Genomic DNA, 60,782 nt, shown 5'->3' on the forward strand with positions numbered 1-60,782 from the left:
TACACTTTTGGCTCATTTTCTAAAAAATTTATATTTTTTTACCCTGAAAATATAAATTTTTATTAGTATTATAGGGCCCCAAAATATTAAATCGCTTAGAGTCCTCGGCTATAGTTTGGGCCGGCCCGTATGTTTATTTGATTTAAAAGGTACGTTTGTCCACAAACTTTTGGAACAAAAATTCCATTTTAAATATTTTTAACTAACAAGACTAGCCTTATATTTACTTACTTTGATCCACTTTATGAAATTTCCTTCAAAAACCCCGAGACAAAAACCCATATTTAGAACCGCTTAAAGCCTCGGAACGTGCCCAAAATCTGCCGGCGATTCAAAACCTTTTACAGTTGAGTTTCACTTCCCACTTCTTTATACGCTCCATTTAACTGATTTCTCAGCCCGCCATTCTCTTCGAAGTTTCTCTACCCACGTTCCATTAAAAACGGAAGTTCGTGTTGCAGTGAAAAAAAAAAAAAAAATTGGAATTGATTTTAAACGCGTATGTATCTGGAAAAAGTTCTAAGCTTTGGTTAAGTAGTTCGTTCTGGTTTCTATTACAGGCTATGGGAGATCCTAGTGATGGAACCGATACAACGAATTGCGAGGAAGCAAAGGAAAGAAATGATGTGGACGCGACTGTGAAGGAAGGTTTGGCCAAAGCAGAAAATGAATCCCTCTCTCGAGAAGATGCTTCGAAGTTGGATGATTCGTCTGAATTGGAAGCTCGTAAATCAGAAGAACCCGAAACCGAGGAATCTGACGGTGAAGTTGAGAAAAACAGTATTAGTACTGAGATGATACAGAAAGCCGTGAAGAAAAGGGCTAAATACATCAAAGATGAATCAGAGTATGTTTTTTTGTCTTTTCAATTTTCCCTTTATTTATTTATCTATTTCTCGATATTATGATAGTTGTAGAGTTTAAGCTGCTAAAGCATTTTCCGTATTTTGTTGTTATATCAAGTAAACTTACTCTTGCGGGGCTTCGCCGGCTTTTGGAAGAAGATCTCGGCCTCGAAGAGAAATCTCTTGATTCCTTCAAAGTATTGATAAGAGACCAAGTCGATGAGGTTTGCATAATTTGTCATTATTGTTCAATGAATTAATTTTTATGGTACAAAATAATCTCCTCATTTTTGTGGGGGTATTTTATTAGGTTTTGGATCCCAAGAAAGAAACTAAGCCCTCTCCTAGCGTGAAGAAAGTTGCTACGAAAGCTAGTAAAGGGAAAGTAGCTAAAAAGGCAAGGAACGAAGAGAGTTCTAGTTCTGCGCCTAGTGGAAGTGGCGAGGATGAAGAGGAAGTGAAGCCCAAAAGGAAAAGGGAAGCTAAGAAGGTGTCTAGTGAGCTTAAGAAAATAAAAAGGCCTAGGAAAACCCCAGCAAAGAGAGTCAAGGCCGCGGAAAAGCCAAAAGATGACGGTGGTAGTGAAGACAATGGAAATTCATCTGAAGACGGTGATTCTCGCTCTTCAGCTGAAAAAGAAAAACCCGCAACGGTATCGAATTATCGAAGCTTATCTTGAGTTTGCGGCTTGTTCCAAGTTTTTGAGATTATTCAATTACCCGTCTTATGAATTTTCTTTTAATCAAAACGCAGAAGAAAGTGGCTTCAACACCTGTGTATGGGAAACGCGTTGAACATCTGAAATCGGTTATCAAATCTTGTGGGATGAGGTTATAGTTATAATATATTTATTTATTTATTTTACGGTCTTCTCATAAGCTTTTATGTCATCGCCTTTACATTATGTTGTTTTTTCTAAGGAAGAGGAGCGTGATTTTTAGCTCCAAGTATTGTTTTGATGCATGATTTATGTTTTACTTTTAATGCAGTGTTCCTCCGGTCCTATACAAGAAAGTTAACCAAGAGCCTGAAGACAAACGAGAATCCCGATTGATAAAGGAGTTAAAGGAGATATTGTCTAAAGAAGGATTGTCTGCAAATCCCAGTGAAAAAGGTTGGGACCGAAATTAACCCTATATAGGCAGAGGATTCTCGAAGTATGATATATATATATATATATATATATATATATATATATATATATATATATATATATATATTTTGTTGGGGGTGAGCTTGAAATTTCAAGACTAATACATAGATTGATCCCTGAGAATGTCATGATCACAGGTTGAAAATGATATTCCCAGAGATAAAAAACCAAAAGTTACGTAATTACAAACAGATAGGCCAGTCCCTGAGGATATTTGAGGGGGTTTAGTCCTTGAACTCATCCGAAGAAGCCGATAGCCGTATGGCTTTGAAGTAGTTAATTGATTCCAAAAAGTTTTCGTCCGACATTTATGTGTCTTCAAAAATATTGTTGTTCCTAAACCCCAAGGGCGTCTAGTGGTAAGGGTGATTCTCGGGACCTTGTACGTCCAGTTCGATTCCCCCTGGACGACGCAACAATTGGGGCCACTGGGGTAGTCTCCCAGTCTATAATGTCACGGCCTCGTGGATTTTAGTCGGGTCTAAACCACGGTTATAAAATAAAAAATGTAGTTTAGAGAGTAGAATGGCTTAATTCTCATTATTAGCCAAAATAGGCTATATATAGTAGATACAGTACCGTACGTACATAACATCTAGCTACAAAATATTAACCAACTAGCTAAACAATAGGAACTAACTACTGAGCCAACTAATAGCTATATATAAGGAAATAACTCTGACTAAGTATTACACGTGATATTAGATAGCATAGTTATCGAACATGCCTAACTTGTTTACAAGAAAATCAAAAGTAGGCTTGAACGAGCCCTTAGTCAAGACATCTGCAGTTTGATCTTCAGATTTGACGAATGGGATATAAATGACTCATGCCTCAAGGTTCTCCTTTATGAAGTGTCGATCAAGTTCTATGTGTTTAGTCCTCTGTCATGTTGGACATGATTATGTGCGATGCTTATTGCAGCCTTGTTGTCGCAAAACAACTTCATATGTAGGTTGATTTCCACTCTTAGCTCTTTGAGGACATGTTGAATCCACAGAATTTCGCTATCGTTCTCTGCACTGCTCCGTGCCACCACGCTTTGCTTGTTACTTGGCCAAATTACAAAGTTTCCGCAAACATATTTTGGCATAACCGTAGATGACCGCATCTCTTTCTATAAGAAATCTCCACAACCACTTTGAAAGGAGTGCCTTATATTTCTCAATTAGACGCCAAATCCCTAGTACCCGATGTGCCTGTGATTTACAACATTGCAGCCACAAAAGGAACCCCATCTTCCAACCTTCGACTCTTCATTGGAAGTCCCACCGGAAAGCAAAAACCTATCGCATACTTGATTTGTGTGTTGTGCTTTTCAATTGAATAAAGAAATAAGAAGCAATGTGTTGCCGATTGTCAAGTCATTTTCAATTTACTGTATATATTTCTTAATGCTTCAACATCTTCTTTTTCTTCCTTTTAGCGTAAGCTCAATTTTGTCTGGCCAGATGTTGAACATAAGTAACCTTGTCGCATTTTACTTGTAATGCTCAGAGGTCAAGGAAGTCAGAAAGAAGAAGGAAAGAGCAAAAGAACTTGAAGGCATCGACGTGAGCAATGTTCTCTCAAGCAGTCGTCGAAGATCAACAACAAGTTATGTGGCGCCACCGAAGCCAAAGATACCCATTGACAGTGATGGTGAGAGTTCTGAGGAAGAAGACGATGACGAGGATGAGGATGAAGATGATGACGAGGAAAATAATGATGCTGGTGGTAACGATGGAAGCCAGAGTGATGGATCTAATGTCGGTAAGGTTTTATTTTTATTTTTATTTTTTATTTTTTATTTTTTCTGTGTAGGCCTAGTTCGAGAAGTCTTTTCAATCAGTGCTTTAGGTTCTATTTTATTTTTCCAGGAAGTAAAATCTCTATCTTTCATTTCTAAAAGAATTTGTATTGATTTTTAGTTTTTTACCCGTACCTGAATTAATTATTGAACCTTCCTCTAATTAATGAAATAAAAAGAATTTGAAGTATGGTTGTGTAATTAATACCTGGATTGATACATTAACCTTCTAAACCGTGTGATGAAAGTATTGCATGAACATATATCTTTTCCACTGTCTCGAGTAAGATTTTTTTGGTAATAACTTGCCTGTCACATACTATATTTCCTTCAATATTAGAAGTGAGGAACAAAATTCTTAAACAGCAAGTTTCTTTTTCGTGTCTTCGTTGCATATAATTTATTCGTGACATAAAGCTGTTCATTACGGGAATAATAGCTGGTTTTTTCTTCTTCTTACAAATGCAGATGATGAGGTGAACAGCGATTGAAAGTGTCTCGACAATCGATCACGATAGATTTCAACAAGTTCTGATTTGTTTTCTGATTTTAGTTTGAAATTTCCTATAAACATTTTACTCGGTTGTTTTGTAGTGTCGCAATTTAATTTCAGAAGCCCGTCTTTGTTCATATAGCCTAGGTAGTAATTGGTGTTTCTTGCTCTGTGAGGAGTAGCGATGTACACTCTCGTTTACTAGTTAATTAATGTAAGATGTGATTAGGGCACACACTAAATATGTCAAATGATATTGTGATATATTATCAAAATGCATAGAATAGTTCTCAGACTTTAAAACAGAACAAAAAGTATGATATCTTTTCTACTTTATTTTGCATACCTCTTCTAAGGAAACCAATTTTACTCTAAGGATCCATTTGGAACCCAAAAAATATGAGGGAAAAGAAAATAAGAACCCGATGTGTTTCTTTAATTTTGTTTGAATTGAGAAAAATAAAAGAAATTTGACTTTCACCACTACCAAACATAAGAGAAAATGTTGATTTTCTCATGTATTCTTTCTACAATTTTCATTTTCTTTCAAATTTTTACTATCTTCCGCATTTTTCGGGTTCTACTCTTAAGGGAAAGAGAAAACAAGAGTACATGTACTTGTGTAATTGGAGTTGTGGCTTATGAGTGAATCCAATTACACGGGGTTTACGGTCTGCACTTGTTTTCTCTTTTCCTTCAAGGTGGAACCCGGAAAATGTGGGAGAGAGAAAATAATTATAAAGAAGAATTAGACCGAAGAGTATTTGTATTGCTAAAAGATCCTCGACCCTTCGAGGGGACCATTGCCTCCTATGAGTACAAAATACTTGACTTACTGTATGAATCTACCTATCCTCTCATTGCCCCCTTTTATTACAACAAACCCTAAAAAATTATCCACTAACGTCAAAGTACTAACATATCATATAGCTTAAATGGGGATATTACCGTGCTAATAGTCACACACGTAATACAAATTAAGACTCACTAGTACTAAATAGGGGTGTGCATGGTTTAAGTCCGGTCTAAAACGGGTCTTTGCAAGGCTGGTTCAGTTTAAACCAGTTTAAGTATTTTTTATAATTTTTTTGTGCAAATTTAATATAATAGTAAAAAAAAAAATTAAACAAATTAAATATTAACATAAACATATATTAAATAAGATGTCCAGCTTAAATTGGTTGGTTCAAATGTCTTACAATTAAAAAAATAAAATAAAATAAAATAAAAATTAGTACCAGATCATTTCATACCGGTTCAAAAAATCGGACCGAACTGGATTAGACAAAAACTATTCTTAAACAGAGTTGTGGTTTAAAAATCCGGTTGTCCGATCCTGTTTACGATTTATTTACTTTTGTTGTTGCTCATCCCTACTAAAAGACTATAAGACAGATAATAAAATGCACATTGCTTTGTCCTAATAATACCTAACCCGGGTCAAGCGGCTATATAGCCAAATAAAACTTAAGCTTTTGCAAAATAGCCATAGTTTGTCAACTATAAGCAAACTAGCCAAAGTAAGATTAATCTAGGTTGGATTAAATTTAATCCCAACGAACTATAAAAACATAATGTAAGGTTTATGACGGCTGGATTAAAATTAATCGAGGCAGGATTAAATTTAATGACAATCTGGAAATCGAGGATCTGAAGCAGAACCGAAACATCTCCTTCTTCGGCGACGCGATTCTTGCGTCCTTGACGCTCGCGATGTTCCCGATCGCTCCGACGGCGGCGGCGAAACCGGATCGCTGCGGGAGAAGACTCGACGGTCTTAGGGCGCCTTCTTCGAAGACGATTCTCCGAGCAACGTCGTCACCGGAGGCGGCGATGACGGAGACGGCGAGGGCGGCGAGATCGCGGAGGGAGTGGTGGTCGAGGAGGACGAAGCCGATTCCGCCGATGAGGATGAAGTCGATTCCCCTGGCGGCGAGAGTGAAGCCGATTCCGTCGATGAGGACGAAGCCAATTCAATCATCTGGTTAAAGTTTTTGAGAGATGGCTATTTTACCAAACAAATGAAACTATGGCTATTTCGCAAAAGCAATAGTTTGGGATTGGCTAGTTCATACCATTTTTCATTTGGGAAATGCAAGTGGGTGTGAGTAATGACTATTACCTAGTTAATCACATTCTCAAGTTACCTTGTTTTGAAATATGTATTAAGGTTTTAAAATAGGATATAAACGTAAATTTAAAAAATAATTAAAAGATTACCTTGTTTTAAGGTGAATCATTTTACTTAGGTAATCACATTTTCAAGACTGTTTTTGAGAAATTATTCAATTTGGACTACTTGAAACTTTTTCCCTTAAAAATAGTCAAAGTTTCACCTTATTTTAACAACGGGCCATTCTCAAGTTTTTAGGCAGTTTCTCTTTTTCAATTTACTATTTTATCAATCTTTATTTAATGAGAAATTGCCTAATTTGCCACCAATTTTATAATATTTTCCCACTTTCCACCAAAACGCTAATTTTTCCCAAAATGCCACCTCTATGTCAACAATATTGACATCTATGTCAACAATGTTGACATCAAATAGTGAAGGGCAAACATTTTGATGAAAAATGGGAAAATGTTATGAAATTTGTGGCAAATTAAGCAATTTCTCTTATTTAATTTATTTTCACTGTTTTATCAATCTTTATTTAATTTGTTTTTTAAAAAAAACTTATTAATGGTATTTAAATTTTTCAGAAAATTAAAGAGTTTTGCCCTTTTTTTGTTTGCAATCTTTATTTAGAAACTTTTGTTTGCAATCTTTATTTAGAAACAACAGATTTCCTATTTTAAAATTATTTCAAATTAAGGTGAAGATATTATCATAAATTATGATTTTTGTAATTAAATTTTAGAAAGCTTTTAGTACTTATTAATTGAAAACATAACAAAAAAAATTATTACAATATTCGTTACGTTTATATTAAATAAATAAATTTTTAAAAAAAAAAAAGACTATTCGTTATGTTTTTGTTGAATGACTATTTTTTTTTTTTTGAAAGCTAATTAGATTTTGTTGGCTTTTATTTTTATTTTTAATATTTTTCAAGTTAAATAAAGAGTATTTAAGATATTTAATTTTACTCAATTAGCTTACTGACTACTTATTTACAAATTTAAAAACTACTTAATTAATTTGTCTATCGCCCAATCTTTTCTAGCATTAATGTGTACCAATTAAGGTAATGAAATGATTCCCGATCATGTAGTTATTAGGTACCCCATATAAAAAATACCTTAATTAGTTGTGAGTGATTGCGGTCATGGTTCAACTATCTTGTAGCTCGTAGCAATCCTTTCAAGTTCTGTAATCGAACAATTGCACAGCATAAATGAAGCAATGACGAAATTTTTATCATTACAGTGCTTGAAATTCATCCGGGCAAAATTAATTTTTGACAACTCCATTACCATAACACATAATTTGCTCCAAATCACTATCTAAATAAACAAAAAAAAAGGCTGAAACGTTCACGGATCCAAAACACTAAAAAATTATGAATCCAATGGGACAAGAATAATCAAGTTATTCAATCCTCAAAATCGCCAGCGTTCTCGAGTAAGTAATTTGCTGCCAGTTCTTCATTGCGATCGCACGCCAAATACGCTTCTATTACAGAAGCTCTGTCAAATCCCATCGCCTCCAGCTTTTGGAAAAACATTTAAGAGCCATCAGTGAGAAAGTAAGATCACCTTGTTACAGCTTTTGCTATATTGATTTATTATGTTCCATGAAAGGTAAAGAGAATGAGAAAATACCCGTTCGATTGCCTCTTGTTCATCTGATGTTACATTGATGGCATGAGGCATGTCTTGCTCCGCCTGATCAAACATGTCTCTGAAAAATATGATAAAATAAAAATACTCAATTATCACAATTTTATGGATTGGAATAATAAAAGCGGTACTTTTTCTCAGGAACTATATTCATGCATGAATTGCCCTCCAAACATGGGTTCGATAATAAAAACAAATAAATAAAGAACTTGCGAATCTGACTAAGGCGATCCAGAGGTTCGATTCTCATGGACTGCACAATTTCCATTTCTCGATTCTGTTCGTATAATAGCTAAGGACTATTCGCGCTAAACTGCTAGTCGTTTTATAGTTGATGCACGATTTAATACTATCATCTTCTTAAAATTTTATGCCATTGCAATATGTGATCTCCGATACATTATAGGCAGAAACCTACTGCTTCCCCAAGGTATCAACTGGGCTTATTCTATAAACATGTCGCATAATCTAAGAGAAATTTCATTATGTGGACCTCAAAGTTAACAAAATATCAAGACTAGACCTCCTACTTCAAAAAATATCAAAAAATTGACTTTTGTCCCTATTTCAGACAAGAATGCCCTTCTGACCATAAAGCATCATATGGCATCGTACGGCATTGTATGTCACGATGGTCAAAAGGGTATTGTTGTCTGAAATAGGGACAAAAGTCCATTTTTACATATTTTTGAAGTAAGAGGTCTACTCTTGATTTTTTGTTAACTTTGAGGTCCGTATAATGAGATTTCTCTAATCTAAACATAAACAAGGGATTTTACTTTTGTTAGGCAACAAGGGGAAAAAAAAGGGTGAAGCAGAATGAATTACTTTTGTTACAATATAATTATGAATATATGCAAGGGAAACATAAACTCACCCTTCAGAATCGTCAAGGGGTTCGTTTATAAGCTGAAGAAACTCTGCCTGATGCTCCTGTATTAACCTCAAAAGCTGGGGGTTTTGCTTCCCAAGCTCTTGCAACATGGGCTGTGGTGGGAAACAAATAAAAGTAAGGTAACAAAAAGTAATGAATCTCAGATAATGTAATAATATAAAGCTACAGAGCTTCTATGTTAAACACAAAACCATACCTGCAAAATTTGTGGATTAGCTTGCACCATCGATCTAAGAGTTTGAAACTGAAAGTACCAAAAAAAAAAACATAATTCAGTACTTTTTTTTTTAAAAAGAAACTGAATTAAAATTAATTCAGTACTCAAAGCACCAATTCCTTCTCAAGACACACGAATTACGTAGCTCTATTGCTTTTGGATAAAGCTTACTTAACAGCAAGATATGCGCACAACACAGTCACCATCAATTTCAAAAACCAAAAAACTAAACTACTACTACTGAAATAGAGAGCGTGCCAAAAAAAGGCCTTATGGCAGGAAGATACTAAATCCTTACAACTGTTTTAAAAAACCAGACTGAAGCTTTGCTGGGAAGTTGGTTGCTTACGATATTATGCACAGGTTTCGATGAATCCGAATATCATAAGCAGTGAAAATAATAACATATGATGAAGTAAAAAAAAATAAAAAATAAAAAAAAAATAAATAAAAAAAAGGTCCAGTGGCTATCTAGCCATATGAAACGTTAGAAATTTCTAAATAGCCAACGTTTCGTTAATTTTTTGTAAATATCCACGTAAATCTATTTACTCAAGAGTAAATTTCTAGTAAATATGTGTAAATAACGTTGGTTACGTCATATTTTTTTACTATTTACGAAACATTTATGGCTATTTACGAAAAATTTACAAAACGTTGGCTAAAATGCAAATGCTTATGTTTTTGTGGCTTATATCGCTAAATATTTGAAAAAAAAAAAAAGAAAAGAAACCCCACCTGTTGGTTGTTCCTAAGGAAATCCAAGGACCCTAGTGCACCACCGCCGCCAGCCGCAGCAGGTACTTCCTGAAGAATTCCAGCTTTGAATGCTCAAAGACAAAGTACGGAATAAACAAAGACAAGTAAAACTGTTACAAAACTCTCTAGTCTTACTTGAGGGAACATATCCAAGGGAGCCGAGTTTGGTGCACCGGTGACAGCCACAGTGGCAGAATCAGTTTCAGTCGCTTGACTCCCAGGGAAGCGAGCCACAGGCACTGCAACTTCTGCTGCTTCTGGGATACCCTGGAAAGAAAAGAAAAAAGTAGACTTTATTATAAACTAAAATAAAATAAAAACCGAGTTACATTTAGTATGCATAGGATAACGGTCACTATGCTTTACTATCGATTATGTTTCAGGTCCTATTGCATTCTCTAAGCGGTATGAAATATACTTTATCCTTTCAGCTTACAGAGTACAGATAGTCCACAGCACGTTCGGGGTTGTTATAAGCTGCTCGGAGTGCCCGTGTGACTGTATCTTTGTCCCAATTACCGCCACCCATATCCATTAGTTGTTGAATCGTCTGCTCTAGACTATTACCAGCAACCAAGTTTGAAGCAGCTTGATCATAGGTATCGCTACTCACACTACAACAAAAACAAGTTACTAGCGGAATCATTAAAAACTCTATATATAAGTAATTTATTAATAAACTTGGTAAAAAAAAAATATTCTAGAAAGATATGAAAGAAAAACTGGAAAATGATAAATAAAAAAAAAAAAAAAAACAAGTTTGTTATTGAATGCATACTTCCGACTCAGATCACATAATGGAAGATAGAAGAAGCTTGTGTACAAATGTATTCTTTATTCAAACACCAGGTTTTTTCCTACACCGTGACAAGTGGACATTTTCTTTATTTTATCACCAACCCACAAAAGACGCAGCCCCACACAAGCCAGCAAGATCTTTCCTATCCTATAACTGAAAATCAAATTTCCATTAATGAAGAAACTACTTCAACGCATTCAATAAATCCAAGATCCACCAAAGTAAGTGCTACAAACGCCAAATCTTTTATCTTTATCATTCATTGTATTGGAACCCAACCGAACCCTACAATCTTTCAGAAAGAGGAAACTGAAGCATATTATTCTGTACGTCTTCATGAGGAATCAAATCAAAGCATAGGCCACATGGGAGAAACCATAGGCCCCGACAAGACAACTTTTTTTAAAGAAAGGAAACCTAGTTTTTATTAACTCCCGAGCCTAGTAGTCTCAATAATTAAACAAAACCAAAACATATATATATATAATATGCATTCTCTAAGCACAGAACCCTACATACACTTACTCCATAAAATATGTTAAAGGCACACTTTTCTAACCAATCATTAACCACAAAATGGTTACTAAAAAAACGGGTGGTACTTCAAGAAAGAAATACATAAATGCATAAAGATCATAGCATGTAAAAGGATGATTATATGTTGATAGACTACACTGCACTATCATGATAAATTTGGTGCTCAAATGAACGTAACAAAACCATGGAGAGGTAAATGACAAGGTAATGTCCTATTCTCAGTACTCACAGCCAATAAATATATATGTTGCTATTTTCTCTCTGAAACGCAAGCAATATATATATATATATATATATATATATGTATATATATATACATATATATATATGTGTGTGTGTGTGTGTGTGCGTGTGTGTGTGTGTGATCTTTCTAGTGCACATACACAGCTTGTACAGGAGCTTCGGCGGAAACAGGCACGGGAGCCGGGACTTGTGCAGGAACAGGAATTGGAGTGTTCAAGGTTTGTGTAGTTGCCGGAGGATTTGTAAGAGCGGGCTGTAATATTATAAAGGTATACATGTTATACAGAATAAACCAAAGTCCATGATGTATAGCATATGAATGAGAATAGAGCTAGTACCTGGGTGGATGAGGCTCCAGCAGAGCCTGAAGATTTACTCTGCAAACAAAAAAATTATATATATTCAGGAAGAGAGAAATTTAAAGAAAAGGAAAATCGAAATCCAAAATGTAATGGACATTCTTTTCCTCACAAGGAAGGAACTCAAGATAGAATATTCCACAAAACTATAATGCATATTATATATTTCCAAAAGTCTAATGCACATATCATGACAAGAAATTTCAGATAATCATAATCTATTTTAGACCAGAAAACCAAAATAAATAAATAAGCAAGCAACCGAAAAACATCTTAAACCCAGGACTTGGCTAGAGAGTTAAACAAGTTTAATTATTACCTTACTAAGCATGACTACAAGAAAACCATCTTCTGTAACCTTATTCTCTACAAGTGTAGTTTCATCTTTCAACACCTTTCCGTTATGAATCAGTAATTGCTGTCCACAGGGATAATTGTCTTTCCCTTGAACGTCTTCAATGTTCTTCTTCACCGCCATAACCTTGTCCAATTAAAAACACAACCTTTTCAACAATCCCATCCATACGAAATTCAATTTCAGAAATCAGCAGAGCAATACATTTCCCTCATCAACGGAAGACAAATCCAGCCAAAAGGCGCTCAAAAAATAACTTGTTAAAACAATCAATTCCCATTACAAAAACGACATTAGCAATAAAAGAGTGAAACTTTCGAAAGTCGAAGATAATTGGCATAAAGGTTTCATAACGAAAATAAATATAAAAAAAAAACGTGAAATTTACTGAACTGTGTCGGTAGACTGGACCCTGATTTCAAAGTGGCTGCCTTTGAGGGTCTTCACTGTAAGCTTCATGTTTCTACGTGAACGAAGGTGTAAATTAAGAAAGATCAACGGTGTATTCAATGGGAATCTCTCGCGCGAGAACGGAGAGAACCCTAGAGAGAATAAAGAAGAGGAAACTGGAGCCAAAATTTAGGAAAGTAATAAGAAATTTTTGGGAGAAAACTCAAGAGGAGTGAGATTTTGGATTTGCTTTTTTATACAAAGTGGCAACTTCCATGTGATGACCACGTGATATGAAATATATATATATATATATATATATATATATATATATATATATATCATTTCTTCCTAAAATTAATTAAATAGGAATTTCTCTATAAATGTATAGTATGGGCCAAGGTTTGGCTTCCCGGGGAACCGGCCGGATTCCGATCGGGATTCGCCGAACCGGAGTTCACCGGGAGGAAACGTGAAGAAACCGCTGGCGTGTCGTGAATCCGGTAGTAATCCGAGCGTTTTCCCTTTTTTTTGGCCTTCATTTGCTCAAATCCCCGCTCGTATCGTGATTTCTGTCAACTTGACTGCACTTCCCGGGGGATTCTGTTTGTCACTGCTTTCGTTTGTCAAAAAACTAAGGTTTCCGAGAGGTGTGAGTCTAGGATTTCGGAGATTTGGGGATTTTTTCAATTTTTTCAAAAATTTGTGTCTTAATCCTATAATACGATGATGAATTGATTATGTTTGTAATTCAGGTTTGACTTTATGGTACTTTATGTTGGATTTTATCTTAGTTTGAACTTTGTGTTTTATATTTTGTCATACGTGTTGTAATCAAGGTTTGACTTTACGGTACTTTATGTTGAATTTTATCTTGGTTTGAACTTTGTGTTTTATATTTTGTCGTACGTGTTTGTAACCTAAGTAATTTAGTTTTGCAAAATATGAAAAAGTGTTTATTATTGCAAAATATTTGTATGAATACCCCTCGATTTCCTACATCTTTGTCGGTTTCCTCTACGGTAACCGGTTTCCTTTTTTTGTCTGAATCCCCATCGATTTCCACTCCGGTAAGCAGTACTTTCCCCCACAATTGAAGTCCCGGTACGGTAACGGTAACGGTAAGGCGATCCTTGGTATGGACGCGAGAAAAATAAAATATTAAGGTACCTGGTCACTGGATTGTTATACATTCTAGCATCGTGTCCATGAGTAACTATGTTGCCTATATGTCATCATTTTTCTACCCATGAGTAAAAGCGACACAAAAACACGACCGAGATCAAGGCCCAAAAACAACGATACAAGACAATTCGGTCAAATGGGCTAAAAATCCACTTCTATGAAACAAAAACTCAAAGTCAAATCAAAGGAGACTCCACCTCACTCCTCTTGGGAGAGAAGTCCTGGCCACTTAGAGCTCTCGCCCAAGCCAGAACGAGAGGTCTCACATGATGAGACCTCCATCTCACCCTTCATGGACGAGAAGTCGTGGCTACTTGAGCCTCTTCCCCAGGACGAAACGAGAGGTCTTGGCCGGGTCACAGGCCTCGCTAGACGAGACCTTCATCTTGTCCCTCCTGAGCGATATTTCCTAGCCACCTCGACCCCTCGCATAGTCTAGCAAGGGAGGTCTCTGTTGGCTTTGATGCCCACAAGAAGAGTAGTAGTTGTTATATGCATTTGATGTAATAAAGTCTCACGAAGACTCTTACTTGTAACTGCTGAATAATTAATAAAGAGTTGAAACTTTCATTCATTCATTCTTCCTTGTTTGTTTAAAGCTTTATGATAAACCTTAGTCTTTAGTCATTAAACAAACCTAACAACAAATGAAGAGTCAAATACAGATTTGCATGAATAAACTCTTCATGGTTTGCTTAAAACAGTATATTCACAATCTAATGATCAAAGGACTATTGATCTCAGTATGATTGTTAGAAGAACCTATGATGTCTGGTTATGCGACATAGAGAGTTGGAGACTCTATAGTTCTTCCTGGGTATCTTCTTCAGGTACTGAATTGACCAGTGCACTTCTAGAGACAGTATAAGAATAAACCATTTAACCTCTTTTGTCTCAAAGTCACTATGTATGAATTGCATCATGCTTACCTCAATCCTGAAATGAGACATGTCATTTCATAGCTTACATACTCTCATTTGAGAAAGTCAGAGTTCTAGATTCACTATGTGATATAGACAAGACCTATTGATGAAGTACTAAGTTATGAAGATGTCATGAACAACTTTGTGAAGATCTCATAGATATGGAATTCATGTACAAGATTGCTGAAATGCAGTGTATATCACCTCATGTTTTGTTCCTTGGAATGTGAATAAATGAACTGGTCAGTGTCCAAATTGAGTCATGACTCTTTTGGATGAATCAATGTGACTTGTTAGCTCCTCGTCAATACATTGTTTCTAACTTATTCACAAGTGACAAATGAGTTGAGGAAACAACAACTAGAAGGGTAAAATGATAATTTTATAAATCCCATTTAGTTGATGATATTTATGAAGGGTAAACATAGATGATATTCAATCGATCAACTCATCACAATTAAATAGAATTTTGAGTAGAAAATATACTCATTTAAACCGAGAGATTTTCAGTGTCAACTATTTAGTGGAGTCAGTTGACATTAAGCTAGAACTTGGAAAAGGTTTGTGAACTTTTATATCCAAGTATGCTAGCTCAAGCTTTGTTCATTTGGATCCATGAGGTCACTACCACAAGTTATTGGAGTAGGATTTGTTAAACTGGTAGCTAAGTCAAAACAAGTTCAAGTGTTAAACTAGACGAATTTGACGAAGATTGTCTAAAGGGTATTTTTGTCCATTAGGACATAAGATTGTATAAATGCCAAAATAAGATTTTGGACATTGTCATATGATGACAATGTGAATTAATCCACACGGCCATGAATAGCACTTGGGCCTTGAGGATTGAATTTCATTTTATGGAATTTTATGTGAAAATTCTACATGGGCTTTTCTTGTATTGTCTTGAACAAATAAAGAAACATCTAGAAGCATGCTCTAGATGATATTTTCGTGGCCTCCATCAAGAGAAAGAGGGAAATTATTTTGTGCATTGACGTATGAAGATACTTGCCAAAAAGGAAAAGAGGAAACAAATTTATAGCACATGCTATATGATGTTGGACGTCCAAGAGAAGAAAAAAAAAGGGAAACAAATTTCCAGCCTTGATATTTTTATGATAGGAATGGGAAACAAATATTAGGCTCATGAATATGTGATATTCAACCATAATAGAAAAGAGGAAATTGTCTCTTCAAGGCAATCTCTTCTCCTATAAATACCACACCACATTCACAATGTTGAAACAAGTTTTTTGTGAGACCTTCTCTCTCTAGATTGGCCGTCCCCTCTCTCTCTCCATCTCTTCTTCTTGCTCTCTTTTTTTGGCACCTTGGTCCTCATTAGAGCTAGCGTTTTGTATTAGCTCTTTGTCTTTAAGACTAGTTCTTGAGTCATTGTGTTTAATAGTGCCCACACACTAAATCCTTTCCAAACTCGAAGAATCTAGTGGTAGAAACTATCGTGGTTACTCGGATTCAAGAAGACACGAAGGAGACAAGCTAAGTGGGGAGACATCCACTTCACTCCTCTTGGGTGAAATGTCATGGCCACCTGGACCTCTCGCCCAGGCCAAAACAAGAGGTCTCACCTCCGCCAAAACAACATATCTAGTTTTTAATTTTAATTACGATGAGCAACTAATCAAAAATCAATAAAGACATTAATATAGAGGATTAGAATTACTCACATTTAATCTCGCTATTTGAGGTTCCAAAGTGGTTGACAATTCTTCAAATTCTTTATGATCCTTGTGTTCTTTGTAGCGGATCGACACCAAGTCTTCTGCGAAGTTCTTCAAATCTTGAAGGACGAAGGTGTGAGCAACCTCTATTGTCTCAAAATTACTTCGACAAATGTTGGAATAGTTTTCACTCTTTTAGGAAGTGGGGTACACGAATTTCTCTTTGGAATATAGAGAAATTTGTCTCCTCCGACACCGCCTCTCTTCTGAATTTTGGGACTCTTTTCAACCATCTCTTCATTATAAATAGACCACATACCCAAGGGAAAAAAAAAGTTCACAGTCCATTCTAAACTCTCTCTACTCGATTATAGAGTCTTGAAACACTGTCTATGACCCTCCGCACTTGATTTCACTCTAAACGAGCGCGAGTCTCAAATATTCTCAAAGAATAACGGTGCTCCCACCTCACTCATAGCAATCAGACTAATGTTGAACGTCGGAGTGCACCCCAGAGGCTTCGCCTCTACGCCCTTCTAGCTTATTTTCTTCTTCTTCTCATCTCAAATATCCAAGATGAACGAAGAACGTTCTTGAACTAGAGGAGCGATGCTCGAGACTTTCGAGTTCCGCACACCCGGTTCAGGCACAGCCACTTGGTCCAGCCTTGGATCGACCCGGCTGAAGTCTTCAATCGTTTTTCAATTTTCAGCGACAACAAAGTGCATAAGCTATAATTAACAAGTGGTATAAATTATATTTTGTATACATGATTGTTGAGGTAGTGTTAGTTAATCAATTTACTTCAATAACAAATTTAGATCATATATAATCAGTGAACCATGAGCTCATTTAAATTGATTAACTAACTAATATCAGAGCCCGTTTATAAGCAGCAAACACACTTGAACTCGAACACGGAAATATAGAGAGACATTGCAATTAAGCAAGCGTTCGTAGATCGTTCGTTGAGATATGTATATCACCAGACAGTCATTCTATACATATATAAAGTAGCAAAACACACACAACATACCATATACTTGAAACCGTGAGAGGATATTTGGTCATACTTATTAGAAGGGTTTCAATGAAGATGGAGAGAGAGAGGGTGGTTTAGAATTCCCGATCGGGGAACAAGATAGGAGCGAGGAGGGACCAGATGTAGAGCCCAGCGGTTGCCCAACAAGTCAGGATCCGGACCCACACGGAGGGCCAACCAACGTCGACCAACTTGCCGCTCTCGCCGACGGACGTGGACCAACCGGTGAGGAGCATCGCGGAGTACATGCTCGCCAGCGAGAAGATGAGGTGGAAGAACGAGTACGAGTACGACACCGGCTTCGCCTTCTCTTTCTCCTCATGCTCTTCTATTTTGTCCAACGGAAGCAATGGCTTCCCAGAACCTGAAAACAAGCGCACACACAGAAATATTTTTTTGTCAATTTTTATTTATCTCAAGGACACAACTCTTTGACCCATTACAACTTCATCACTTCTCAGTTCATTCATAGCTTTGTTTTTGGAAAAGAATTTTGGGATAGCGATTAGCCAATGTTCTTGTGGGAGTTGAGTTTAGGGAGCGAAAGAGATAATCCGAGAGAAGGTTATTAACGAAAAACATTGGTCAATCTCTTTAGAAAACGTATAGGGCTAACAAAAATGAACAAAACAAATACAGCTGAAAAAAAACACCGAATTCAGTTAAGGGATTGCAAGGCTGAAACCAAATACGATGATAAATGTAGTACTTAGTGGTGTTTGGCACTACTCTTTAGATGGGTACACAAGTCCTAAAGCTTCCAAGAATACTTGGACCTAATATACTATAATATGTGTAGCAATTATAGCTGTTTGGCATTGCCTTTTGTGAAAATATTAGAACGCGTATATTCAGGAGTTAGTAATTTATTAATCTGTTAAGATAATATATATCTATTAGCTTGCTGTTAGTTTGTTCCTATATTTAAGCACTAGTTTAGATCAGTCTGTTAGCTTGTAAAACACCCTATTTAAAGTGCCGATTCTGGCTTAATAATACTCATACGTTTTATTCTCTATAAACTCACACTTTTCAGAAGCAAATGCAGTATGTGGCTACACAAGTCCTAAGGTTTTCCAAGAATATATAGATAATAGTTTTGACTTTTGACTTTAAACCAAGGCGACATAAATAAGGTTTCTCAACAATATCTGCTTCTAAGAACGCTTCAAACTTCGTGCAAGAATCACACTATAATGCTAATAGTTATGTAGTTTACTCAACCTGAGGCCACTGGGGCAGTATCCCAGCCGAGAATGCCAGGGCCTCGTGGATCTAGTCAGGTCTAAACCGGACACCATAATTATCAACAAAAATAATTGTGATTTCATTGACATAATGAAGTACCGATTTCATCTACATAAGAAAGCCATAACTATATACCTTATACTGTTATTAGCTTTTATATATATATATATATATATATATATATATATATATATATATATATATATTGTTATTAGATATAGACGAGCTCTACCCAGTTAAATTATTGTTCAATGATATGACACTTTTTTTTAAAAACACTTACCACCACGAGGGGAGCCAGGTGGAGAAAGCAGAGTCGTAGAAGATCCCGCTCGTACGGCTGAATACACAACAGAGAGAACAGTGGTGCACAGACCAAGAGTAAGTGTTCCAGTCGAAACGGCTTTAGAGTGCTTGTGGAGGCCATTGCACTCATAATCCCTCGGTTCACTGGAAAGAGCACTGTAGCAAAGGTAGGTGCAATATAGAGAGATGATGGATGCTGGTAGAACGCTGCCATTCACCTGGAGAAATAAAAAAACGGAGAAAAAAAAAGGATGACAAACTGAGCCAATTCATAAGAATAAGTGTTGTTGTCATTAGCTATCGAGACATTAAAAACCATAATAAAGTATACCATCATTATGACATTGGCCAGCAAAAAAAAATACGCAACTTTTCATCCAGATATCAACATAGCAGGAATACTTAAAATAAAAACAATAACGACAACTTCAATTTGTAGGCCCTCTATAGCAACTCAGTATGCCCCAAAGTAACCAAGTTGGAAATAATAACTTACCCTAGGGTGCAATGCAATTATAGCAAAGGAAAACACTGAAATCAGAGTCATGACAATGAAGAAGGTGTTGAGCCCACAATCATGTCCAGATGGTGTGAACCAGTGGAATTGAAGTCCAGAGAAGACAAGGCTCGCCAGGTAACAAAAAAGTGAAACAACAAAAAGGGCGACATACCTACATCGAACAATTCATTAAAAAAAAGACATGAGATATGTCAATTCTAGTTTAATATGAAACATTGAAAGTGGAAAACTAGAAGGTACTCATAATAGATTAAAAATATATATAATAAAACTCAAACTAACCAGAACTGCTCATCATAGCCAACCCATGTGTCATTCCATTTGTGAACAAAATCCAATAGAAGTACAACTTGGACTAGGAGAAACAATCCAGAACCAAACTTTGAAATCGTCTCTAGAACAACATGAGCAAAACAGTCAGCTTTTGATCAAAGAAATAGTAGATACAATTGATCTTCTTTGCAGTCACTAATAAATTAAACGATAAAACAGAAATACTCGCATTTGTAACAGCTGCTATAGAATTGCAAGAAATTGTTGGCATGCAAGTATACTCTAATTCATTATCCATGCACACCTATAATATAAGAGGAACATCTATGAAGCGATTTAAGATTTACTTAACTATGGGATATAATTTAAAATTAAAAATTAAAAAGTCGAAGGAATTTATATGTGCACTATTGGAATTGATTTGCAATGTTACAGTGTCAGAGTTAGCAGAAGGACAAATAGCTAGAAATTTATTGATCAGCTCGACGCATCTTAACAAGCTAGTTGATATCTTAGTAAGTTTGTACCTAATTAATAGTGCAACAACCAGCCCCCGAAAAATAGGGAAGCGATGCTTACCGTAGAAGTTGATGATCTCATTTGGAAGGAAGAACATAAAGATGACCAGAATGCACCAGAAAACTATTTTCATCATCCATCCACCGTGGTGCACACCATCCCGAGGGTCTCTCTGAGTTTTCACACCGACCATCAAAGTTGCTAAAATGGTGAAGAAAAGACAGTTCCCCAAGCTAACACGTAGCACCGCATCTGTTTCAAACCACTCTCTACTAGGTGTCTTGTGAAAAGTATTAATCCCTGTGTAAAATGGTAAAACAGAACTGATGAACTCCTTCACGCTAATCTAAAAAGTGTGTTCCCGTTGAGCTCACAAACACGTAGTGATAGATTCTAATTAAATTCCATATCTAAAAAAAAAATAAAACCCCAAAATATCAAAAGAAACCAATAACAGATTATCCATATCCCCCTACTACTTTTACCTCAGATAATTGCATCAAGCTCTTGCCTTACACTATCTTCTAATATCCATATCATTATCATCGTCCTACTTAATCTCTAATCATTTCAGTCCTTTACAAAGATACTATCACTCATTACATAATAAAGAAAACTATCTATGCACACAAAGATCGTACTTCTTTCCAATTTGACATTTATGAAGTCATGAAAGACCCAAGAAACCTTGCTATATACACAAGCAAAACATACAGCTTTTTACCACACAAAATCTGGAATCAAAATTGAGCATTATCTCGCACCACAAACAATCAAAAGCTAACGCAACGAGAATATTTTCCATCATACTTTTCCTTTCTTCAAACAAACCAACCTAAACGAGGATTCAGAAAGACAAGCCATTCTCAGCCACTAATAGCAATTGAGTCAATAATCAAAACAAAAACGGTGTCATGAAAAACTCAACCGATCATTCGATTACGTCGGAAATTTCACGAATTGGAGGAAAGGTAGCGATCGAGGAGAGACTTACAAGGGAGTTTCTCCATGAGAGGAGCGGCGACCTCGCGGAGAATCCATGAGACGAGAAGAGAGAGCGCGAAGAGTCCGCAGTAAGCGATCCTCGCCGACTTCCGGCTGATTCCCGACACCACCGTCCGACACGCGTCGCACGCGCAAGCCGCGCAGCACGAAGCCAAGCACGAAGCTGCCCACATCACGATCCTTTGCCTATTTCGATCGGCCACGCAAACCCTAGTTCAGTGAGAAGATAGGAATGAGGAAAGCGTATTCGTACAGTTTGATTCGGCTTAATCACCGGACTTTGCTTTTCTTCCTACTTTTGACTCGATCGTTTGTGCTTTTTGTTTGGTTGTTCTATTATTCTTTAACTCTATACTTACGACCGATTTCACGAGCGGTGACTCGACGGTAAAGAAAAAAATTCGGTTAACTTCAATTAACCTTTAACCGATTTTTGTTTCTCACGGTTAATTGTTAACCGAATAAAAAAGTGAACAATTAATTGCAATTAATTGTTTTAACCGAAGTGGGCAATTGTGTGTGTGGCAGGGCAGCTGTGGCTGTGTGTGTCAGCGTGTGTTAGTGTGTGTGTGGCTGTGTGTGTTAGTGTGTGTGTGGTTGTGTGTGTCAGTGTGTGTTTCAATTAACCTAGGTTAATTGATTTTTATTCGGTTAAAATTAACCGTACGGTTAATTTTAACCGAACAATTTCGATTAAAATTTAAATCAAACTTCTTTTTTTAACCGAAATTTTTTCTTTACTCGACGGGTCGCGGCTCAGAAAAACGCACCCACAAAACGTAATGGGCTAATTTTATTCGAGTTTAGAAAAAATTAATTTCCCCCACTACTAATTTTTATTTTTCGGAAATTCACCTAGCACACTAAAAGACTGATATTGTAAATGTTAGACTAAAATATAATTAGGAATTTTTTTTTTCTCACGTTTCTAGGCCAATCTTATTCTTACACAAACTATATGCTCCGTGTGTTGCCAGCTTGCAGCGTGATAATTAATATATTTTATTTTAGAGCAAGAAATATCTGGAAACATGTTCAAAAATATTTACGTTTGAAAAAATAAATTTAAAGTTTTTTAAGACACTTTTTTTCTTTCTTATAAAAAAAAAATTCGGTACGAATGACAAGTACTTGTGTCTAGAGGTCCAATCTCTTCGTTTTTCTGAAATTTTCTTTTCTACTGTAGCATCAATAGTGTTTTGTGTCGTATTGTTGAACTCTTGATGGCCGAGTCGGCCCCTGCCTTCTCTGGGTAGGAATAAAACCTTCTGGTTTGCCTCAAAAAAAAAAATAGTGTTTTGTGTCTATGCATCCAAACTCTTCTTTATATTATATAATCATTTTAATATTTTCTTATGTTAAAATTTATTGCTTTTTTAAATGGAAGATTTCATATTTGAGTAGTAATATTCAGATTGATTTTTATCTCGGTCCTAAATTAACATTTCTTAAATATTGGTTTGAAAAATTAATTGTAACAAATTTGACAATATTTTTCATCAAATTTAATCATTTGTTGTCATAAGTTATTAATAACTTTTTGCCGCGCTCTCTCCCAAAAAAATCAATATTTGGGCTTTCAATCTTCGGTGTCGTCACTTCCCCTGAGATACGAGGACTCTGGTGGTCTCAATCAATGGAGGACTCTCGACCAAAGGGAATGTATTTTTTATTTTTTATTTTCTTCTTTATATTTTGATTTTTTTTAATTATGTTTTAATAATCCACACTTATTAGATCTTGTTTTTGTACCACTTTAATCGGAGTGGTTTTAAATATTTTTTCAAATCTGAATCTCATATTGAAGATATGATTTTCTTTGGACGTAGATCCTAGTCGAGCAAGACTCCTAAAACCGCAATATGCAGTAGACGAAGATAAACATTTTCGCTCGTGATTCGTGTAATAATATGATAATGAATAGTTAACTGCATAGACAGGTAACCCATATGTTATTTTTGTTGTATTTATGATTGTTTGTGGTCCACTTTTCATCTTCTTCCTGTAGAAGTTTTTTAATTTTCTTTGTGATATTCTTGTATTATAAGCCTTTGACTTTTATCAATATATTTTTTTGAGGAGCCATTTATAAAAAAAAAATTATTAATAACTTTTTTAAGCTCATAATTATACTCAAGTATCATGTATATTAAGATGATCCCACGTTTATTATAGCACTCTCACTCAAAAAACGACAACAAAGGTCGAATCTCAAGACCCAAGCCCAAAAGTGAATACACGAGCCTGGTCCGTGAAGTCAAGATCCTCACCCACATGATCAAGTCCACGGCGAGGAAGAGTCAGTGGCACTAGAAGTCCTTGTCTAAGTCCCAAATTAATGGCATGAGAAGCCAACGGTCAAGTCTCAAATCCATGGCAAGGGAAGTCCATGGTACAACGTCAACTCATCAGCGCTCGATAATCCTCGACACTCAACAACCCATGGCGTTCGGTGATCCTCGGCGCTCAGCGAGCCTTCGCTCTCGGCGATCCTTGGCACAGGGCTTTGTGTCGTGCAAGAGAAATCTTCGGCGCTTGGAGACCCTCGGTGCTAGGCGACCCTCGGCAGGCTAGGAGAGCCTCGACGCTTGACAATCCTTAGGGCAGGGCTCCATGGCGCACAAGGGAAATAATCAGCACTCAAAGACACTTGGCGCTTGCGTGCGAGGAGATCTTCAGCACTCAGAGACCCTCGGCGATACTTGGCACATGGCTTCGTGGCGCACAAGGGAAATTCTTCGAAGAACGCCGAGTCCTAAATGCTCGGCGAGCCTCTGTGCAACGGGAGATCCTTGACGCTTGAAAGGTCTTCAGCGTTCGAAAGTCCTCGACGATGGGAAATCCTCAACGCGCTTGGCATCAGCGCATGGCACGTAGAGGAAGTCCTTGTCAAGGCTAATTCTCGGCCTCAAGAACCTTCGGTAATTCCTAATCCTTAGCCAAGCCCCGTCCTAACGGATCCGCTCCTAAAATACGATAGCCTCATTTAATTCTCATGGCCCACTTGCCTATAAAGACTTCAAGCTATCAAGCACCAATACATACCTCATCAACATAAGGTTGAGGATTTGCTCTCCACTTGAAAAAAAACTATGTCAAAATAGTTTTTGTTGGGGTTGATTAAAATCTCTCTTTTATTGGGCCTCCTTGAGCCTTTCGCCGTTCTTAAAAAAAGACAACTGTTTTACGTCGAGCAGAGAGGCCCGCGAAAATAGAAGGACAGTCAAGGGAGAGGAGTAGCAAAGTCAAAGATAAGCCCAAAGACTCCGTCAAAGCCAATAAGTATGGTCACAACTACGAAAAGAAAGGAATTCGTGGAGCGAATAGAAGAACGGGCACAACAACGGCTATGGACATGCCACTACCAGAAGACGAAGCCATGAATAGAGCTTAAGCCTTACAAAAACTAATACAGTAAACAGAGGTTTTGTAATGGCGGGAAAACGAAAAGTCTAGATAAGACAAAACAAGGAAGTGAACATCTAGAGAGAGAGAATGAAAAAAATACATACCTAGTTATTAAAATCAAGCAATAAAATAATTTTTTTATGACCCTTCGTCTTTTATAAGGGTCAAATCACGATCATTTAGAACTAATTTCCCAAGAAATATGGAAATTTGCGAAAATACGAAGCGATTTACTGCGGATAATCATGGTTTGTTCAAAACAGTGGGCACGTGTTAACACGCACACCTAGGGTGTTGATACGCGCCCCCGCTAGGCTAGTGAGTTCGAAATGAGTCCCCTAGGGTGGAACAATGACGTGGCATAGTTATGGTAATCCACAAAATTTATTATCAAAATCCAACTGAACCAATTGATCGTTAGTTTGTCTAAGTATTCAATACTTAGCAAACAAGGGGACTGACTGTAAGGGCCGAATAAAATATCCCGTTTGTTAGGCCTCGTTGGGCCTTTCGCCTTTCTTAAAAAAGGAAACTATTTTGGGTCGAGCAAAGAGACCTGCGAAAATAGAAGAATGTCAGTCAATGGAGGGGAGTTGCGAAGTAAAAGATAAGCCCGAAGACCCGGTCAAAGCCAGGAAGTATGATCACAACTACGAGAAGAAATGACTACCTGGAGCGAATAAAAGAACGGGTGCAACAACGACTATGGACACGCCACTAACCCCATCTTTAGGATCTAGAATTTTAAATCTTTTCATTGTCTATGAATAGTATTTATCGATAGGAAAATGTACATTACTTTTCTATTATTATCACGCGCGAAATATACAATCTGTTGTCGCTGAAAATTAGACAGCGTTGAAGTATTCTGGTGGTTCAACCCAAGGCCGAACCAAGTGGCCGCGCCCGAGCTGGAATTGTAGAAACTCGAAAGTCCAAGTTCCTTTTCCTAGCTCAAGAATGTTCTTCGTTCGTCGTAGAGACCTTCGAGTAAGAAGAATAATAAAATAAGCTTAGAGAGGCGCAGAGGCGGTGCCTTGAGTGTTTTTTATGGGTCGCTAGGACCTTCATGCTGAGATGAGCTCGAGTCGACCGCAGGGCCTTAGATCGGGCATTAGAGCCATGGTGCTGGTTTTTCGGGGATGGGGTTTAAAAACCGGGAGGTGGAGTCGTGGTATTTGTTCCTCCGCGATTAGAGGCCGAAGAGACATGTATTACGGCTTGTTGTGGACCTTTTGCTTCAATCCTTCTTCCGGTAGTGATTGTTTTGGCGTGGGCGCTAGTCCTCTCCGCGGTTAGAGCCAGCAGGTGATCGTCGTGTCGGCTAATCTTCTGGATAAGGAGATCCATGATGGATTTCGGGTCGGATATGGTGGCTTCATTCGAGTTTCCAGTTTGAGAATGATTAATAATCATCGGGTCGTTGAATCGATGTATAACATCCAAAATTATACTTTTAATTTAAGTTATTTGATCATATAAATAATTTTTGTTTTTTATATCAAAATTAAAGTAATTTCTAAATGGGGTATATAGATAAAATAAACCAAAATAAATAATAGAAATGAAGAAATTAATTTTATAATTTGAGGTCCAAGATACTGATGTTGGTATACAGTTAATAACATATTCTAATTAAAATAAATTATTTGAATAAAATTTGATCTTTTTTTTTAATTGTTACAAACTATTGTTTCAAATTATAACAGAATCCATTAAACTTTCACTATTATAGTTCTTAAGGTTTAATTGCTAGATGAATTAATTCATTCAGAGGCTTCAAATATTAGTTAGCTCATTTCCAAATATCAATTTTCAAATATTTGTTAACAATTTTTTTAGATATTTTATTAAAAATAATAAAATGTGACTTAGAGATTAATCATGAGCCCGAAAACTAGTAAACGGAAAAAAAAAATGTTTTTGGTACTTCTTTTGAGTAAGGGTTCAACTAATTTAACTTCATTTCATTAATTGTAATATGTTTAAATTTGCCTAAATCACATGTAAACCTCTCTCTCCTCTCCCAATAACATCTCTCTGATTTTTTCTTAATGTTAGATCTAGATCTAGTTTTTCTTCCTCTCCTCTTGGGCCGATTTCGGCCTAGACTCCGGTCATGACCGGACGTCTTTCGGTCCCGAGGGAGAAGGTGCGGTGGAACCAAACCGGAGATAGAGAGACAATCACGGAGTTCGGTGGCGTTGCAGCCTGTTCCTCGGCGTCAGGTGTTGGTGATTAATGCACCATAAATAACCAATTAAATGCGGAAAAGAATAATTACGCTAACAAGAGCTAATTAAACATGGTTATTAACAAGATCTAGATTACTTAATTAATTGAACTTAAGAAACTTTATCAAGCAACCATATCATGAAAGGCGAGTTTATAAGAAAACTTACGGGTTAGGCTCAGCTACTGAAATCTTCAAGCTTTCTTCTTAAACTCATTTGCTCTTCTTTTGGCCTTCCTCTTCGTTTCAGCTCCGGAATGATCAGACCTTTGAACTTCACTCCTTGGACTCGTAGCGATGACACAAAGTCTTTCGAAACGTAATTTCGAGACAAGTAAGAAATATGAGTGGGCAACAATCTGTTTCTCACTTGTGATCTCAAACAACGAGTTTAGATCACACCGTGTTTATGATATTAGAATCACGGAATTCCAAGGGGGAGAGAGAGAGAGAGAGAGAGAGAGAGAGAGAGAGAGAGAGAGAGAGAGAATTTTGGACGACCAAAACAGGAGAGAGAGAGAGCCTGTGTTGGTCGAATTCTACAAGGCAGGAAAAAGTTAATTTTTGCCTCTCAGTCCTCTATTTATAGTAGTCCAAATGAGATATTCTGGAATATTCCAGAATATTTTTATTTCATTTTATTGTGTTCACACTGTAGGATTTAATCTCAGCCCTAGGATCTCAACAAGAGAACACTACTTTTCTCTCATCCATCAGATCAGTATCTAAGATATTATTTTATACAACAATATAAAATAATATTCTCCTAATATTTAGCGTAAATATTAGTAGACATTATAGGAAAATCATATATCCTATATTTTCTCCTTTATTTTAGGAACAGAAAAACAGAAAAAATATTGGTTACCAACTAGTGCAAAAAAAGAAAATCGTCAATCACTAGTAGGGAGGTCCAAATTTTTGCTTTTTCAAGGCCCAATAGCTTTAAACCCATTAAACACTTATTTACTTGTCCACCAATAAATAATAAGTTTATTTACTTGATCTAGCAGTAAATAAACAACTTTACTATACACATTTATTTAATACCCAAAATACTCTTTTTGGAATTAATGATGTCAATCACGATTACAGCTTTGTGAGAAAATGAATAATGAATTTATTATTATCATAAAGTTCTTACTCGCCTTTATCAAAGCCGAATCGGGGACGATGGACCTAGTAGTAGAAGCTTAACGATCTTGATAAAAGACGAAATATTCATTTATCTTTTCGAATCGAATTGTCTAATCCCTTACAATACTCCACCGTGTAATCCAGGGCTGAGCTCAACTTTAATACTAGAATTATATTTACTCATCGTAACGAGTGTCCACTGATTTAGTCAGTACGTGCTCATGACCCTCCAGGTTCTCCCGTATCGAGATAGGTCAATTTGTTCTGTTATACCTTTCTCGTTACATATAAGCCCTAAGCATCGTTGCTTCCTTGGCGAAAGATTCTTCCGAACGCAAGCCAACTTCGAAAGTGCGCGCAATCAATAGATTATGGAATCAACCCTTAGGTGAGACAACATTAACCTTCTTTCAGGAAGCCTGGATTCCGTACCTGTAATAACACTTTCTTCTACAATCATGTCCCGACTTCTCAAGACACCTATTTGATCAGCGTATAACTAGCCTTTAATGTGGTGAGTCAAAGAAGCCCGTAACATGATCTAGAAGTCCATGATTACTTCAGGATATTAGATCAAGCGTCATTGTGACCATCATAAGCGGCCTCGACTAGTGCATCGTAACGGTCCTTAAACGATGCATCTATCCAAACCAAAGCATGTTCAGGTCGTACACCTTCTGCAAGTGTATAATGCTCTCACTGAGTGATCAACCCTCACTCATGTTCCACATATATGACTTTAGATAAGGCTTTCTAGGCGCATATCAGTCATCGACCATGTTTTAGTTCACTGCCCGAGCTCGGATTCCCAACATGCGACTCAATTTAATACGGAAACTATGGAATGATAAATGTTTGATAAATATTTGGATTAAGATACTATCGCTTTCAACTCATAAAGATGGTAAATGACAAACTTTATTTTATTAATTATTTCAGCGAGAAGTTACAAATAATATCTTCTCGTGGACAAGAATTCCTAACATCAGGAGTAATGCAACGTGGTTCCTCGATGATGGCGTTGTGGTGTGGCTCGTCGGAAATGGTGGTTGTTTAGTATGGGTCCTTGGCGACAGCGACTGTGCGGCGAAGCTCCTCGGCGACGGTGCTACGGCGAGGCTCCTTGGAGCAGCGACAGTGCGGCAAGGCTTCTCGTCGATGGGGGCAGTGCGACGTTGTTCCTCAACAATGGCGTTGTGGTGTTGTTCCTCATAAACGGGGAATGTGAGCGTGACTCCTCGGCGACGGGGACATTGCGATGTGACTGCGGTGGCGCAGTGGCGTGGCTCTTCGGCGACGGGGACAATACGGTGTGGCTCTCTAGTGTTATCTATCAAACTCTGGTGGCGAGTTCAAATTTTATTTCGGTTTTTTCTTTTTTCGTTTTAAGAGTATTTGTGAATATTTTATTTTGTTGTTGCCCTTTAACTTGATTTGTTTTGTTATGGAGACGGATTTACCGTCGTCCACTACTCCGGTGTGAATTTCTTGTTAGGTTTTGATATATGCAGGTTAAAGAATCATCATCTTCGTGGTTATCAGACGGAGGTTGATTTGATCTATACATCAACCATCATAGGTTTTTGAAAGAGCCTTTTGTGTGCTCAAAATGTATTGTGCTTGTTATTTTTCTTTTTGACAAAATCATGCACAAAACATGCGATCACCAAAATTTAGTAGATTCACTTCGTTTTACATCGATTTACGTATATTTTATCCTATTTTTAATGGAAAATCCGTACAGTAAAAAAAAATTAACTTGTAATATGAAACATGTTATACGCAAAATTGCATGGGAAACCAAAACCTGAGCCGACAAGGAGTGAGTAAAAATTGCGGTGGAGCACATTCTTAGTGGTGAATGTGCTGCAAGAATCTTTCTGTTTTGTTGGGTCTTCACTCTTTATTATAATAAAAGGAAAAGCAAGTCAGAAGAGAATTTTACACAATCGGAATTTGGAGATAGCAAAGAGAAAGAGAGAGATATGGTTCAAGGCGATGATGATCACTCGCAGGAGGAACACTTCGACGTCCTCACTAAGACCGGTGAGAAGACTGGTCTTTCGAAGCCCCGGTACATCCTTCTTCTTTTCTCGAATCTATTCTCTGATTATTTTTTCTTTTTTGAATTATTTTAATTCGGAGCTGTCATGGATGATTAATCTTGTGTCTCTCTTCATGATCATTAGTGATTTTTTCGAAGGTCCTTTGGAAAAAAATTACTCGTTAAAATGACAGAGACTCACTTTTTGCTGGTTCAACCTTTTGACCTAGTCTTCTTGTTTTCCCTAGTGTTTGCAAGCTAATCGAATGCTTTTGAATTTTGTGCAGAAGTGCTGTTCATCGCGATGGCGATTATCACAGAGCGGTCCACGTGTGGATTTTCGCAGAGAGCACGCAAGAATTGCTTCTCCAACGACGGTCGGACTGCAAGGATTCATGGCCTGGGCTGTGGGATATCTCCAGTGCCGGTCACATTTCTGCCGGCGACTCGTCTCTCGTAACAGCTCGGTAAGTCCACTCCGTGCTTCTGTATGAACTGAGAGTACCGCTTCTGCTTTTATATATTTTGGTTGTGTGGATTTGGTTTGTATTAGACTTGTAATTCAGGATCAAACCACCAAGCTTGGGTTATATCTGGGCTTCCATTTGCGTATGGGATTCTGTTAGTGGTTTTCTAGTCTGAAATTAGCGTGTTTATGAGCAATCTTTTAGTCAATTCTTGATTCTTACCAGATCATTCTGGTGAGACCATGTATGTTTATATACCAAACTTTTTGACCAACCTTAATTTTTTCAAATGAAAAATCTTCACTCAATAGTGATGTTGTTTCAAGGATATACGACTTTTGCTTCCCTTTTCCAAAATCCTGCTTGTCAATGAAAATATTACCTTGTACGATCAGGAGGGAGCTTCAAGAAGAGCTTGGTATTGACCTTCCAAAAGATGCGTTCGAAATGCTCTTTGTCTATCTTCAAGAGTGGTAAGTTGAATGTGACACTGGTAGATTTTTTTTTTCTTCTTCTTGTTTTTAGAATCTTCAACAATGTTTTGATAGTCGATATGTGTCTGATTTTTTGGTGTAGTGTCACAAATGGAGGAAAGTTCATCAACAACGAGTACAATGACGTGTATTTGGTAACAACGCTAGATCCAATTCCTCTCGAGGCATTTACTCTTCAGGTGAGGAGAAAATTCTGATTGTAATATTTTCTTTAATTTATTTGTTTTTGGGGACTGGATTTCAATCGATTTCTCATTACCCTTATGATTATGCTACATCATTGTACTTCCGCTGTTATAACAACTACTGCCTAAAAAGAAATTGTCTGTATATTGGCTGGTCTTTTGGTCATTTGGTCCCGATCTCCATGGCAGAGATTGGAGGTATTGAAATGGTGAATTTGGGAATTTTGATTTTATACAGCATATTTTATGGCTATATTTGGCGGTACTGCAGTGCCAGTTTGTGTGGTGTTTAGCAGACTTCAGGTCTATAGCTGAATAGATTATGTGTTAAGCTACACTTTTTCTCAATCTCCAATGTTTTCCTAATACCCAGTTTTGTGTCGGTATTGCTTGGGAGGGGTTTTTTTGTACAAAGCCCTGTCTTATACTTGTGAAAAATTGATTTCTTATTGCAGTTAAACTTAATACATGATTTATTTCCCTCTTATATTAATAGGAATCAGAAGTTTCAGCAGTCAAATATATTTCTTATACGGAGTACAAGAGCTTACTTTCCAAAGAAGATCCAGAATATGTTCCCAATGAGATCGATGGACAGTACGGCCAGTTTTTCAGCATACTTGAACAAAGGTACTACACTGTTTTCCTTTTTTTTTTTTTTTTTTTTTTTACGTGGAGATGAAACCAAATTTTTTTTTTTTTTTTTTTTTTTTAAAATAAAAGGAGATCTTTCGAATTTCAGCTTAAATATGTGTCTGATCTGTAAATTGATCTTTGGTGTACACCTTTGCTGCACTGCCCTGAACAATAAGTTGCTGTTTGAAGGGTGTGTTCGGAACCCGGAAATTACAAAGGAAAGTGAATATGGATGAGAAAATGGGAGGGAAAATCAAAATTCTATGTTGTGTTTGGTAGTCGGGGAAAATATGAGAGAAAATGAGGAGAGATAATGAGAAGAACGACACAAACGTGGGCTCTACATGTACAAATATAGATTTTCATTTACCATTCAGTTTTCTAGTAAAATGGAATTCCCTCTTTAGTTATACACCTTCCCGCATATTTTCCTCTCCCTTCAATTTTTCCTCCATCCAAACAACACAAGAAGAATAGGAACGACTACATTTTCCTTTCCCTCATATTTTCCCGGTTCAAACAACACCTGAATTGTCAAGGAATTGTGTCGTATTGTACAAGATTGTTCCTTGTTAATTGTTATATTGTTTATGGTTAAGTAACCTCCTGTCTCTCTTTTTTTTAAAAAAAACCTCCTCTCTGTTGCCCCTCAGTCAAGGCTTTGGTTTACGTTTTTCCTCGATGGAATACAAGACAATAAGATTTCACTAGGCTAAACTCTAACAGGATCAGAAAAGGAAAACTACTGAGATATTTTAATCAGAAAAGAATCACAATGATGTGTTGTGATTAGATGAGTTTTTAAGACAGAACTGGTTATTATGAGAGACATAAGTGCATCTTTTGCTGATAAGCATTTGTCACATATATTATATATACTCATGTTACTCTTAAATCATTTTTTTCTTAAGGTACAACTCTAAAAATGTAGAGCGTCGTCTGACTCTGCAAAAACAACTTCGTCGATATGCATCAGTATCTCTAGAAGCAGAGGTTATTTTCTTTTTGGTCAATTTCAGTGGTTTTCTTTTCCTCATAAATTTTGTCTCTTACATTGATTATGTGATTATATATTCAACCATTTTTTATTCTCATTTCATATATTCTATCTAATATGCTAATGAGTAGGTCCTGCTGCAATGTGACATCATCTACACATCTGATATAGAAGCATTAAAGTTTTGTAATTTGTAGCACTAAGGATATTGATGGGCTTTCAAGTGACATTCTGAACTAATTTTGTTTGTCATTTTTTTCTTGCTAAGGAAGTTAGCTTATTGTTGTGATCGTTGATATACAATAATGCATCCCTTTTTGGTAGAAGGATACACTTCTTGTCTCTTTTCTTTTGGCTCATTTAACGTGTTAATGAATGGTCCCAAATGTTTTAATTTCCTCCAATACTATACGCTTCTATATTTCTTTTCTTTTGCTTTAATAGATGATGAATCATCTCCATGTTGAATAATTCTTATTAGTTCAAAATTCATTGTGAATTTGTTTCTAGGTTATTCCTTCTATTATTTTTTTTAAGCAGTTCACAATAAATGTTAAATGTTTAATTTTTTATTTTATTTTATTCTGTTGTGCAGCTGACAGGACTTGGAGAAGCTGATAAGGAAGCTCTAAGCCTAATTGTCAAGGCTGCAACAGTCATGGATGAGATATTTTATCTTCAGGTTATAAAAAATAAAAAATAAAATAGCTGGATACATTGTAGGATATCTGTTTGTGTATAGGATAGTCATTAGTTATCTGCTTCGCGTGGCTGGGTATCTGTTTGGATTTATTTGTTATCTTTCATGAGACCGTTACTCTTGCAATAAATTTCAAGGACATCATCTCTGCTTTCTTGTTTACTTTAATTTAGTTGCGTGCCTCTTTCTAACTATCTCTTAGTACGTACTAATCAGGTTTGGAACAGTAATCCAGAACTGAGAGACTGGTTGAAGGGCCACTCAGGTGACTCAGATATAGACGCGCTAAAATGGGCGTACTATTTGATTAATAAGACCCCATGGTAAACTTCTTCCTAATGATCATTCTAGTGATTATGTTTTTCATTCTATTGATTCTTAAAAAGATACTAAATGTCGTGGCTGTCCCGTTAAAGTTTTGGTTATTTGAAAGGGATTAGACGACTACATATAAATACAATAATAGATTTATCGTTTATATTTAGTTGCATGCTGTTTCGTTCTGAATTTGGTTTTTGTTTTTTTGTTTTTGTTTTAACATAGTAGACAAGTATTAACTTGAGTTAATCTCTCTAATAGGTCTTGCCTGGATGAGAATGCAGCATTTTTGACAACTGCAGACTCATCAATAAAGTTGATTCCAGGAGCCACTAAAGCAGTTACCGGTTGGAAGGGTCTTGAATATAAAGCTGCATTTCCTATGCTGAAACCAGCCGGAGCGAATTTCTATCCTCCGGATATGGATAAAATGGTATGACCGAGTTGTGCTAAAAAGATTGAAGATGAAATTATTTACGAGCAACCGAGATGACTATAATTTATTTACCTATATTTAGGAATTTGAAAAATGGAAGAGCAGTTTACAAGATTCTCAAAAACAAGATGCAACGGGCTTTTTCAATGTTATCAAAAGACGGAGTGAATTGGGCTTGGACTCTTCTATCTGTAATAAGACATTGGATGAGTCACAAGATAAAGTGCATTCTAGCCATGATCTGTATACTGTTCCATACTCTGAAGAGTACGGCCATTTCCTTGCAAAGGCCGCTGAGTTGTTGCGGAAAGCTGGTGATCTGACCAGCTCGACTAGGTTTTTTCTCAACCAGATGCTATTGTTTATGACTCATTTATCTTCCAAAATCATAATAATTTTTTTTTACCCTACCTATGCAGCTTGAAGAGATTTCTTCATAGTAGGGCCGATGCTTTCGCTTCAAATGATTACTATGACTCGGATATTGCTTGGATGGAGTTGGTCAGTCTATAATATCTAGCTCAAAAACTATAATGTGAAAAACGCTTTTGTGATGTAGAATATCTGCTCTTTATCGATACATGATTATACCAAACTAAAGGTAGTTAGTATATCTCAGATTCTGATTTCATATTTGAAAATGAAACAATTGTTCTGGTCTTTTATTTTTGTACAGGACTCAAAGATAGACGTAACTATTGGTCCGTATGAAACATATGAAGATACACTGTTTGGTTACAAGGTAGATTCTATACTACTCAACTCTTAGCTTTTCTGTGTTATATTTTTCATCTACAACACAAGATAAAACGGTGTTCGCCCAGTGCTCTGTTACGATCCTAGTTGACTCTCACATTGTTAAGTATGGGATTGACATGTGAGAGTCCCACATTGCTAAAGTATGGGCTTGGCATGTGGGTTTATAACCTCTTGGGCACCCTCTCCCTAATAGCTAGCTTTTGGGGATGAGTTCTACCCAAAGGGTTGTATCAATTGGTATCAGAGCGGGTCCCATCTTGGTTCCAACACTCGGAGTGGTGGCCCACGGAGTGGTGGCTTGGACCCAAAGGGGGTGCCAACCGTGACCAACGTGGCCGTGACCAACATGGCCGTGACCAACGAGGACGTTGGTTCTTCAAGCGTGGGGTATTGTTACGATCCTAGTTGACTCTCACATTGTTAAGTATGGGATTGACATGTGAGAGTCCCACATTGCTAAAGTATGGGCTTCGCATGTGGGTTTATAACCTCTTGGACACCCTCTCCCTAATAGCTAGCTTTTGGGGATGAGTTCTACCCAAAGGGTTGTATCATGCTCCTTTGTGTAATACTATTCGTTCATTTTTCCGAACATGTTTGTTTTAAACTAAATGCATGATGAGTTGCAAATCGTTCTTATCTTGGAAATGATCATAGGGATGTCGTCTACATTCTTCTGAGCATCTCTGTCACAGATATCACCGCTGATTTTCATCTCATACCTGCAAGAAATCATCCTATATACCCATAAGAAACAAAGTTAGATGTGATATAAGTGTTGTTTTTTTTCCGCGTAATTCGCAATTAGCACAGCTTATAAAGAAGCAAATGATTCTTTTATCAATAATACTTCAGTGTTTCTTAATTTAAAAAAAAAAATTAAAAAAAAAATCTTTTTTAAAAAAGAAGCAAATTATATAATAATAAAAATTTGAAGGTTTGATCTAAGAGGTGAGAAAGAGTCAAAGACTGAATGACACCAGAGGATGGAAATATCATGGATTTGAGATATTTTAATTTTGCTAAAATGATTGGCATTTAGAAAAAAAAAATGTGATAACATGATAAACGTGAAAAAAGATCTATTATGTCTTAAGGTGTTGTGGTGTTCATACAGATCATTTAAGGGATTTTTCTATTGCCAAGGTTTCTTCTCTCTTATCAACCTTGTTGATTTATTCAAATATCAGGTACTTCATAACTCTGTTTCTCTTTTCTTAGGCTACATTTGAAGCATTCATTGGTGTTCGGGATGACAATGCAACAGCTCAACTAAAACTTTTTGGGGACAATTTGCAGGTTTTATTTTTTTCACTTTTCTCCTCCTACCAAAGATTTATGCAATTTTTTATTTTTATTTTTATTTTTTTTCCCTTTGTAGTCTTACTATCTGCTCTTGAATTTTACTGTCATTTTAGGTTTTGGAACGAAATCTTCCCATGGACAGCATGTACAAATCGGAAGATGTGATAGCTGCCCCAATTAGGGTCATCCAACTCGTGTATAATTCAGGAGTAAGTCCAGTTATTATTTATATTTTCTTATGAGGGAGCTTCTTCCTCTATTTTTTATTAAAAAATATTGAAACCCTTTTAGGGATTAGAGGCAAAGCCATCTTTAGCTTTAGCATTGATATATGCTTATAACTTACACAGGATATTAAGGGCCCTCAAACTGTTGCTTTCAATCTACCAAATGATGAGCGCATCGTAAAAGATCGAGGAACATCAATGGTTATGCTTAAGAATGTCTCAGAAGCAAAGTACAGATTCGTTTACTCTACACTCTTACAAGTCTTTTCATTGTATTACTTTGCTACTTGTAAAAAATAGCGAGTTCTACTTACGACTACATGATCCAGGTTCAAGCACATTCTTCAGCCTATAGCCGATGTTTGCGTCGTTAGGGAACAACAGGAACTTGTTGATTTCGAATCCTTCTTCACACACACTATTTGCCACGAGTGTTGCCATGGGATTGGACCTCATTCCATAATTCTGCCAAATGGGACAAAATCAACTGTTAGATTGGTTAGCTAAATTTCATTGCATTGATTTTACACTGTTGCCAAAATTTTTGTTTTTAATCTTTTTTTTTTTGCTCGTCTCCACTACTGTAATTCTCGGTGAAAACCCTCTCTTGAAATTTCAGTCTAAAGCATGCCTTAGGTCATTTGTCCATCCATGTATCGTTTAGATTAGGACAATTTTAAAACTCTTGTTCTTTTCTTGATGGCCGGGTTTGTACATACAATCTAGGAAAAGAAAAATTAATAAACTACTGGGCGTTTTAAGATTGAGCAATATAACATAACTTGAGGGAGACTAGGTCCCAGTGTAGATAATGATTTTGAACAAAGGAGTGATGGGAAGGGGACTGGTATAGTTCTATTCACAAAAAATGGTGGAGAGTTGGTTTCTTTATTTATTTATTATTATTATTATTAATTTTATTTTTATTTATTGATAGCAACATATGTAGAATCAGAAACTAAGTTCTTACCCATGAGGTCTTATGAGGTTTCTCTCCTCTCTCAATGCAGGAACTTCAAGAACTCCACTCAGCTCTCGAAGAAGCAAAAGCGGATATTGTTGGCCTTTGGGCGTTAAGGTTCTTAATTGAGAAGGTTAGTAACTCTTTATTTCGTTGCTATGTAAAGGTAAATTAGATACATACTTTTGGTAAATTAGAGAAACAACCTTATCTTTAATCTTCTGAAGAAATAAATAAATAAAAAGATCCAATTCTCTTCCAACCAGTTCAGCTGCTGAAAGGATATCAGTTTTTTATTTTATTTTTTATCCGGCTCTGCAAACATGTATATTGCTTACATCACCCTGTACTTCCTTCGCAGAATTTACTCTCCAAGAGTTTATTGAAATCCATGTACGTCTCGTTCCTTGCCGGGTGTTTCCGCTCAGTACGCTTTGGTTTAGAGGAAGCTCATGGGTAACCCAACTATTTACCTCATGTGTACCTTATTCACAAGTCTCTTCTACGTATATTTGTCCATCATTATATCTTATGCTTAACATTCATTGTAGGAAAGGCCAAGCTCTACAGTTCAATTGGTTGTATGAGAAAGGAGCCTTTATCTTGCATCCCGACAACACGTTTTCTGTTGATTTTGCAAAGGTATTGAACTGCTTGTAACTTTTAATTTTTTAATTTTTTTTTTTTTTTTTTTTTTTTTTTTATGTTTAGAGTTCTTTCTTTTAGAACTTTTCAACATTAAAAAATCTGAATCCCGAAAACTGAAAATACGTTCCTCTGGGAAAAAAAAATTCAGGTGGAAGAAGCAGTTGAAAGTCTAAGCAGGGAAATACTTACAATACAAGCAAGAGGCGACAAAGAAGCTGCCCGTTTGCTGCTTCAGAAATACTGTGAATTGACACGACCTCTTGAGATTGCGTTGCAGAAACTGGACAGCGTTCAGGTATGCTTACTCAAAAGTATCTACCAACTAGAGATTAAGATATGGTTAACTTCAACCAAAATCGTTGGTTTATGGTTAACAATATTTTTGGTTAAAGGTCAAGTACAACCGAGTTATTTTGGTTTAGATTAACATAAATAGTTTAAAACTTGCTTGAGAAAGCTATGTTTTACTCATTTCGGTTAATCATGGTAAAATTGAAAACTATAATAAAGGGGGTTTTTTTTTTTTTTTTTTTTTTAATAAATGGAATAGGACATCTTTACTACCAAGAATATCCAATATAAAACGGAATTTATTTCCTATTTTATTTATTTGAATAATTTCAGGTACCTGTTGATATAGTCCCCTCATTTCCGGTAGCAAACAAGATAATGAAGTAAAAGGCTTAAACATTTCAATCTTGACTACAATGAAATTTGTTTCAGAATCTTTCCTCTAATAAGTTGAGTTTGAGGATGTTATTGTCCTCGTTTTTCTTGTTTACTTGCGTTAGACTATATATTTACGTTGTACACAAATAAGCCAATGTCGAGTGGGCTTTGTAAAGAACTCTAAAATTATTTCCGCCAAACTAATCTTACATTATTTTGATGGAATCAATTTTACCGTGTCTTTGTGAACAGTTGATAACCAAGTAGAGACTCCAACTTGGACTACTACCAATTATCAACGAGTATAGCAAATGCTAGATTAAAAATAAGAATTAAACTATTACATGAGGGATTAAGAAGGAAGAAAATAAGCAGAAGTAAAGAACCGCATCAAAATATGATTATATTGAAATATGGTAATACTCTGGTTTTATCAATGCAAGACATGCTAATATTTCGAATAATTATAAGGGGTAACTAGGTCAACAACTCATCCTCCTTTTTATAAAAAGTAGTTCAAGTTTTTCTAGTCGACAGTAAATTAAATTAACTGTAAGAGTAAATTAGTTAACTATTTAGTTAATTAATTCTTTTACGGACTATTTTTTGATAAAAATGAAACTTGAACTAAAATTTTAAAATGAGCACTGTACCAAAATTCCGTTTTTGTACCATTATGGTATCATTTATTGAGTTTTTTATTTTTTTTTATTTTAATTTAAGTAGATTGCATTTTGGATTTCAAACTTTCTATTAGATGAATAGTGCCATAATTAACTGGAACATAATGTTCCGTTTTAGTTTTGCCAAAACTCCGGCACTATTTAAAATGAAGAGTTCCTGTTTATTAATGACCGGAATTTTAGTTTGGCTGGAACAAAATTTCCGTTCCAAAGCTCAAATTTAATTCAACCTCACAAAATGCAAAAAGTAAAGTTTATTTCTAAATTCTAATGATTTCTATTTAATTGTCCAATAAAAGAAAACCAGTAAAATAGTCGTATGACTTTAAGTCGAGATGCATTAACAATAGTCTATCTCTCTCACACCCTAGAGCGATGTTTCCCTCTTTTCTAATCTAGATCTAGATCTAGACCTCCTCTCTTACTCTCCCCTGAGGCCAAATCCGACGGAGACTCCGATCACCGTTTGGGTGTCTTCCGGCCTTGGGGGAGGAGGTACGACGTGAGAGTGACCGGAGGAAGAGAAGTGATATCCGAATATGATGATTGAAGTTTGGATATTTGTTTGGGGTCACTGTTGGCAATAGAGGCGGCGCTGCCTGATTCATCGGACGAAGGCGATGCGGTGGGTTTCATTGGCGGTGGCAACGGTGCGGAGTGGCTCGTCGACGTTTGCGGCGCGGCGGTGTTCGTCGGCCTTGGCGGTGCGGAGTGGCTCGCTGGCGATGGCAACACGGCTGTGTTCGTCGGCGATGGCGGTGCAGAGTGGCTCACTGGTGGTGGCGGCGCGGCTGGGCTCGTCGACGACGGAGGTGCGGCTGAGCTCGTCGACATTGACAGTGCGGTTGGGTTCGTCGGCGATGGTGGTGCGGCGGGACCCCTCTGGTTCATTTTCCGTCTATCATTTTGGTATTGTTTATCATATCTCGGTCGCTTATTTAACGTTTATCTCAGTCTATTTAATTTTCGGTGTTGTCGTGAACCTCTCATTTTATTGTTGTGCTTTGCTTTATTTTGGTTTGTTTTGGTGTCAGATTAGCCGTCGTCCCCTATCCCGTAGTGGATTTCCTGTTAGGTTTTGACCTATGCAGGTTGAAGAGTCATCTTCTTAATGGTTGTCGGACCGAGGTTGGTTGGATTTTCTCATCCACCATCTTTGGGTTTTTGAACGAGCCTCATGTGTGTGCTCTATTTGTGCTCGTCGTTCTTTCCATTGTCGAAAGCATGCACAAAATGTACGATTACCGAAACTAAGGTCTTGATGTTTCATATACTAAGGTGTTATTCTCCTGTATTAATGAGTTTTTTTATCCAATTTTTAATGGTAAAAAAAATGTCCAATAAAAAGACGGGTACAAAAAATAAATAATAATAATAAATAGAACCCGTACAAATTAATGTTTATTTAATTTTCGGTTAACATATATGGGGGACATGTGTGGATAGTGGATAAACAAACTGGGCAGATCGAGTGGCTTCAAGCTTTCTCTGGAAACCACACACAAACAATAAACAAAATCGAGGTACAGATAGAGATAGAGATACAGCCATGTCCCCAGTATCAAACACCCATGGCCATCATCACAATCGCAACACTCCCTAGCTCCTCTCTCGCCGCTAACTTCAGACCCAAAGCCATGGCTACCCCCAAAGTGGTCCCGGCGGTGATCGTCGGCGCCGGAAGAGTCGGAAGAGCGCTGCAGGACCTCGGCGGCGGCTCCGATTATCTCGTCCGGCGAGGCGATCCCGTGCCCCTCGATTTCCGAGGTCCGATCCTCGTCTGTACCAGGAACGACGATCTCGACGCCGTTCTTGACGCTACTCCCAAATCCAGATGGACCGGTGAGTTTCTTGAGCAAGAACACTTTGCAATTCGTTATGAACCTGGATATTATTATTAGGTTGACAATCGAGCAGACTTGGTGTTCTTCCAGAACGGGATGCTTGAGCCGTGGCTGGAAAGCAAAGGCCTCGGAAACGCCGATCAAGTGCTGGCCTATTTTGCCGTATCCAAACTCGGCGAGCCTCCTATCGATGGAAAGACCGACACAAACCCCGAAGGACTCACCGCCGCTTATGGCAAATGGGGGACCGCCGTATCACAGAGACTACACGTCGGTGGTCTTTCTTGCAAGGTCGGAAAATTTCATTTCGTCTGCCTTAATAACACTCCATATATGCTTGATGAAATTTCTTTTTACGGTTCGTTAGGTTCTGGGAAAGGAAGAGTTTCAGAAGCAGATGTTGGAGAAATTGATTTGGATATCGGCGTTTATGCTCGTGGGAGCTCGTCACCCCGGAGCTACCGTGGGAGCCGTGGAGAAAGATTACCGCTCTGAGGTAAGCTTTTTTTTCCGGTTCGGTATTTCATTCACTTTAGTGCTGGATAGTATCATCGTATTCTGTAAATTTGTGAATAAAACTTGGCAAGAACCAAGATAGCAAATTACTAAACCAGTGCTCGGGTATTGTCAAGAATACAACCTGTTCCAGACAGAATCAGAAATGGTGGTATTAGGGATTACACAGCAACCAGTCCCTAATCGAACCAGACAAGGAAAAATCATTGAAGATAGAATTTTTCCTTACGATCGAAATACGAAATGGAGAAAAATCACACGGTTATATGGTTTGGTGACACTGCAAAGTTCGGAATATCCGAAATAGAGTTCGGTTTGATTATGTAAATTGGGCAAGAAAGAGAATTGTTGACCGAAAGATCGCTTATTTTTTTGTCGTAAACTCTTCCATTTCAGGTTTCTGGCCTCATCGCTGAACTTGCTTCTGCAGCGGCGTCGGAGAAAAATTTAGAATTTGAAACAGCAATGGAAGAGAGGTTATGTGCTTACTCAAGAGCCGTTGCTCATTTCCCTACAGCGGTTAAAGAGGTATAAGCTTTGCATCCAAAACTCACTCAAATGCTGTTTCGTTTGCATTTGGATTTACTTCTCATAGTGGAGTTTATTTTTTCCTTTCAGTTCAAATGGAGGAATGGTTGGTTCTATTCAATTACTGAGAAGGCAATTGCTGAAGGAAAACCTGATCCGTGTCCTCTTCATACAGCTTGGCTTAAAGAATTAAAAGTTATCTAGAATTTTTATTCATTTATTTAACATTTGAAAATCAATGGAGGGGGAAAATTTGCATTTATTGATCTGAATATGGTTATTGATTAATACCATTAGTTGTGACTTATGTCTTGTCACCAATCGCATATCATATGAAAAGAACATTACTTTAGCTAATTCCCGTCTCATTCTTTTTTATACCATCGAGCTATAAATCGCATATCATATGAAAAGAACATTACTTTAGCTAATTCCCGTCTTATTGAAGAAAGAAAACACTGTGGTTAGATTATATAAATCCTTAATGTTGGAGTCAAATGATATAGGATCGATACCATTACCATTACAACTAATGTGAGTTATGATTATTGAAAGTGTTGGATTCTTCTGTTAACGCCATTATCTATTCAGACGGATTAAAAAAAACTTCAGTCAGTGTGAAGTATGTTTTATTTGTGTTGCCAAAATCCAAGAAAAGTAAAATAGCATGTGTTTTAGTTTTAACTTTACTAACTCTATGAAGTGTCATTGATTATTTTGGAATTACTTTTGCGCTTAAAAAATGTTTGACAAGCCAAACAAACAAGTTTCAACCCGCTACCACTCACAAGCTCCTCGAATTACAAGCGATGCGGGCGGACTTATGGACTCTCTCATTGTTAGTTTCACTTTCAATTAATCCATGAATATCGTTGTTCACAAACCTCATGCTCTTGCGGATACTTTTTACAAGCCTTGTCTTGGCTCGTCTCTACGAGTCTTTTTTTCTATATTTGCTAGTACTTGATCTGCACGTGGTATTACAAATTTCATTCTTGTGTGTGGTAATACAAATTTCATTGTGGCTCACTGCTCATGGTACCTTTCAATGTGAAGAGAGTTTCTCCAAATAGGATTTACAACGCAATTAATTAGAATGCGGTTAGCTATTGAGACACTTTGTTTGGTAGTCAGTTAATTTTCTCTCTACTCGTAGTGAGGTTTAGGGTTTTGTCATCTAGTTTTGGGCCAAGTTTGAAGGGTGTGCGAGCCTCACTTTTTCTACATGGTAGAGTTTTCTAATTATGTTGTGAGTGATCTGGTTGGATAGGTAAACACTTAAGTGATTTCATACAGGTAACACGAGAGGTCGTGAGCTCTATTTAGAGCGAGGGGTAGGTTAAAGGTTGTTTATGGATTTTGGAGATTCAGAGGTAGACTCTGATGAGGACATTGTGAAAACGACATCCTTTTTTCCAAGAAATTCGGTTCTTGTTGTAAGTTGTCTTGTTGGATAGGGAACACAAGATGTTGTGAGCTCTGTTTGCTTTTTTTCCAAGAAATTCGGTTCTTGTTGTGAGTTGTCTTGGTTGGATAGGGAAACACGAGATGTTGTGAGCTCTATTTTGGGTGAGGGTCTGTGTTTTGGAGGTTGGATAGTGGAATGTGATGAGGCCATCATAGTAACGACATTCGTTTTTTTTAAGGAATTTGGTTCTTGCTGAGAGACTGGTGGAGATGGTTAGAGAATAGTACGACAACTTGTGGTCGGCAAGATCGATTAATAGGCTAGTAGATATCAAAATATTGGTTGAATTTTTTACGGGGGTGTAGAAGTGTAGGAGACCCTAGTGGGTTAAGGAAATCAATCATGGAATTCTTCAATTCTCTTTTTACGAGAGAGATGCTAAGGAGAAGATCTTAGCTGGTAAGACCCTGGACAATAAAAAAAAATATTGAATGTTGTTGAATATGTGGCCATCTAATTTGACTACAAAAGAAATTGAGTTTGGACCAATTCCATTATGCATCACACTAAAAGGGTTACCATCTGGATATCTTAACCTAGCAAGTGAAAATGAATTGGCATGTATAAGGAGTTTTTGGTTTATTCGATGGCATTGTTTTAAGTTATGTTTCAGAGAAATCACCAACTCGTTAACCATAGTTAGATGGGTTCTTTCTGGATAGAGGCTCGTTATAGCTATTATGGATCCAAAGCAAATTGAGAACTTGCAAAGGACGTGCTTCAAATGTGGTTTTCAAATGTCATGAGATAGAAGAATGTACGTTCAAGGTGTAGGCTCGAGCCAAGGCGAATAATTTTTCAGAGGCGGTGATGGATGGAGGATGAATACGAGAAGATTCCAACTTCATATCTTGTTTCACTAGGATGTGGGCATTTTCCTATAGTGACTATGTCTTTAAAGAGCTCGAGGTACACTTGATCAAGGGAGGTGGGATTCATGATTCTCGGGTTACTGAAAGTCTATTGCGTGACAAGGAGGTTTCAAGGGACCACTTGATTTGGCTCGTACAAGGTTACATGATTATTTTTGGACGAAATAAGTTAGCGCCGCTTCCATCTCGTCGGCCATAACTGCTGACAAAGAAGAGGGAGGACGTTTGGTTGCATACAACCCCGAGGGTATTTAGTAAGGGGCAGTGACAAACAGCTCGAAATTCGTAAAATGATGGAAAAAGTTATGAGAAAGAAGTGGGAAGTAAAAACGGGGCATGGGTGCAGTAGCAAAAAGCCTTACAAGGATAAAGGATTAGAGATATCTTTTTGGACATGATTTGAAAACGAAAAACAACTCTAATTACTGAGATAGGATTAATTAAAAAAATGTATAAATTATAGGATTCCCTTTTAGAATTCGATAATGAAGGAATTCATGATGGTGTTTCTTGGTTCAAGTTGGAGAGGAGCTTAAATTAGTTCTCAAGGAGGGATCTCACAAGGACGGTTGAAGTGGAGGACAACATGAGAAATGGTGAAAGTAAAGAAGGCATACCAAAGGCTCGGGAATGGGGATGTTCACATGTTGACGAGAAACTTTGGGAGGTCCAAATTGCTACAAGACGGAAAAGCCGAGTAATCTTCAAGCCACCAACCCCCTAATCTTCTATTGGAATTGTCGAGGTCTCAACTAAGACTCGGCGCGAGTTGTTCTTCAGGGAATCATGAGAGAAAGAAATCTTGATATTGTGCTTATTGAAACAAAGATAAGTAGGATGCATATGGATCGGTGTGGTTATTGAGGTGTCGTTTCTTGAATATGATAGATTTGGCTAGCATGATTTGTCTTTGTTGGAGGAATCTTTGAAATTTTTCTAAAAGTCTAATGTGGATTATTGCCAAATATGATTGAGACTTTTCAGGTTGTACCTTATCGTCAAGAGCGATAATCTTTTTTAGATTTGGTGCTTTTGATCAATCTGAAGATTAGGACCCGATGGGTGTTGATGGGAGATTTTAATCAAATTGCTACCAAAGATAAGAAGTCGGGATGAGCCCTGGTGTCTTGGAGAAGGTGTGGAATTGTTTGAAATTTCGTGTCTGAAACTCTAAATCTAGAGGGAGATATATATGGGAGCTTTGTGGGGGAATTTCGCTTGGGCTCATGGCAGTAAGGACGAGATTATTTAGTAAGAGGCTTGATAGAACTACTGCTAGTCCGAAGTGGGTTTGCAAAAATTTAGCAAAGCTGGGGTTTGAGTGTTTCCATGGTTGGAATCAGATCATTCGTCGATTCCCTTGATTTATTTGTTCTAGAGACAGGAGGGAGGAGGCATTTCCGATTTATTCTATGAGGTGTGGGTGAATGAATCGGGGTCTCAAGAGGTAGTTAGAATTGTGTGACGCTCTATCGTGGGAGGATGGGAAGAGTTCCTTTTTTTTTTTTTTTTGCCGAACACAAAGTTGGTGGTGATGAGACATCAAGTTTGACAAGGGAATGATAGGATGATGGTACAAACTCGGATAAAGGAACGTGAAAAAGACATGTTTGAAGTATAAAATTCTCAATTTTTTAATGGGGAATATCCGAAAAGATGTTGAGCTTCAAGGTGAGATTTTCGAAGCAATAGATGAGTGAAAGAACGAGCATGTAAGCAAAAAAGTGTCGCTCTATGAAGGAGATGGGTGCACTCATTTTACTTTTATATGTCCAGGGCTATCCGAAGAACATAAATTTTATTGAGACCTGGGAGGACACTTGAATAGACTGAAGCTAATTGGAAGATATTTGGAATATAGTCGCAAACCCCAGTGATCTCTTCTAATCTTCTAATCCAAAATATGAGCTCGAAGGTCTCATTTCCCCAGTTGACAGACAAGTTGCTTGTGTCTTGCCATTTAAAGCGGTTATAACTCACATTTTTAACGAAGCAAGAGAAGTGGTGGATATGTTGAACAATGAAAGCAATAGAAGTGCATAATAGTCTACGTACGCAAACATCATGTGATAAAAGAGCTCTTGTTTATAGACTTGTTTATTAAGAAACTAATTAACAAGGTAAAAGAACAAATCGCAATGCTCACTCATTTTTTTTGTATAAAATGCCAATCGTCCTAAAGTTCCTTTATCCGAGTTTGTACCCTCATCCAATAAACGCTATCATTTTCCGCAACTGATCATAAGGTTTATACTGTTGTCTAAATCAATATTAAGGGTTTAAGTTTCTCAACTCACCTGGATTACGGTCCAGATTCAAAGCTCATACAAATTTTAAAACATAGTGAAAGAAGAAAAATTGAACTTCATAAAGCAGTTTAACATAAAACAGAAGTCGATTTCACCAAAAAAAAATTAAACTTAGGGAGAAGCAGAGCTAAATCCCAGGATGACAAATATCTATAAGCATCAATCTCACAAAACAGCTTCCTACAAAATCTTGCAGCATTTGAGCGATAAAAACATTCTAAAAGATACGGTGTGGCCTGCCCATGGTTGTCTTCAGGTATAAGCACTTGACCTTCAAAAACAAGAAATTGTAATCGTTTAACACAAATTAATTAGAGCTCCCATAATGAAATGAATATTAGAATCTAAATCTGTATTAATTATAAGAGGTTTCATGTTAGCAAGCTTCCGATTACGCAAAAACACTTAAACATATAGAACAAACCACTACTGAGAGGATAATGAACTTACATTTTGCCAGTTTTTCTTCAACAGAGAAACGAGGAAGTTAACACTCATTTGCACGTTTTGGAAGATCTGCTTCTCTTCCATGGAGAGATTTCCAACAGCAACTCCCATGCAAAGAACCTTCTTGAGCTGAAACTTAACCATCGCCTTGGTCTCGTTCACCTTAGCCTCCAAAGACTCTTGGTGAGAGACAAGGGTCGGAAACTTACCTAATTTCACAAACAAAATTACCATAAAAGTGAGTTCATGCATTTCTCCTTTGAAGTATATACATTGCACAGTGCACACTTCAGCTATAATATAATTTCCTATAACAACCGAATCTCAGTTGACAAGGTTATCAAATAGTTAGCAAACTAATTTTGAATGAAACTACACTCGTTTCCAATGCTTACAATTACATATGCACGATACGTATACAACAAAGCAGTCAATTACATTTTTAACAAATAAATAAGCAGACAAAATCCACAATAAGTACATGAGATTGAGCAATTCATTAAAATAAGCGCGTTCATCCAATACTATGCAAGTAAACTCTTAATCTAAAATGTACTGAATGGTCAATGAAAATAATAAACAAAAAAATACTATTAGATTTCAAAAATGAAAATAACTAGAGACTAACCAGCCTTGTTGAGACCCGGGCCCAGAAGACGAGGGATCTGCTTGATCACAGCCTCAGAGGCCAAGAAAGCATGGTACTTCTTGGCGAGCTTCTTCACAAGCTTCTTGTTTTTGTTCAGCTTTTTCAATGCCTCGACATCCATATAGTCGAGTCCCATTTTCTCGGCCTAGAAACCGAAATCACTCAGAAAACCGCAAAAATAGAAGACTTAGGAACATAATAAACGATAAAAAAAAATACCTGATCAACATGCTGAGCATCTCCGAGCATGCAAACCTTCATCTTGGGACGAGGAATGTGAGGCAATTTGACGGAGCCACTGAAACGCTTGTCCTTTTGGGGATCGTAGTTCTTCAGACCAATCTGAAGTTCGATCGTTTCGGTGAAGTTACGGTTCTTCTCCTTCGACTCCGCAACGGCGGTACTGATAGCCTCTCTTACACCATCACTCGAAAGCTTACTGCAACAATGGCAACAACGGAATAAGAATCAGGTGATACACACTCAGACAGTCGTAGCTGGGATTGGAAAACCAGGACGGCGAAATACCTCATCTTGGAAATCGCTCGCTCAACCCTAGAAGTTGCGGCAATGAGAGACCAACTGAGAGGATGAAACAATTAGGTCAAAATGCTTTCATATAAATGCCTCATCTGCATTAGGTTTATGTATTGGGCTTCATTTTCTTGGGTTGGGATACAAAGGCCCAAACTAACTTAAGTCTCGGAAGACTATCCACGTAAAATTAGAAAATTACTCACCTTCTTTTATGATTTATAATCAAACACTTAATAGTTCAATTTAAAGTTTAAACCTAATATATAGATATTTATTAAAAAAAATAAAAATAAAAAATAATAATTTACCGCTGGATTTTGGAATTTTTGGTTGTGTTTGGTAGTTAACTCAAAAAATTTTTGTTTTCTATTTTCTAATTTTTGTAGTTGTACTGAAAAATTATTTTGCAGTTGTTTTCAAAAAGCTGTTTGGTACAGTTTTCATTTTTGTTTTTGAGAAAGTGAAAAAACTGAAAAAAAAAAAAAAAAGTGTTTAGTATAGTTTTCATTTTTGTTTTTGAAAGAATGAAAAGAGAAGATGAGGAGAATGATAAGAGAAGAGAAGAGAAGAAAAAAATTTCCAAAAACACATTTTATTTGTTTTCAGTTTTCTTTACTTTTTTACAAAACAACTTCAAAATTTTTTGAAATTTTTTTTCCGAAAAAGTAAAACAAACACATTTTCACTTTTTGTTTTCAATTTTTTCAACTCAAAAAGTGAAAAACAGTTTTTGGAATGAAAACCAAACACAACCTTAGTATTTAGTCCCTTATTTTGCGCGCTAAAGGAAATGGACCTCAGCATTATCAATAATATAGAGGTGATTTCTTTTTTAAAACTCTTATTATATTTCAAAATGCCTACTTTTAGGAATATTTTCACAAATTGTTTTTCATATTTAGTCAAATCTAAATTTTTTGGATACCGTTACCTTGTAACAAATTTTATTTGGCCCAAAACAAAAATTATTAATATATTTATAACAATCATACTATATCTATAAGGTGTGTTAATTTATTGCTTTATTTAGGGGAACTACGAAGTGTATTTTTGGAATTTTATGCTCGTCTAATTATTTTGATATTGTAGTAACTATTTTGGTCTAATAATAATTTTATATCACCTTCAAAGTAGAAGAATTTGTTTAATTCCACCAATATCAAATATAGTTAAAAAAAATATTTTTATTTCAAAACAACCAAAACAAAAAAAGTTAGTTCCACTATTTTTACTTTAATTACTTTTTGACAAGTTTTTTTTCTCACTTATTCCGAACGAATAAATATTATCTTTATATAAGGGAGAGCTCATAAACCATACACTATAACTCACTTAAAAATATAGTAAAATGTTATTAAAATTATAGTAAAATGTTGTCTTTCAAAAAGAATAATTTTGATTTCAAAACAACAACAACAAAAAATAGTTTAATAATTTTTTATGAAAAGAGCTTCATCGGGTACCATAATGAGGCGACACAATAATAAACGTCAATTCACCGAAGCTACATTAAGGTATCGTCGATACTCGAGATGACTTTAATTGCTTTTTGACAAGTTTTGTTTCTCACTTATTCCAAACAAAGAATTGATATTTTTATATAAGGGAGAGCTCGTAAACCATACACTATAGCTCACTTAAAATTATAGTAAAATGTTATTAAAATTATTGTAAGATGTTATGGCCTAGGAATTGAATCACATGTAGTAAACTGTTATTCGGTTGTTAGATTTTGTTGAGGTGAGAATTCGCCTCAAACATTCTCGCTCTTTCAAAATAGAAAGATCGATTTCAATATAACTTAATGAGCCTCAAGCTTCTAAGATGAGATGTATTACGCTTTGATATGTTATTGATAATTAAAATAAATGAAAATGAGCTGAGAATGATGGCTCTAAGCCTTTTAATATGAAGATATTAATTATGCGCATATGAAAAAGTGATCTTGATCTCCGAAGGTTTATTGACATATGAAATTTATTGACAAAAAAGTCAATAAATCTTGGAATTTCTTGAAATCCCAGATTGTTTGAAGATTTATCGACATCAAAGGAAAAAAATCAGATTTAAAAACTAAACGAATCACCTCGAAATCGTATCTTCATAAAACACTTTTTCGATAATTTAATTCAATAATTATAGCTTTGATTTTCGAAGAACGCGTCGGTGATAATCCATTTAGCTCCTTCTACTTCTTTGCTTGTAGGTGACAATAGTTGGAAACATATTTTCGCTAGGTTAAGAAGGACTTCTATATCCACGAAACGTAGTGCGGTGTACAAGGGCTCAAATACCTTACACACTCTTTCAACGTGTAGCCAAAACGCCATGTCAGGTACTTTCTATTCAACAAATTTTCCGGTCGGAGTGGAACAAAATGTAGATGTCTCCCACTAATAAGAAGTGAACATTTTCCTCAACCATCTTTTATCGTCCCTTAAGCTTGTAAGGGCTAAGTAGTTGGTGGTGAACCTTGTCAGACCCGGGCGAACAATCTCGCCTTTACCTTCCTCTCTAATCTTCGACAAAACTATCATGTGCTTGTAGATGAATTTGGTGATTCCGCTAGCATCCTTCACGACCCGCAAAATAGCAACCCTATTTCCAACATCTTCCAACATCAAATCCATGCAATTAGTGGCACGCGTTGTCCAATTCAAAGTAAACTTCTTCATCAACTTCTGATCGCCCTTTTTATAGGTCGAGCCGTTGTATGTGACCACTTGGATCACTTTGTGCTTGCGGACATCGTTCATCACCTCACACGAGATTTTGTAAATGTAATCCCAATTCTTTATCTTGTCAAATGCGGAATTCAAGAAAATAGTCTTACCAGTTGAATAGACCATGACGTTGATGATGCTCAATCCAGTTGGTCCCATCTAACCGTCAGACATGATGGTGCACCTAAACTCTTGCCATATTGGTCGTTGACTATCAGCATACGCCTTTATATCCATAACCTCTTCTTTAAGGTATGTATTATGAATCTCGTACGGCAAAGGTAAAAGGACACCACGACCTACAAACAAACTAACATGATCAAAAAGTAGTTAATAGATTACATGACCATATCATGAAATGAATCCAATTTATCTTACCCATTTATGTCGATGTTGAAAATTATAGTACCTTAATAAGCATATTAGTTGCAGAATTAATTAATTACACTAACAACAGCTAATTAATTTTATGGTTATCTAACAAGATCTAGATTTACTTATTAATTATTCAGGAAAGCAATATCAAGCAACCAACAAGCATAGTTTAAAGATTCAGAGAGACTCACATAATTTGGCTCAGCTACAGAATCTTCAAGCTTTCACTGCTCCCTCTTCAGTCTTATAAAGACTATCTCCTAGGTTTAGTTCCTCAACGATCTGAACTCGACAATGATGACACCGTAGTCTTCCGAGACGTAATCTCCGAGGCGAACAAGAAAGATGAGTGTGCACAATCTTTATCTCACTACGATATAGAACGAGGTGTTTAGATGGCACCATGTTTATGGGATTGGAATCATGGAGTTCCAAGAGGGGAGAAAGGAAGAGAATTTTTGTCCAACACCAAGTGTAATGAGCGAAATTTTGCTCATGCAATTGTCTCATTTTTGCTTTCTCTTAGACCCCTATTCATAGTGGTAGAAAAGAGATACTCTAGGAAGATCCTAGAGATATTTTATTCTCTTTTATTCTTTCATATTTTGTAGTTAAACATGAACCATTGGATCTTGACTACAAATCTTACTTTTTCTCTCATCCATCAGATCATAATCTAGGATATTTATTTCCTTATTTTTCTCCTATATTTAAGGTATCTAGATATTTGAGAATAATGAAGACAATATCTTATTTCCTTATTTAGTGGAGAGAATATCTCTACCATTATTATTCTCTCTCTTATTTAATTAGTGTTGATGTCGATTTCGGGATCATCAACAATCACAAATAAATATACGATATATTTGTTTTATTTATTAATAGGTCTCAGAAGACTTCGTATAAGAAACAAAGATTAAATCTCGATTTAATTCAAAAGAAATATCGATACGAAATATAAAAGAAATGAGCTTTATTAATAATGATCATTTACAAGGGGCAAAGTGCCAAGCTCAAGAAGGCGAACTCAACAAAAGACTGAGAGAATTTGAATAAAAGTGGGAGACAGAGTAAAAGCTTGTGTGCGAAAATGAATACAACAATTATTATTTATACGCGAAGAAATGATCGTCTCATGGACACGTGTTGATCAGCTCATCCTCGTCACGTCACAGACTGGTCAAGTCTTAGATCCGATCTTCTTGGTGAGATTGCAGATTGACCATGACTTCGTTACTTGGCGAGGTTAGCATGGGCAAACTGGATCACTTCTCTGTAAACCGGACTTGGGTCTTTCCTCCTCGAGCCGGATTGGATCATTCATTGGGCTTTTGGTCGAACCGAAGCCCAATAAATAAATAATAAAAAAAATTATTTTTTTACACCCCACAACTAGTTACCTGATTTGTTTTCCACAAATCTAGTAGAGAATATCGGGTATTATCTACCTTAAGTAGGCGCCGATTATTGGTACTGGGCCTAGGAATTTTGAATTTTACAGTGTCCAAAAGGCCCCACTTAAAATTCAATTAATTATTTACTTGATCCAACAATAAATAATTAATTCCACAATAAATATTTAATTCGGCAACTAGACAAATTTCCGAATGAATGCTGCTAAACAATTTACAGCTGTAAAATTGTAATAATGATATTCATTATTACTCGAAAGTTCTTATCTGCATTTATTAGAGCCAAATCGGAGACTATGGACCTAGTATTAGAAGCTTAACAAATCTGATAAAAAGATTATCCTTTCTCTTTTCCACATCGATTTGTCTAATCTTGGTCAGACTCCACCTTGCAAGCCAAGACTGAATTCTCTTTGGTACTAAAATTATGTTTACTCATCGTGACAAGTATCCATTGATATAGTTAGTTCGTGATCAAGACCCTCCAAGTTCAACCCGTGTCGAGAAAAGTCAATTATTCTGTTATACTTTTCTTGAAACTTATAAGCCCTAAGCTTTGTTGCTTCCCCAGCGAAAGATTCTTCCAAACGTTCATACTTCGGAAGTGCGCGCAATCTATAGGTTATGGAATCAACCCTTAGGTGAGAGAAAATTTTCCTTCTTTCAGGAAGGCTGGATTCCATATCTGTAAATCACTTCTTACTCAAACCATGTTCCGAAACTCCCAAGACATAAGCTGTGATTAGCATGATAGTGGCCTTTTAGCGAATGAGTTAAAGAGCGCGGTAACATGATCCAGTGTACATGATCACTTCAGGATTTAGATCAAGTCTCACTGTGACCATCATAGCGACCTCGGTTTGTGTGTCGTAACGGTATTTAAACGACACATGTACAACCAAAGTCTTTCCGGGTTGTGCACTTACCACAAGTGTAGAATGCTCCCACTAAGTTATCAACTACCCAAACATGAATCAATCATTGACCAGTTTTAGTTCACCGCCCAAGCTCAGATGCCGAGCATGTGACTTAGTTTGATACGAAGACTATGAGTTGATGAATATTTGATAAATCTTAATGTATAAGAAATAACGCTTTCGATTTGAATAAATTATACATGACAAAACTTTATTTTATTAATAATTTCAACGAGCATTTACATAAGCATCTTCTTGTGGGCAATTCCTAACAGTCGCTTCATGCATCATGTTTTGGAAATGATGACACTTCACTTTGTTTTTCGACATACTCTCATGGATAAAGAAACAACTCACAATTTTTCCTAAATGCTTCTTAAGTGTAGTGTTTTGTCACCGAAGGAAATGTTGTTTGTTGTGCACTCTCTGATCGAGAAAGGGATGGCGTGGCTATTCCCATCGTCCTTTCCAACGCAAGTTGTGATGCGGAACCTCTACCAGGACCGGACCTCCAGTTTTCACAGTGACATCTTGTCGACTTCTCTTCATTGTCTTGTATAGTTCACGCTCCATCTCAACATCAAAGTCTCTGTCTCCATCAGCTGGACCAACATTCAAACATATCTCTCTCCGAGTTTTCTCCTCCATAGTTTGTTTATTTTTCTTCTTCGTTTCAGCCTGAAGTAGCATCAATCTCATCTTTTCTCTCACTTTTGGAGGACATTTTTCACACCGCTTCACATTCCTCTCCGGATCGTTTCTGTTAAGATTAATGACTAATAGAATAGCATGTAATAAATATTTATTGGTTGAATTTAATAAATAAATATTCATCATTACTTGACTAGAAGTAATATTTATTGTATGATTTACGAACATTCATCAAACCCTTAACTCTCTGCAGTAACTGGGATTATATCTCTACATCTAATGTAAGAAATATAAGTTTCAGGTGGAGCGCTAAAACTAGTCAGTGATCAATCTATGTCTGCGTACTAGATTTGATATCACATATGCGGTTCGCTAGTGGTTAAGTTTTCACTGAGTATGAGCATTCTGTACAATAACGTGGTTTCTGTCAAAATCATTTTTTTTCCGATCTCCATCTTCGAATGTGAAAGAATTTTCTAAGGTTGTTGTCAACGATATGAGTCCTTTATGACACGATTTTTTTTCATTTTATACAAAAAACCAAACTACATGTGTGGATGCAACGATGTTGTTTTTTAGCATACAAAATGACGACAATACGACGAAAACATTATGAAAACAACAAATACATACTAAAAGTGCCAGCCTTCTTCAAATAGCACAACTTCCACACGATTTCTTTGAAATTTTAATCCTTGACATATACTACTTTAAAAGTATGATTTGCAATTTTTAGACTAATGTGAGACTTTTTAAAACCTTTTTAGGTATGCAATACATTTTTTAAACTATTCACATGGTCTGACAATAGAACCACCCATTAGCAATGGGTAATGGCCATTACCCATAACTTTTTTTAATGTTTTTTTTTATCATTTTTATTCAAGAAAGAATAAATTTTTGAGAAATGGACGGATCTATTACATCTTATAATAATTTTTCCCATAATCAACTTAAACCATAATTTGGACAATTCTATTAGTAAATTCATGAGATAGAATATATTGTGTATAATTTTACCCACTTCTTTTTTTCTTTTACTTTTTCTCACTATTTTTTTTCCTCAATGTCTCATATATGTCAAAAATCTGAATTTCTTTGAAGATTTATTGACATATATATTTCAATAAATTGTGTCATTTGTTGACAACAAATGACATAATTTTTTGATATATATGTCAACAAATGATACAATTTGTTGACATAATTTCATGTTTTAACATATTTACTTGTATGTTGTACGAAACCCGAGCAGCGAGTCTTCACCGGACTTGTATATTGTATATGATATTTTAAACTTATGTGACATAAAGGTCAACAAACAACACAATTTATTGATATGTATGCCAATAAACAACACAATTTGCTGACATGTATGTCAATAAACAACACAATTTGCTGACATGTATGTCAACAAATGACACGATTTGTTGACATATATGTCAGCAAATCTGGGCTTGTTTGACGACTTGTTGACATGTATATCAACAAATGACACAATTTCCTAGTACCACTTACTCTCTAATCTAACTATATGCATTTGTCACAAGTCACAAAATCGAATTTACTCTACACTTATTTTCCATCAATCATAACACCATCTAAATATAACAAGTGAGTGTACACATAATTTTTCAACACTATAATCTAGAGTTTGTCTTTAGAGAAAAATATACACAAATAAATACACACATGAGTCTACACATATAAATTTGTCAAACAATTTTTTGTCTCTGTACCCATACAATGAGATATATCGCAGCCTAGCTTTACGAACTACAAGTAGAGACCCTCACAACCAAGAAAACCTCTTGGGAAGTAGATGGTGGGACTAACTTGAATCTCTGTTGCATAGAGTACTATGTGATGAGGTGAAACATGTAGTCACAGACTCAGTTCATGCTCAGGTTTTCCATCAATTCATACCCGATTTCCCTATCAAAACAGAATTGGTCCATCAATTCCATCAATTCGACTTAAACCTTTTGTGTTTTACAAAAAAGCAAGACCAAAAATCTCTTCAAGTAGTGTTGATGCGAGAAATCACACCAAAGCAGTCACGACAAATTTATGATTGGAAATGGGTCGATTTAGATTTGTAGATGAGCCTAAATTCTCCATAACAAGACCAAATTGAAACTCTTGATGAATTGGGATCTAAATACGTAATTAAATAAAAGATAAAAAAACAGGATGTAAGATCAGCTCGGGGCTATTTGTATTAAGATCGCTCAGAACAGTACAAAGATGTGAATTTGATTACAATAAAAATAATGAAGTAACGTGCCCGAAACGGGCTTAATTGTCATATATTTATAGTCTAGGAAGACGAGGTTGTGAGCTCCGAACTATTCGAGATACATCGTGTGTCAGTTGGAACTCATTACTGCGTCTCAGAACACCTGTCGTTGGAGACCTATTCATGTGAGAAGCGGTTGTGGATCGATCGGGCTGACGAGCTTTGTATCTCCGAGTCTTCAGGGAATGGTTATCTCGAGTTGGCATTTGAATCTTCTGACGGGCTGACATATTACCTAAACCCGCTAATGACAAATATATGGGCTTGGACCCAACTAACTTATATCGGGCCAAAGCCTTCTCTCGTTTGATTGAGGACAAAGTCCAACATTAACAAGCAACATATCAAAACAAAAACAAAAAACTATTATAATGATGTGGTTCGTTTAAGGTCCATGATTTTACGCAATATTTTAGTAATTCACCATGTGCATATTGTATTTCATGCGATAAGGTATATTGTTATCACAAAAAACAAAGAAAAAAACAAAAAAAATCCATACCTCAGACGGGTGAGAGATTCCACAGTCAACGCCATATTTTATGGATGGGCATATATTAGTTAAGGCGAATTCCTGAGCTCTCTCCACCGCGGAAGCGCTGATCCTTTCCGTGGCCCACGACTCCAAATTGTGGTGGATCCACCGGAAGAACTCCGGGCATTGGGGTTGAAGAGGCTTGTCGGATGGGTGAGATTGGCGTCTGATCGCGGCGGTTCCACAGGCGAGGTAGGGAGAGCAGAAAAGGATCTTGATGGCCATGGCACAGAGGGACTCACCGGGAAAGGATTTTGGCAGGAAGAGGTGCCATGGCGTGGGGTCGAGGTTGTGGCCGGCGACGGTTTTGGTCCACGATGCGGCGTCGTCAAGCTGTTTGATAATTCCGACTTTTTCCAAAGATGTTTGGTCAATGACGTGTGCAATTATCAAAGATGATTCTTTGAGGGCTTCACACATATATTCTCTTTTTGAAAATTTTCTCTGTTTCTTAAGACGACTGAGTTGAAACGTCGGTTTAGGTGTAGTGGATCGATGCATAGATTGAGCTTCATTCATGCCTTGCACATTGTCAGCACTCTCAACAAAATCACCTTCCATATGATCGTCAATATCATTCTCTTTACTAGTTTCTTTTCCATGCTTTTCTAGTTCCTCAACCACATCTGTTGGACCCTCTGAATGTTTTTCAGTAGCCCGATCTTTACCATAAATCAAGTTAAGAACGTCATAATATGGAAAAAGGCTTGTATTCCACAAAAAGTAGCACAAGAACTTATAAACTACCTGGAGATATGCATCCCATACGAGTTTTTCGGCCGTAACTGTTTTCTTTTCTGAGTCCCATCCAAATTCACTGCAATTAGGTCCAGTCAATATTTCATGAACGACTTGAAAGTAAGATTTCAACGTCTTCAACCTTGACCCAATGTTCGGATCAGCTTCCAAGTCATACCCAGGTATCTTGTTGTGCAGTTTTATTTCAAGAGCTTTCAAGTGTCCAGCTTTAAAATTTCCTTTGGCCTTGTACTTTCCTTGTCGTGTAACTCCAACAATGAGTCAATCAAGGCTTTATCTTCTTCTTCGGTCCAAAACCTCTCACTTTTGAACTTGTCATCCTATCCATCAACACCATAAATATATGAACAACACATCGATGATAAAGCAAAACTTGACCAAGAAACATATTCAATTCATTTAAAAAAAAAACCAGAACAATAATGGCAATAACATAAAGGACAACACCAAATACGTCTAAAAAAATCAAATACATGAACAATATATCAATGATAAAGCAAAACTTGACCAAGAAACAGATTAAATTCATTAAATAAATTAATAAATAAAAAAAATAAGAAGAGTAATTGCAAGCACATGAACGATAAAACAAAACATGTGTAGAAACAAATCAAATGCATTATATGAAAACTTTAGATGTAAAACACCATATAATAATTCATAAACACACAAAGAAGAAAACTAGTGTAGTAATTATAAATACAAATAAGTCATTATCTATCTACTCATATACGTTCTCTCCACTTGTTGTACATCTCATTAGCAAAATTATTTCTCCATGTCGTCCATTCTTCCAATGGCTCAATATTTATTATTATATCATAATCAATATTTTATTCATCTTCAATATTATCTTCTTCCATATCAATCTCCTCACTTGGAATATCATCAGGCATTTCTCTTCGAATAAAGTTGTGCAGTAGACAACACGCCAATATGATACGATTTTGAGTCTTTTTTGGATAAAAAGAAGGACTCCTAAGAATCGTCCAACGATTCTTAATGGCACCGAAACTGGACGATTCTTAATGGCACCGAAACACATTTCGATGACATTTCTAGCTAAAGAATGCTTCATATTGAAATATTCTTAAGGACTATTTGGTTGAGGCCCTTCTCTCCATACAGTAAGGTAGTAGCGTTGACATCGAAATGTAGCGAGAAATCATGTACCATTAGTATAGCTATCATCTAAAAGGTAATATTGGCATAGACAACAAAATTTACGATAGCTAAAGTGTTTCAACCGATAGCCGGCATCTATTGAAATTAAAAAGAAATATACCTTAAACCACTTCCACCTCTCATCGGTTGAATTCTCCAAAACAGGTTCGGGTTTTTTTCAACAACTCTCCATGTAATCAAATAATCGCATGCAAAACATTGTGAAAGTACTTACTAACCATCTCCCCGGATCTCATATATTGAAACTTGATTACTCTATTCTTAACATGATGAGCCAACATATGCAAAAACATAGTCACTTGCTCATCGACTTGTACATACTTATATGTTTTTAGTCCACTCCTAGTTTCAAACAATATACATAGATTTGTGAACGCTTTGCCTATTCAACCTAAGTTCGTCTTTACACATGTTATCATTCTCATAAACTACTTCATACACAATCTTTCTATTGGTAGCTATGTTGAGGAAATAAAATTGTCGTTCAAGAGATGTGGTTGTGATATAATCTTTTATCATTGTCTCGCGCAATTTTAAGAATCAATCAACACTACGCAAAATGTTCAACCACTGTGAATAAAGAGTCATTATCTAATTCTTTCTCATTATTTTTCTTTGAACTAAAGATAATCGAGCCATTATCCTATAATAAGTAGAACAAGGCTATTGATATTTTCCTTAACGATTCACATATATTCAGAGACAATTACAACAAATCATTACACAAATAAGAAAATACACATGTTCTTCTTTATAAATAAATAAAAGATATATAAAAAAAAGTCGCACACTATCATATAAATCCTACAGACAACAACAGTGACATCACAGTAGAAAAAAAAATGTAACGTACGTATCAACAAATTAAGAGGAGCAATAAAAAAAATCAGAATGGATGTTCCCATGAATTAATGGATAGGCGAAAGAAACAGAGAAACTCAAATTAAAAAATGGCAAAAGCTAGAAAAAAAAGCTCTTCCACAAATCAGAACATATACACATAAACACAAAAGACAAAAATGACAACACACGTCAATCCAAACACACATCAATCTAAAGATTAAAATCGTCGGAAAAAAATGGTCGCCGGAGAAGAGATACTTTTATATGTATTTGGTACCAAGAGAAC

The 60,782-nt window shown here is 36.4% G+C and overlaps 6 protein-coding genes across 8 annotated transcripts; 3 read left to right on the plus strand and 3 right to left on the minus strand.

Annotated features, from left to right (window-relative positions):
• Positions 1 to 211: 211 nt before the first annotated feature.
• LOC149402101 (DNA ligase) lies at positions 212 to 4,594 on the plus strand. Its single transcript, XM_089610092.1, has 8 exons — positions 212 to 346; positions 561 to 847; positions 964 to 1,069; positions 1,156 to 1,497; positions 1,599 to 1,675; positions 1,835 to 1,959; positions 3,496 to 3,750; positions 4,256 to 4,594. The coding sequence occupies exons 2-8, from the start codon at positions 564 to 566 to the stop codon at positions 4,276 to 4,278; spliced, it is 1,212 nt and encodes a 403-aa protein (XP_089466218.1). The 5' UTR covers positions 212 to 346; positions 561 to 563; the 3' UTR covers positions 4,279 to 4,594.
• Positions 4,595 to 7,619: 3,025 nt separating this feature from the next.
• LOC149402102 (ubiquitin receptor RAD23b-like) lies at positions 7,620 to 12,869 on the minus strand. The gene is made up of 11 exons (XM_089609274.1): positions 12,621 to 12,869; positions 12,192 to 12,353; positions 11,852 to 11,890; positions 11,654 to 11,766; positions 10,371 to 10,548; positions 10,070 to 10,201; positions 9,914 to 9,982; positions 9,155 to 9,202; positions 8,941 to 9,050; positions 8,046 to 8,124; positions 7,620 to 7,933 (listed from the first exon to the last, which is right to left on the minus strand). The coding sequence occupies exons 1-11, from the start codon at positions 12,684 to 12,686 to the stop codon at positions 7,817 to 7,819; spliced, it is 1,113 nt and encodes a 370-aa protein (XP_089465400.1). The 5' UTR covers positions 12,687 to 12,869; the 3' UTR covers positions 7,620 to 7,816.
• A 4,354-nt stretch (positions 12,870 to 17,223) lies between these two features.
• On the minus strand, positions 17,224 to 21,702 carry LOC149402103 (Serinc-domain containing serine and sphingolipid biosynthesis protein). 2 transcript variants are annotated; one of them, XM_089609489.1, is made up of 6 exons: positions 21,310 to 21,702; positions 20,376 to 20,615; positions 19,806 to 19,917; positions 19,500 to 19,674; positions 18,984 to 19,221; positions 17,224 to 17,813 (listed from the first exon to the last, which is right to left on the minus strand). In XM_089609489.1, the coding sequence occupies exons 1-6, from the start codon at positions 21,491 to 21,493 to the stop codon at positions 17,524 to 17,526; spliced, it is 1,239 nt and encodes a 412-aa protein (XP_089465615.1). In that variant the 5' UTR covers positions 21,494 to 21,702; the 3' UTR covers positions 17,224 to 17,523. The 2 variants fall into 2 exon arrangements, with proteins under 2 accessions (XP_089465615.1, XP_089465614.1); XM_089609488.1 differs by having other exon boundaries at positions 18,981 to 19,221.
• An 8,214-nt stretch (positions 21,703 to 29,916) lies between these two features.
• Positions 29,917 to 39,193, plus strand: NUDT3 (nudix hydrolase homolog 3). The gene is made up of 21 exons (XM_089609663.1): positions 29,917 to 30,172; positions 30,430 to 30,609; positions 31,005 to 31,082; positions 31,186 to 31,282; positions 31,785 to 31,918; positions 32,836 to 32,917; positions 33,517 to 33,603; positions 33,838 to 33,944; positions 34,201 to 34,372; positions 34,458 to 34,711; positions 34,795 to 34,876; positions 35,052 to 35,117; positions 36,356 to 36,433; positions 36,553 to 36,648; positions 36,790 to 36,896; positions 36,996 to 37,164; positions 37,677 to 37,760; positions 37,989 to 38,083; positions 38,179 to 38,269; positions 38,424 to 38,570; positions 38,900 to 39,193. Exons 1-21 carry the CDS (start codon positions 30,084 to 30,086, stop codon positions 38,951 to 38,953), a joined length of 2,349 nt encoding a protein of 782 aa, XP_089465789.1. The 5' UTR covers positions 29,917 to 30,083; the 3' UTR covers positions 38,954 to 39,193.
• A 1,867-nt stretch (positions 39,194 to 41,060) lies between these two features.
• LOC149402105 (nuclear protein) lies at positions 41,061 to 42,872 on the plus strand. Of its 2 annotated transcripts, none has more exons than XM_089608176.1 (5): positions 41,061 to 41,469; positions 41,545 to 41,762; positions 41,839 to 41,967; positions 42,384 to 42,515; positions 42,606 to 42,872. In XM_089608176.1, the coding sequence occupies exons 1-5, from the start codon at positions 41,199 to 41,201 to the stop codon at positions 42,717 to 42,719; spliced, it is 864 nt and encodes a 287-aa protein (XP_089464302.1). In that variant the 5' UTR covers positions 41,061 to 41,198; the 3' UTR covers positions 42,720 to 42,872. The 2 variants fall into 2 exon arrangements, with proteins under 2 accessions (XP_089464302.1, XP_089464303.1); XM_089608177.1 differs by having other exon boundaries at positions 41,345 to 41,469; positions 41,562 to 41,762.
• Positions 42,873 to 47,199: 4,327 nt separating this feature from the next.
• LOC149402106 (large ribosomal subunit protein uL1) lies at positions 47,200 to 48,923 on the minus strand. The gene is made up of 5 exons (XM_089609205.1): positions 48,789 to 48,923; positions 48,480 to 48,699; positions 48,240 to 48,405; positions 47,615 to 47,820; positions 47,200 to 47,435 (listed from the first exon to the last, which is right to left on the minus strand). Exons 1-5 carry the CDS (start codon positions 48,791 to 48,793, stop codon positions 47,382 to 47,384), a joined length of 651 nt encoding a protein of 216 aa, XP_089465331.1. The 5' UTR covers positions 48,794 to 48,923; the 3' UTR covers positions 47,200 to 47,381.
• Positions 48,924 to 60,782: the final 11,859 nt, after the last annotated feature.

The sequence above is a fragment of the Urtica dioica genome, chromosome 3, assembly GCF_054948205.1.
Source record: "Urtica dioica subsp. dioica isolate 48M chromosome 3, U.dioica_male_clone48M_v1_H2, whole genome shotgun sequence".
In the NCBI taxonomy this organism is placed as follows: domain Eukaryota; kingdom Viridiplantae; phylum Streptophyta; class Magnoliopsida; order Rosales; family Urticaceae; genus Urtica; species Urtica dioica.

Bases quoted from the DNA above. Each gene is read 5' to 3' on its own strand.
- LOC149402103 (XM_089609488.1), bottom strand. From the start codon at position 21,493: ATGTGGGCAGCTTCGTGCTTGGCTTCGTGCTGCGCGGCTTGCGCGTGC. The intron at 20,616-21,309 runs GTAAGTCTCTCC...CATTTTACACAG, and splicing joins TCTCATGGAGAAACTCCCTT to GGATTAATACTTTTCACAAG. The intron at 19,918-20,375 runs GTAAGCATCGCT...ATGTTGTTCTAG, and splicing joins TGAGATCATCAACTTCTACG to AGACGATTTCAAAGTTTGGT.
- NUDT3 (XM_089609663.1), top strand. From the start codon at position 30,084: ATGGTTCAAGGCGATGATGATCACTCGCAGGAGGAACACTTCGACGTC. The intron at 36,649-36,789 runs GTAAGTCCAGTT...TAACTTACACAG, and splicing joins AACTCGTGTATAATTCAGGA to GATATTAAGGGCCCTCAAAC. The intron at 37,761-37,988 runs GTTAGTAACTCT...CTTCCTTCGCAG, and splicing joins TAAGGTTCTTAATTGAGAAG to AATTTACTCTCCAAGAGTTT.
- LOC149402102 (XM_089609274.1), bottom strand. From the start codon at position 12,686: ATGAAGCTTACAGTGAAGACCCTCAAAGGCAGCCACTTTGAAATCAGG. The intron at 10,202-10,370 runs GTAAGCTGAAAG...TTTTCTTTCCAG, and splicing joins CTGTGGACTATCTGTACTCT to GGTATCCCAGAAGCAGCAGA. The intron at 9,983-10,069 runs GTAAGACTAGAG...GGAATTCTTCAG, and splicing joins CCTTGGATATGTTCCCTCAA to GAAGTACCTGCTGCGGCTGG.
- LOC149402106 (XM_089609205.1), bottom strand. The intron at 47,821-48,239 runs GTTAGTCTCTAG...TTGTGAAATTAG, and splicing joins CCCGGGTCTCAACAAGGCTG to GTAAGTTTCCGACCCTTGTC. The intron at 47,436-47,614 runs GTAAGTTCATTA...TTGTTTTTGAAG, and splicing joins TGAAGAAAAACTGGCAAAAT to GTCAAGTGCTTATACCTGAA.
- LOC149402105 (XM_089608176.1), top strand. From the start codon at position 41,199: ATGGCCATCATCACAATCGCAACACTCCCTAGCTCCTCTCTCGCCGCT. The intron at 41,470-41,544 runs GTGAGTTTCTTG...ACAATCGAGCAG, and splicing joins TCCCAAATCCAGATGGACCG to ACTTGGTGTTCTTCCAGAAC. The intron at 41,763-41,838 runs GTCGGAAAATTT...ACGGTTCGTTAG, and splicing joins TCGGTGGTCTTTCTTGCAAG to GTTCTGGGAAAGGAAGAGTT.
- LOC149402101 (XM_089610092.1), top strand. From the start codon at position 564: ATGGGAGATCCTAGTGATGGAACCGATACAACGAATTGCGAGGAAGCA. The intron at 1,676-1,834 runs GTTATAGTTATA...CTTTTAATGCAG, and splicing joins ATCAAATCTTGTGGGATGAG to TGTTCCTCCGGTCCTATACA. The intron at 1,960-3,495 runs GTTGGGACCGAA...TGTAATGCTCAG, and splicing joins TGCAAATCCCAGTGAAAAAG to AGGTCAAGGAAGTCAGAAAG.